Source organism: Lissotriton vulgaris, chromosome 7 (genome assembly GCF_964263255.1).
Source record: "Lissotriton vulgaris chromosome 7, aLisVul1.2, whole genome shotgun sequence".
NCBI lineage: Eukaryota > Metazoa > Chordata > Amphibia > Caudata > Salamandridae > Lissotriton > Lissotriton vulgaris.
This window is the reverse complement of record NC_141695.1, coordinates 618,053,688-618,125,776: the sequence shown is the minus strand read 5'-3', so window position 1 is coordinate 618,125,776 and position 72,089 is coordinate 618,053,688.

Sequence of the window (72,089 nt, the reverse complement as noted above, 5' to 3'; positions counted from 1 at the left end):
GTTGAGATCGGCCCTGGACCAGGGTTCAATTCCCCGCCTCGACGGGTCTTGGGCTAAAAATTCCACGGACTCAATAATTCTCGCTCCGGTGCCTTCTCGACTCACGGGTTCACACTCTGCGACTCTGGGCAATAGCTTGCTTAATCTCCACAACGGCCCCTCGTGGTGGGATGCCTGGCTTTCACCTTGTGGATACCCTGCCGGGTTTATCTCACAGGGGAATACCAGGACGGGTTCCCTAAGCAAGCGCCGGGAAACCCACTGCGGTTAGCTGTGCGCTATATAAGCTCAAATACATTTACATTTACATTTAAATATCTCAGAATACATGTATACCGGGACCCGGAGGCCCAAATTGACGGTAATATCCGTAAGGCCATTACTGGCCTACGAGGTAGCATAGGCTTCTGGACGTCCCTACCCCTATCGGTAATGGGACGAGTGGCGGTCTCGAAGATGGTCCTGCTTCCCCGCATACTGTATTATTTCGTAAACCTGCCGGTCCTGCTCCCGCGACAAATTTTCACCACATTAAATACATTACTGATCAACCTCATATGGGGCTTGGGGAGAAGACGAATCAGCCTTAAAAAACTGTAACTGAACACCAGACAGGGAGGCCTGGGCGTACCGGACCTACGAAGTTACTACTATGCCAGCCAGCTCCAATGGTTGACCCGATGGGTGGCGGGCAGGGGTTTACATGAGATCGCTTACACGACGGACAACTTAGCACTTGGAGAACTACACTCCCTCCTCTTGCCCAATGCTAGGATCCCCAGAGACTGCCACTCTGTCGCTCTGACTTGTTGGAAGAAAGCACTGTCATACACGGCTGGGACCTCTCCATTCGCAGACAATATACCCCTACTAGGGCTCCAGACACCACAGGGGACCCTAACGCAGCGCAGACTACGTCCCTGGACGGAGGCCGGGGTGGACAGAATGGGAGACCTGTTCGGTGACGACACCATGCTGGATCACGCTTCGTTTGTGCAAGCCACGGGAGCGCCTTCACGCTTATACCTATTACACGCCTCGGTGACGCACTACGTACGGCGAGCTTGGGCCCCACAACGTACGAAACCAGAACAACATGAATTAGTGCACCTCCTACATTATATGGGCACGGGGGGACACCTGGTGAAATGGCTGTATGTCGGTATCAGAGAACATGTGACGTCGCCGATCACTACACTTAGGGAGACCTGGACTGCAGACTCGGGAGAAAACATAACGGACGGGGAGTGGAAAATTATTCTGGACCATCATAGAAGGGTATCTAGGAATGTTAAGTTTCAGTTCATACAGGCCATGATTCTCCATAGAGCTTACCTTACGCCCCAGAGACTCCATAGGATGTTCCCTGCCACTGCACACTGCTGCCCGAGATGTCAACAAGATGAGGCACATATTCTTCACATGCTATGGACATGCCCGAAGTTACATACTTACTGGGGGACGATCAAACACACGCTACACTCCATCACAACACTCCGGATCCCTGAGGGGGCATTACCCTGCCTAATAGGGAGCAGGAAACGGCCCAAAACATGCAAGGCACAATTGAAATTTACGGACCTGGCACTCGTGTTGGCGATCAGGGTGCTCACTATGAGATGGAAATCGCCCAGGGCCCCGCAGATAGAAATGTGGCGAGGCTACTTGCTGAAATGGGGCAAAGCCGAATCTGCGGCGCTGCTGGAAGAGGAGGGCAAGGGCCTTCGCAAATACCCTATAGCACAGGAATGGGACTTAATGATGATCGAACTGGAAGAGGCAGACCTGGACAGTCTGGGAGACGCGGTGGGGTGAACACACACATATAACAGGGGGCGGCCGAGGCTCACGGGCACCAGTGCCACTCACAAGAGCTAGACCAAGCCTAGAGCCTTTAACAAGTTCCAGATAGACTGAGACACCTTGGCCCGGAATGTAGAGTGTACAAGAGAGAACGACCAGGGGACAGGGGGTGGGCGGGCAGGGAGGGAGGGGCAGTTGGGGTTTAGCACTTATGTAAGTCATGATTATGGTGATTACAGATTATAAATGGGAAACGTCCGGGGACTGATATGACAAACGACACATGATTAAAATGATACGCTCCCAAAAGTTTATGGTTGAGAAAATGGAAAAGACTGATGTGAGATATGATGAGAAAAGGTACAGAAATGTATAACATCCTGTAACAGTCACGAATAAAGAGTTTAAAAAAAAAAAGGGCTTCCCGCCAATCTTCTTCCTCTAGGTCTCCCACATCCTCCGTCCACACCTCCCGCAGATGTGGCAAGGACGACGAGCAGTGGAAAACCAGGGTCTGATAGATACGGGAAATCTTTTTGTCCTCTAAATCTCCCATTAACACCTTTGCCTCTATTAGGCTAAATTTGGGTAGTGAGTCCAAGCCCTCCAATGCGGGTGCAATAGCGTGACAAAACTGTAGGTATCTAAAAAACTGTGTCTTGGGCATGCAGTATTCCTGACTGAGCTCCTGAAACGATTTAAGGGTCGTTCCCCGCATCACGTGTCCTAAGTTCGAGATCCCAATAGCGTCCCAGCCACGGAAACCCTGCATGGACGCCAACATTGGGAGTTGGCCATTTCACCAGAGCGGAGTCTCTTCTGTAAGTTTGCCCCACCACCCCATGCGGTGCAGCGCTTGCCGCCAAACCTGAAAGACCACCTGTGTAGCACACGGCAATCCCTTCTTTAGTTGTGCCGAGTAGAGAATAGTGTGGATCGAGTATGGTTCCATCAAGTATCGCTCCAGGGCATACGTCAGGTCTCCCCTATCCCCGTACCACCACTCGTTCAGGATAAGGAGGTGGGACGCCTGGTAGTATGATAGCACATCTGATGTGGCCAACCCATCGCAATACGTGGATAAAAGCAGTTATGGAGAGCGACTCGCACCGCCCCTCCCGCCCACAGAAACTGGCCCAATGCTGAGTTCACTTGCCAAAACCAACGCGGCGAGATTGAGTACGGGTGATTCTGCAGTTGGTACAGAAGTCTCAGGAGGGCGACCATTTTGAAGATCGCTGATCTACCATATATTTTGAGCGGCATGCGGTCCCATGACTTCATTTCCGATTGAACCCGGTCCCATACCGGCACTACGTTGCGTTCCCAGGAGACATCAGGCGAGAGTGTCAGAAACACTCCTAGATATTTAAGGCCTCCAACCGCTATCTGCAAGGGCGATGCCCACTGTCCCAATTCTAGGTGCTCTCCGAGCGTCCAGATTCCTGTAATATCAAATGAAAGGACACCACACAAGTATATATTATAAAAATATATGTGTTTATTACTAAAAATAATCCCCAGTACTCTTTATGAGCAAAGGGGCACAAGCGTTAAATCAAAAGCACAGTATAACATACAAAGTTGCACAACTATGGATGAGGGCGGGTGGCCACTCAAACCATATATTACAAAAGTGGTATAAGCGATACCAATCGAACAGTGGTTAGGCCTAGGGAATCGCTGGGAGCAGTCGGGACAAGCAATGCTGAAGTCGGGAAAAGCCCGCGGGATTCGGGTGCAGCGCTTAAAGCACACGCATGCACCAATGTTAAGTCAATGGTGCGTAAAAGTTACACAGATAGAGTTTTAGGATACTTCCGCTGAATCTAGATGGACAAAACTTTAGACACAGACCCTAGAGGTGTGTACCATTGTGGGAACACCGGCGTTGCAATGTTACCTCACCCACAGGAAGCGGGTGCATAGGGTCGAAGTGGCGTCGGGTTTCGTCACGCAGGTTCTTGGTGCTTGAAGCTGAAGATGCTGCAGGCGATGTGAAGGAGAAGTGTCCGGTGCGATCCAAGGGTGGATCGTAGTAGAAAAGTACCTGAAAGCAGAGGGGACAGAGTCTGGGTCACTCAGCAGTGACCAGGGTGGAACCAGGACGGAACCAGGCAATGTCGGGCGCAATCAGGTGGTTGTCGAGGAGCTTCTCTCCGCTGCCACGTGGGCTCTGGGGCATCTGCGACGTCCAGGAGCGGGTCATGAGCTGTCCCACGCAGGCTCTCACCGTCGGCGCTGTCGGCTTCAAGATCGGAGCAAACAACACTTGGCAAGAGCAATCCACGAAGGACTGGAAGATTGCTTCTCACTCGGACCAGAAGGGTCAGAGCGGGTGCTCCTTTTCAGAGGAGCTAGTGCAAGTCTGGAGCAACCAGAATCGCAAGTCGTATTTAGGTTTTCGCCGGCACAGGGGCCACAAGCCAGCTGGCAAGTGACCGGGCCAACGCATCGAGCCAAAGAAAGCAGAAGGGCCCCACGCAGCACTTGTCGAGTGTAGAGGGGTGAGCTTCGGTGCAAGAGTGGCTCAAGGTTGGGGCTTCTCAGACCCCGGTGTACAGCTTCAAGGGTCACTCGTGGGCTGCACGGTCAGCGTCTCGTGGTCTTTTCAAGATGGCGTACCCCACGCTTCTGGTCGCCTCCACGGGTCTCAGCTCTGCAGGGACTGTGGATCGGGCTGTAAGAAGGCAGGCAAGCTTGATCTCGTCGATCTCTGTTGCTCGAGTTCCGGCGGGAACTGCAACAAAGCAGACGTCGAGGTGCTGGATGGTGCCTGTTTGCACAGGGTGGTCGCTCCTTGACCACAAGGGAGATTCTTCAGTCTTCTACATTGAGTAGGATGTCGAAGGGTCCAGAGTTTCGTTTAAAATGTTTCATCAGGATAATCTGAGTGCGTTGGCACTGCTCCCATTCTTATACCAATCTAGGGGGCTAGATTACCTGCTAGGTCCCCTCCTATGGGTGGGACCCAGGAAGGGAGTGGATACACCCCTTTCCTTTGATCCAGGCCGCGCTGGGACAGGGGCTGGTGTGCCCCAGAACCGGTTTGGCCGGATTATGCAATGGGGCAGCCTTGTGCTCCCCAGGCAGTGTCTGGTCTCTTTCAAACCTCCCTGCTACAATCCACTATCTCCTGTCTGGGGTGGTGTAACACCGCCCTGTGACAGGAAACCCTTTGTCCAGGCCTCCTCTGCCGAGTTTCGGTCAGCAGCAGGAGGTCAGACTCGTGTCTGTGGCAGAAGCATCCATTTTGTGGATCTGAGGCTCTTTTAAAAATCAACCGTGTTTTAGTAAAGTAACATGTCTTCTCCCTCTAGAGGGGTGGAATGCTATCCCTGTCGACAGAACTGTAGAGGGGATAGTATTCCAAATCGTATGACACCTTACACGACATGTTTTCATAAAGCCAAACCAAAGTTGCTATATAACCGCGAGGATTATAAGGCACTTAATAGTATATGGTATGGCATTATCCCGGATCAACTTAGGGAGTTGTTCCCGACAGCTGCAGATAGGCTCAGCTCATGCCAGAGCTCCATCTCACATTAAACCACGCACTCTGCCTTCAGGATTGATAAGGCCTTCCATAGGAGTGGCTCACAGGTTTATATGTGTCCAGATATAGGTATACTATATCTAAGCAAGGGGTGATTACACCCACTTGCCCCAGCTGAGTGATCAGCCAGTTGTGTCAATTTAAGAACCAGATTGGGCGGTACGATTCATGCTTATCAGGCGGTCTACCAGGCTTGCAGAATACTACAATTTCTGCATGCCTCCAATCTGCGGGTAGGAGCCCACTCTCTCTCGCCGCCCCCAGGGCTTTCTTATTGTGAGGTCCTAATTGAAGATGATATTTCTTGAAGAATTCGCTTGGGAACCCATTGGGTCCCGGGGCTTTGCCCGAGTTAAGTTCCCCCAAAGCCTTACCAAGTTCCTCGGCTGACAGTGGTAACTCAAGGCGGTCCCTTACATCCTCAGGCAGTGCTCGCGGTGGGAGGTCGGCAATGAATTTGTCAATATCCAGTGGGGAGAGGCAGTCGCGCGGGGCGTATTGGGTCGCGTAATATCTGGCAAAGCTGTCGGCCAGAGACCCTGGGGCCAAAATCTGTGCTCCTGTGTCATCGGTGACACTCGGCAGTGTCTGCGGGTGAAATGTGGTCTGGCAGAGCCTGTGCAGCATAGTGCACGATTTATCTCCCGACTGATAGATCCTGCTCCTCGTTGCTAGCCACGCCTCATCAAGTAGCAGAGACGTATAGGACTGTTGAGCGAGGAGCAGTTGTTGCACCCCTTCACCATCGCTAGCCGCGCCGCATCGGGATTCTAGCTCTTCTACTTTCGCTGCAGTCTGGGTCAATCCCTCCCTGCGTTTCTTACGGGCTGTTGAGCACCAAGCAATGTCTACGCCACGCAGCGTGAGCTTGAGGGCCTCCCAAACCGTTTGAGCATCCGTCACTGATCCCAAGTTCTCGTCCCAATAGTGGGCAATGGCCTCCCCCAAATGCTCCTGGTAGTCAACGTGTTGTAAGTTCCAAGCTGAGAGGCGCCATCGGAATGGCCGTCTCTCTATTCCCTGAGCGAGGGTCACCACCACTGGAGAGTGATCCGACAATCCCCGGGGCAAAATGGATGCTGATTCCACTCTCCCTATCACTGCATTAGGAACAAACACATAGTCCAGTCTGGAGAAGGAGTTATGCACCGCCGAAACATAGGTATATTCCCGGCTAAGTGCGTGGAGACAGCGCCAAGCGTCCACCCATCCCAGTCCTCGGGCCACGTCGCTCAGCTTAGTAGGTGAGTCAACCCCTGTTCCACCCCCTGGCCTGTATCTGTCCATCCGGCACTGCAAGATATTGTTGCAGTCACCCCCTATCACCGCTAAGCTCTCTGGGATTTCGGACCACACTTTATACAGCCTTTCAATCAGCGCCCATTGCAGCGGAGGGAGAGCATACACGCTACCAATCACCCACTCTTCAGCACCTATCGTACCTTTAATGAACAAGTACCTACCCTGTGGGTCAGTCCTCTGTGAGTCGTAAACAAAGGACAGCCTTCGATGCACCAATATGGCCACTCTCCGGGAGCCCCGTGTAAACCCAGCGTGGTAGACCTGGTCATAACCATATCTTCTCAAGCTAAGCACTTTGGTGCCCAGTAACTGTGTCTCTTGCAGCAATAAAATATCCGCGCCTTCTCGTTTCCCAAGTCTCAGCACCGCTCCTCTCTTGATCTTATCCAACATACCCCGCACATTATAGCTCACCACCCGCATGCAGGCCCTAGACGCCCAAGATTCCTGATCCTCAACCGCCATTCAGTCGCAAGTATCCAAATTGGCCATTTGACGTATCCCGAGGGCAAGCACACATCCAGATAGACAAGATCAGCAACACTGCGTATGGAAATTGACCCTCCCCCTCCCGCCCAACCTCCCCTCTCCAGGATTCTGCACCCAAAATTGCGCAATCCCACTCCCCAAACTCCCTGTCCCAACCCCCAACTGCCCCCCGCCGCCCCCCTCCCCGTACCTCCCAAACATGGAAGCACCTGTCGCGGCCGGACCTAGGACCGATCGCCAACGGGAAGACCAGAGCTGCGTCCTCCAATGGATCCCCCCGTGACACCCCATAAGAACTAGGCTATCACCCCCTCCAGCTCCTCCAAACTGGGGCAAGGTCCCAGCCCCTCGTATCAGAGCAACTGAGCATCTACATATAAAATCCACAAACAGTCAGAGTCTGTGTCCCATCACGGTCAAGGGGCATCCATCTGTTGTTCCTGTGTGGGGTCCTCATGGCGGGCATCCGAGCTGGCGCGCGAGACCCTGGCTGAGCGCGATCCCCTACGACGCCGGCTCTGGCTTCTGAGGCCCCCCCTTGCGGCGCTGCAAGTGGAGGAGTCTGATTCACCATCTCTAGTAGTGTTTACGCGAATCTTCATCGTCTCGTCCGTCCACTGGAAGACTTCCTGAGTGTCGAAGAACATGGTGCGGGACTGAAAAATGACCCGCAACTGCGCCGGGTAGAGCAGAGCATATTGTAACTTAAGGCCTCGGAGTCGGGCCTTGACCGCCTGGAATGTCTGACGCTGTTGTTTCACCATATTTGTGTAGTCTGGGAATATGAGGATAGTGGAGTTTTCATATGAAAGCGCACCCTTGAGTCTTGCTTGCCTGAGGATGGTGTCCCGATCAGAGTAATTAAAAAATTTGGCTATGATCGGCCTCAGGCGCGCGCCCGCTGGAGGTTTCTGCACTAGCGCCCGGTGGGCCCTTTCAACCACGAAACAGGGAGACAGTGCATCCGCCGAGATCCAGTCCTCCAGCCATCGGGTCAGGAAGGCTTCAGCTTTGTCCCCTTCACAGCTCTCCGGAAAGCCCACAGAGCGAAGGTTATTTCTTCGAGCGCGTCCTTCCGCATCTTCCACTCTCATTGCCAGGCCCTTTTGAATCTTTTCCATAGCTGCCACTTTCCTTTTAAGAACCGCGACATCGTCCTCCACCTCCGAGATGCGGGTTTCTGCTTCAGTGATGCGCTCGACAGCGTTACGCAGGTCCTGCCGCAGCAGGGTAACATCGGCCCCAACCGCACCTATTTTGGCGTCCAACATGTCTCTTGACTGCGTGATTGCAGAGAGTAGTGCCGCGTTGTCGGGCGCCGACGTCTGGGAGCCCCCAGGGCCCGCCGATCCTGTGTATTTGTCCATTGGCCCCTGCTTGCCCTGACCCCCTCCGGCTCCACCCCACGTCATGGGGCCCTGTGGGGGTGCCTCGATAGTCAGGAATCCCGTAAGCAGATATGCGCCCCACTCCACCAGTGAGTTAAGGAGAGAGGCTTCAGGATAGTCCGGTCCAGGAATCTCAGGAGATCTCCAGCAGCAGGGCCCACTCAATACGTCGCCTGCGCTCACTCCACGTCTTTCCGGGCTATTAAATGGTGGGCCCTAACACCCTCACCGGGGGCACCCCGATTAGCAGTGCCTAAGGACTTCCCTGAGTCTCTTCCAGGTACTGCCGGTCCGCTCCACCGGGGCCCGATGCAGCCCCCGAGCACGTACCCACGCCACCACAGCCTATGCAGCTCACCTCACGTTCCTCCGGGGGTCCGTCCGTGTCGTAGCGTGGGGCCGCCTTCACCCTGCCCAGTCCAGGTCCACTTGTGTCATATGTGCATGGCCGGACGGCAGCTCTCTCACTTCAGGCAATGACCCCCTGGCTCCAGCAGCTATCGTCCGGCCAGTCGCCGCCTCCACTGGCACCAAAGGATTCAAAATGGTGGCCCTCTTTCAGTGCGGTCTCTCCAGGCACACCCTCGCACACTGCCCAGCTGGGCGCCGCTACAGCCCCAAGGGCGAAGGGGCAATGCGGCGCAGGATGGGCCCACCAGGCACTCAGACCCTCCGGGCAGAATGGGCGCCTGGGCTCTTCCGCCTCGGCGCCGGCTGCCACAATCCGGTCCGGGTACCACCAAAATCTAGGTCCCGGCGGCACAGGCCTCACCGGGCCCCACAGCCGCAACCGCGCCGCCCGACTTGGTCACTTGCACCGGGCCGCAGCTCAAACCCGGTGCTAGGGATCTGCACACAGTCTCAGGCACCGGCGCCGCTCTCCGCTCCTCTCCGGCTCCAGCAGTAGCGTCCGGGTCCGGCAGGCCCAAAATCGAGGTCCCTGTCGCCTAGGCCTCTCCGGAGCAGGTGGGACTCGCCGCGTCACTGGGCCGCTGCACCGTCTCGCGGACCTCCACTGGGCTGAAATCGCTATCGAGCGTAGCGCACGATATCTGCCACCAGTTGCTGTGGCAGGGGACCGCTTCCGATGCCCAGGGCCAGGCTATATGGACAGGATTCACTCAGGCTGGTCGGAGCTCAGGCTCTAGACGACCGCCATTATCGCCGGCTAAGCCACGCCCCCAAGGCCTTATATTTTAACGCCCGCTCAGTTCCGAAGCATGGTTCAGAAATCTGGAGTCTGCTTGACTTAGAGGCTCCCGATATTTGTTTCGTTGCAGAGACCTGGCTGCATGAAAACGGCAAACCAGATGTAAACACTGCTTTCTCGCCAGAGTATAGAATAACACAGCTGGGTAGGAAGGAAACTAGAGGGGGTGGACTTCTAATTGCACCTACCAAAAATGTAAAGCTTGGACAATTTAATCTCCAATTATCTAGACATTATCGTGTTTAAAATTGAGGGATCTGCTAATAACGTCTGGAAAGGAGCTTTAATATATCGTCCTCCTGGTGTTAAAGGAGAATTTGCAAATAAACTTCTGGAGATTATTGCACCACATGTCCTGGACTCTGATAAATTTCTCAACCATCATGCAGACATACAATCTAATTCAGACACTGAAAAGCTAATGGCTAATATGAACACCGTGGGACTCGTTCAGAAGGTTATCGGGCCAGCCTGATGTCTTAGTAGACGCTCCAATCCCACCACTCTGGACGGACCACTATTTATTAAAATTCTCTCTTCCCATGCCCACTGCCAAGTTGGCACTGGTTAATGAACAGATATTACGCAGGCCATTGAAAAAAATTACAGTACCTGTATTTTAAAAAAAAAATCATTTTGATGAATTACCACCAGCCATAAGTGCAAGTACAGCAGCACTACAATTTGAAGAGGCGATAGAGACAGCATTAGATAAAATTGCCCCAGTGAGTAAAGTCAAATGTAAGAATAGAACGGCCCCTTGGTTTACAGATCAATTAAAAACCACTAAATCCTTATGGAGAACCACTGAAAAAAATGGCGGAAGAGTAAAGAGCAAGCCGACTAGTTACATGCATGACATCAAGGTGACAAAGAGAGCATTTCTTGCTGAACGGATAAATAAAGCGGAAAATTCATCTAAAGAACTCTTACAAATTCTAACAGAATTTACTATCTCAAGAAGTTTGTCGGAAATTCCTAACTCTCAAGAGTGGACCAATGCTCTCTCAAAATCAAAACTCTTTGAGGATAAGATCACGGCCATTCATCACTCTCTTCCTCTTAATCAAAATATAGAGCAGTCTGAAGTTTCGGTAAATCTGTCACCGGATCCACCTCATGTGATGAGTGAATTTTTAAAATTTGATTGCAATGCAGTCATTTCAATTGGTCTGAAAATAAAGTTTGGATCGCCTTCGGATCAAATCTCACCTAAAATCTTTTCTATACTTGCCCCTGCGCTAGCAGAACATCTGACCAACCTTTTTAATAAATCATTTTCAGACGCAGACTTCCCTGAAATATGGAAAGCAGCAAAAATTAGAGCAATCCTAAAAAAGTCCACAGCCAACCCTAACAACTTATTAAATTATCGACCCATCTTACTGCTTCCGTAATTTGAAAAAAGGCTGGAATCCTTTGTCAATACACAGCTATTGAGTCATCACGAGAACAATGGACTCCTGGACTCTTCGCAGTCTGGTTTTAGGGCACTCCACAGCTGGTCGAGGTTGTTGATAACATCAGATTGCATTAGAAGACCACCAATCAACTATCCTCGTCCTGCTCGACCTGTCTGCGGCCTTTGACACCATCTCCCATCGCATTTTAATACAACGGCTGTGGGAGATTGGTGTCAGAGAAAATGTGCTAAAATGGTTTTCCAGCTACCTATCTGATAGGTCAACTGCTGTTCAGAATGACAATCACACGGCAGAAAAAAGACCTGTTAGAATGGGCGTGCCACAGGGCTCAATTTTGAGTCCTACACTTTTTAATGTCTATATGACACCTTTGGCAAGAGTGATTAGGGCCTACGGATTTGACGTGCAGTCTTATGCCGATGATACTCAGATCTTAATCACACTGGGCCCGGATGTAAATGAAACAAAACAACGGTTCAAAAACTGCCTGATCCATGTTAAGTCATGGATGAATGTCAATCATTTACAGTTAAAAGGTGGTAAATCAGAAGTTCTGCTTTTCGGCAAGGCAGCTGAACATTGGACCCATGATTGGTGGCCAATCGAATCAGGCAACTGTCCAACGCCGAAGGAGTCAGTCCGAAATTTGAGCTTTTACATGGACAATAAATTGTCCATGGAATGCCAAATTAATCATATTGTGGGCACCTGCTTTGGGCTAATGCGCAGTTTGAGGAAGGTTTTTAAGTGGATTCCTGCTGAGTCTAGGAAACCCCTAGTACAGGGTCTTATTATTAACAGAATGGACTATGAGAATGCGCTTTTACTTTCTATAAACAAGCTTTACCTGAACAGACTTCAAGTCCTTCAGAACACCGCAGCGCGGTTGGTACTAGGCCTACCGCGACGATCCTCAGCTACCATCTGTCTGAAAAGCCTCCACTGGCTTCCAGTAAGGAAGCAAATTCTCTTTAAAATCTTATGCTTGGTGCACAAACATATGTACAAAAGTGGTCCCAGGTATTGGTCCAAGAAACTGAGATGGTACAAGAACCAAAGAGAACCTAGATCCAGCAACGAGTCCTGGCTGACACCCCTGAGAATGCAAACTTCCAGAAATGGCGGTCGCGTTTTCTCCTTTCTTGCCCCTGCCTCCTAGAATAAAATGCCCCTCCATCTCCGCACGATTCCTGAACACAGCCTCTTTCGAAAAAGGTTAAAGACCTGGCTTTTTGCTAACTAAGCTGCCTACCTTTCTATTTCCCATGTCAGAGCCGTCTGCTTGCGCCATGAGTCTCCCCGGATGTGATTTGCGCGCGATACAAATGTCCCTGAATTGAATTGAATTGCACTCTGTCGAGGCCAGTTGGTTCTTGGTGGCCATTTTGGCTGTGCCTCGCGCCATTCGCGCTCAAGTCGCTGCACGCCATGCTCAAGTCGCTGCACGCCGTCCCCATTAAACCCTACTTAATGACCTCCTTTCGAATGCGCAGCGGACGCACGACTAAGGCAAGCTCGTCTGCGCCTGTCAGCGGCCAGGGCCAGTTATGCTGCCCAATGTGAGCCGACAGACGGGATTTATTACTGGCTATCTGTGAGTTCTTAAAAGCACTTCGGCCTCCTCCCTGCCTTCCATACTGTTGCAGGGCTATGCCTTTCAACTCGGATTTTGTTTGCACGGCCTGTGGTTTTGCTCCAACATTAGAGTTCTCCCCGATCAAACCGCACGTCATATCCACAAGGTGCTCGCATATTAGAGCTGCCCTCATAAATGCTAGATCACTGAGGAAGCATCACACCGATGTCTTCAACCTGGTCTCTGATAAAGCATTGGATTTGCTGTTTGTCACAGAGACCTGGCTGGATGCAGCATCAAACCCAATTGTTGCGCTGGCTACCCCTGCAGGCTTCAAGCTTTGCCGGGTAGACCGCCCAGTTGGTAGAGGGGGTGGTTTAGCCATCTTGCACAAGGATAATTGGGTTCTTCACATCGAAGTCTTCAGCCCATGGGGTGAGTGCGAGGTTTTGGATTTTAGTATCCACTTTTATGATCATTTCACATTAGGTGGCTCCCTTATCTACCGCCCACCCGGTCCAGCTAGTGCCTTTCTTAAATCTTGTGGGGATGCTGTAGCTGAGAGAGCACTGCGTTTCTTCCACTAGATGGTTCTGGGAGATGTGAACCTCCACCTTGATCAACAAGAGGCTAGAGACTCTGTTGACTTTCTTGACTCTCCTTAACTAGCCCAACTTTCTCAATGTGTCTCTCATTCTACTCATCAAGGTGGCCATATCTTAGATCCCATCTGCTCCAATTTTCCTATTCAGGTGGCCGAGCCCTCCCCTGTCTCCTGGTCGGACCACTTTCTCATCTGTTTCTCCTGGGAGGTTACTCAGCCAGCACTGCCTACGCGCTGCCTTCGCCCTCCGACGTTCATCAAAATTGATCCTCTTCAATTTAAGAGCTCCTTGGCTGCCTCGAGGCCCCCCCTTCAGCAAGACCTTGAAGGGAGTGTGACTGGGTTTACTAAATGGATTTCTGATTCAGTGTTTTCACTATCTTCACCGCGCTTGACTAAGCTTGCGAGGGAATCCCCTTATAACCTTGGTTCCTACCTGAGCTTAAAGTTCTGAAACACAAGTGCAAGGATGGAGAGAGCTTGGCTTTCCAGTTGCTACTGCCCCAAAAAAGCTATTGCATCAGCAAAAAGCTGATACTTTACATCACGTATCGACCAGGCTAACAATAACTCAAAATACATTTTGTCAATCATGCAAAGCTTTATGTCCTCAAGTACTTTGGCACGCTATGCTCCTGTTTCGGAGTCTTGGTGCAATACTCTTGCTAAGTGGGAGGGCAGCTTTGGTTATGCTGGGCCTCTCTGCTACATTCGATACAGTGCCTCCTTCCTTGCTTCTTGATCGCCTCTCGGACATTGGTGTATCCGGGTCTGTCCAGGGTTGGGTCAGGTCCTTCTTGGAGGGTCGTTCGCAGCAGGTCTGGCTTCCACCGGGCACCTCTGTTCCCCAACCAGTGGCTATGGGTGTTCCACAGGGGTCATCCCTTAGCCCCCTTCTCTTTAACATCTATGTCACCCCGCTGGTTCATTTAGCGGAGGCATTAGGGCTAAGGTAATGGCCTATGCTGATGACACCCAGCTTCTGTTTTCTTGGGGACGAGACGATGATGCAGTCCTCCCCGCTCAACACTGTTTGTCGTCTGTCTTTCACTGGTTGGCTCAAGCACCGCTCAAGTGTAATGAGGAGAAATCTGAGATCCTCTTGTATGGCATATTTCCTGCCAACTTCAGAGAGAAGCTGTGACCTCAAGGTTTCCCCTTACCTAGCTCTAAGGGAGACTCTGTCAAGAATCTAGAGGTCTGATTCAACGAGAACTTGACTTTCTCATCTCAGGTCAAGAAGTTGGCTGGCACCTGCTTTAGCATCCTGAAAACTCTGGTGGTAGATTTAATATGTTTTGTGCACTCCCCTCACTTAGGAAACCATGCACTGGGCCATTAGCATTTGTATTTCCTCTTTGAAAACTATCCCCATGATCTTGACGATTGGTAACCCTTTGTCCCACATTTTGGTTATTACCATGGGGGACAGGCTCCCATGTTATCTGCGTCGGGGTTTGGTATGGGGGGGCTCTAGGGAAGGTATCCTCTTACTTACAGTACTAGAAATAGATGATACACTTAAAGGGGCCATCCTATCCAAAGGGGCATTAATAAGAACAGCTTTTACATTTTGATCTGTATTAACAACCTGAGTGGCCCTTTCAGTCTGCTTGTTGGCTGCCAAATTCTTTCCTATGTAGTGGAGTTGCTCTTCTATTCAGACTAAACGAGATAAGATGGGTACCAAAGCTTCTTGTACTATTTTACTGATCTTGTCAATAGAGGTGTCCATTCCTTCATATACGGTGCTTCTTCCTCCTCCTGTGCGAGGTCTGCCTGCAATGCCTGTTAGGAGGGTTTCATTCTCTTGACCCTCCGTGAGTGGCCCTTTAACACCTGCCAAATCAGTATGTTTCCTCTTCCCCCCTGTTACGAGCAGATCACCAATCTTCTCCATCATGGGTAGCACATAGGTCGCCCTGATTCAAAGGTACAACAGTGGGCGAAAGTGGAGCTTGTGGCCTATAGTCAGAGTCTGTTTCAGCCATAGCTGTGTGAGAGTCAGAGTTAACATGAGCAAATGAATCAGGAAGTGGAACTAATGAAAGTCTTCGTTCCGCCAGTTCAGTTTCCTTGCTTATCACCCCCACTGCATTTTGAAGGAAACCATCCAGAGTAGTGTCGGAGGTTTTTTAAATGGCTGCAGGTTTCCGTTTCCGCATAATAGAATTTCCCTTAAATATGTAATTAGGGATAATTAATATCTTTACCTTCAAGCGGCCTCACAAGTCAGGATTGCAGCACCGCAACACCAAGAAGTCCAAGAGTCCAAAGTCAGAAGAAGAGAGACCAAGAGGATAGGCCCAGTCCAGCCTCCTCCGGGCTTGGACTGGCACAGAGCCCTGCCCAGTCTAAAAGTGCCTTCTCGTCACATTTGCACCGTGAAGCTGCAGTGTTGCCGAGGGACTGTAGTCCTAGGCAGTGGCGTTGGTGCAACAAAGCTGAGCTCCCTAGAATCGATCAGTGTGCATTATAGGATTCCCCGACTTTACCAAATACAATGCCAAATACAATCCAACAGTGATTAATGACTCACCTGTATGGCCTCTCCGTCAGCTCCTGCAAGTAGTGTCTCCCGCAGTATATCAGCCAAGGGCAATAGGCAGCCGGCGGTGTCCCGCTTCAGTAACGCTGGCTCCCACTCAATGGGCCCACAGCAGACGCAGTCTCAACTCCCAAACAGCTTCACCAGGGCGGTATGCACCGCAGTAGCAGCCCCCTTGTTAGCAATGCTAGTCTCTCCTACCCCCAGGTGGGCCAAAGTCAAGGCTTACGTTGTCGTCATCTTGCCCTCTATGCCACTCGCGGCCAGCTATGGTCTTCAGTTCCCGACCTCCGCCCTCAATGCTGATCTCCGCTTTTCTGCTCAGGCTCCCAGCTGGCCCCGAAAACCTCCGGCAGCTCCCTGAGCGATGTACCCAGCACTAATTCAGCAATCCTCCCAGCCTACTGCTTAAGCAGCCTTGTTACTTTTGCAGTGTTCCAACTGTATATCAAGCCAGGATGAAGCACTGGTGGTTCCAGCCTGCTCGCCCCTGCAGAGCTTTTGTGATCCAGTCCTCCCGCTGCTCGCAACTTGCTGACCTCCTGGTGCAGCCCTCTTCTTGCCCGTCCTCCAAGTCGAAGTCGCCTACCACCTCTCTCCATGCAGCCCACTCCCTCTGGCGAACCGTTCTCTCGTTCTGTCCTCTCCCGCAGCCGCAGCCGAACAGGGGAAAAACACAGGGCCGGAGCCCTCCTCCCTCTCTCGAGGCTGCAGTGTCTCACCCTGGGAGCTCATACGCCCTCAGGGCCGACCCCCGGCAACAGCAAACCTTTTCAGTCTCATCCCCCAGTCTTGCCCACCGCTCTCACTGCTGTTCTAGCAGGCAGGCAGGCAGAGATAACCCCTGCAGGTGCCCATTCCGTGGTTACCCAACAGCACTCCCCGGTCTCTCCCTCCCCTGAATGCCCGCATGCCATTCTTGCAATAATGTCAGCCAACAATACCGGTTATTAGTGATGGTTGTTGTTGGCCGCAGTTTTATTAATATTAAAAACATACTGGTTATGCAATTTTCCATTTGCGAACTGTACCCATCAATCATACATGTCATATACATACATGTCATATACAATCCATGACACCATCTTGTGAGAACAGGTGTCAATCTTTTGTGTACTCCTCAGTTCGTAAATGGCACTGTACAAAACCAGTTCCTTGTCAGTCCTTGGTGTTCCAGTGGTTGGTCGCCCACACCTTCTGCGTGTCGTGGAGGGGAGCTTTTCTCTCTGGAGTTAGGTCCCCAGCTCTCTACCATTTGCGCCCTGCCGTCCGTCCGGGTCTGGGCCGCGAGTGCCGTCTCCTCCTGTTACTCCCCTCCTTGGTGCGGCCACGTCACCCTGCCGTGCGGCATTCAAAAGTGAGTGGCCCTCCTCCTACACACCGCCCGCCGGTGTGTTTCCTTAGCCAACCGTTGTAGGATTACCGCCACGCCGCAGGGAGGCTTACCTCTTTCTGCGGCTCCCCCCGCCCCTGGTTCGTAGCTTCTCGTGTGGTTTTTTTTTTTTTTTTTTTTTTTTTTTACAACCTGCGAGCACCATTGCACCCCACAGGTTATCCCAGAAGACCTTCGTCCCTCTGTCAGAGAGGTGCCCCTCGTCTTGGCCATAAAGCTCCGGGCGTACCGGGCGGTTGAGGCCGTGCCTGGTTGATTCCAGGCCGTTGGTGGAGCAAAACTTGTGCATTGCCATGCTCGATTTTTTTTGTTTTTTTTTTGGTTTTTTTATATCCACCGCCTTGTTGGAGTCAGCACCTCTCCTGTGCCTCCTGCTGATCATTTCCGACCATACCACCGTCGTGGGGGCCGACCATGTCGTCGCCTTGGTGAGATCCCTTTGGATGGCCTGCCCCACCGCTCTGCGCCCTCGCCGCGTTAAGTCGTTGCCGCCGAGGTGAACGATCAGTGCGTCAGAAACTGAGGAATACTTCGTAATTGCGCCCAATGCAATGGTTGTTTCAACAACCTTTGTATATTCCTGAATTTGGGCAGATTTCGTGTTCCACTAAAATTTTCTTTGTTGCCTATTCTTGGGAGGGCGGAGTCCGGAGCTGGCAATTCCAAGGACATAACCTCCGTGTTTGTAAAGTGCCCTTACGCCCAAGTGCTCCTGGCGCTGCATCGCAGCTGTTCATTGTTACACGGCTCCATGATGCAACTGTTTTACCTTGGTGCCCTGTGCTGCTCCAGACATCCGCCTTCTTCACAGCTACCGGTCTTGGAAGCTGGTCTAGCTCCTTTTGGTACATCTTGTTATATATTTTTGTTTACCTAGCACCTCGCCAAACTGTACATGTCTTTTTTATGGGCGGATGAGGTCACGATTTGCACAATTTTGGGGTCGCCGGGACCATGACCCCTCCATTTGTAAAGTGCATGTACATCCCATCTGGCCCTGGGTTGCCAGATGATCAGTGTCACCCAAATCGACTTTTTCACTTGCATCTCTACCTTGCGGTGGTACCAGGCACCGCAGTTGATTCCGGCCACGTAGGCCCCTCCCCCCCTCTTTGCCCCCATTCCGCTCGTGGGGAACTGGGCGGCGTATGTCATACATCTTAAACTATTAATTACGTTTGACTGAAGCTACATTCCCCAGGGAATCTGGCTAGAATGTCTTTTTATTCGCCTAGGTATAACTTAGCTCCATCCTATTTCCCTGCGGTATTCAATGGCAACACGTGCCCTGTCAATACCTAGTAGCCCTCTGCCTTTCACTCCACGTGCTTTTTAGAAATCGTTGATTGGCTTTGTTTGCCGCTTGAGAGCCGCCTGTGTGCGTGTTTATCATCACATTCCTCCACAACTCCATTAATAACTATGCTGCATTAGCTGTCCACCTGTACACAGCCATGCCTGGTAGTTAGCCACCCTTTGTGAACTGAATATTAACGGGGGCTTTATAGGAACTATGGCCTTCCGCAATTTTGCGCATTACAACGTTTAACAAGGAAATCTGATGGCCGTAGGTGTTGTGTGATTCGCAGCTTTTCGCTCTACAGAGTACTGATAAGAGCTTTTTTTTTTTCTTTTTTTGCTGATAAATAAAGGCTTGCTGCAAAAACAGTAGGTAACAGACGTTTGCGCAACCTGTATATCAAGATCCTCACGCGATATATTCTCACACACCTTCTCGGCCTTGCCAGGATTAAAATTGTGACCTACAGATCGCACCGGACGTCAGCCGCAGCGCCTAACTAAACGAGCCGCTGGTGAGTCAGCTTACTGACAGTATTTAACTTGCCCTTTTGTGCCGAAGATTTTATGACTGCTGACGGTTCTTGGAGAGCACGGGTGAAGCTACCAAGTCACCTCTTGCGCTGATATGAGGTGATAGGCCGCGGTAAGCGTTGCCTTCCACTCGAAAGCCTTGAAATCCCGTCCCATACCCAGTCCTCTCCCTGGATGCCACGTGCACCGGTCGGACCCGGCAGCTCGCGCTTTGTAGTAAAGCCCTCCAGATATTTGTCATAGATCCAGCCCAAAGAAACAATTTCACCAGAGGTTTAATCAGTTCATATTTTCAGGGCAACCTCCACGGATTTGTTCCATAATTATGTTACCTCACGGGCAGCGGTCACTCACCAGGCGGAAGCAGGGCAGAACTATCCCCGCAAGCGCCCGAGAAAAAATATATATTTTATATGGCGCGAACTCGCCCGAAGGTATTGGAGCGCTGTACGTGAGCACCGTATTTACATTACACATTCAGGCACGGGGAGATTAAGTGATTAGCCCAGAATCGCAGGATATGGATGCGACTTCGAGGTTCGAAACCCTGGTTTCCGGCACCAGGGTCGGCAGTTTAAGCCGAGGGACCACATCGTCTCTTCGCTTTGCCCGAACACCAGTAGTGTTGCTTAAGGGAGGGATTCCTGTTTAGTACGGGTCGCTTAATTGATTTGCACAGCATCACCGTATTTGTTCAGCATCAGCGCCATGACCGGAAATTTGCCTCTAAGTAGTGGGGGCGCTCTGCCCTGACCGTTGAGCCAGTTCACCGCCCGTATGCCCTGAGACTCCTCATCTGGGCACCAGATACATCACACCTTCCTTGTTTGGAGGAGTACGGTGGGATGAAGTGATTTAATTGATCTCACTGAATGTTAGCTGCTCCCCCAACTCCAGAATCGGCAGCCGTGACCGTAATGCCACGGCCTCCCGTCTCCGGCGTCCCCTTTCGGGAAACTAAGGGGTGATCCCTTTTCCGCAGCTCTACCGCAACGTCTGATTTGGCCGTCCTTTCCGCTCAAGTCACAGCATTTCGTATGCTACTTACTGTGACTAGCAATGGACGCGATGAAGAAGATGCCTTTTTAACGGAGAGTAGACGAAGCATAGAGAGGGCCTTAATGCCTTTCTTCAAAGCGGGGTAGTCAATCTTTCCCACATAGAAAGTGATCTGTTCATGAAGGCACCATGTTTGTATGCAACGCAAAAGGCGCCCGGAGGGGTCTATAGCGTGCCCCAATCTATCACGGGTTGTTAAATATTCTAGGATCGCAACCTGATGTACACGAAGCACCCGTTCCTACTATAAGCCTCATCCTCTTTTTTTTTTTATATATATATAGCGCCTCGGTAATAAGGCCACAAGAGAGGCAGCATTGCCTCGCTGCACATTATTTCACTTTCGATATTCGTTTAAATGTTTTTTTTTTTTGGTGATTAAAAAGGTGAATTCTCGGCACACATACACACATCTACCATGGCAGCTGCTAAGGTGCCTTCCACGATGCTACTCGCACGTTTCTGGATGGTAGAGCGCTATCTAAGATGGCGCAGCTTCATGGCACACACCACCTACAATGCCACGTGGTTAACCCTCGCTTCATTGCGCTGGGCTCTATAATCTTTTGCTTGTGTGGCCGGGCTCCCACTTCACTGTCGGATCTTGCTACTCACGTAAGGGGGGGGGGCAGCTGCTTGCCAACCCCAAAACAGATCCTGCTAGCATTTTTTCTAACGCACCCCCACGTTGTAGTTTACGTAACGGAGCCCCCCTGCCACGTTGATGCTTACCGCGCACTTCTGTTCTGCAGCTGTGGGATGCCGGCTCCGGCCCTTGCTCTCCCCACCTGGCTCGAGGTCACTGCCGCTGCATCATCAGAAAGGCATCTCAGGCACCCTGGAAAGCCATTTCAAAAAGAACTTTATTGCGTGCCAGGCTCTGCTCCGATGCCGAGAGCCCTGCCGGCGCACCGCTACACCCTTGTGATGGTCCTTCGCTAGTCTTCCCGTTTGCACCTGATGGTCCCTTTGTCCAATCGCGTTCCTACCGCAACTTCTGCCTCGGAGCGGCACACTGCCCGCTGAGAGGCTGCTTCTGCTGACACGAGGAGGTGGGAAGGAGCTCCGGCGCACCGGCTGTTGAATCTTCTTTCTTTCCACGCCTAGGTGTTCACCGACAGGGCTTCGCCTTCCGCTGTGGTCCTTCCGCTGCAATTTGTTATGTTGGTGCGCCGCTCTCCCAGCTCCTCAAAGAAGTTGTGTCCTTGCTGGGAGAGACGGCGACTTAAATCCCCTTGACCCCTCCATAGGGGCCTCAGGTGGACTCCCCTGATTGGGAGGTTCGAAACAAGCCAGGATGACCATTGGCCGCCCTTTAGGGGGCGCCCGGGTCACGGGTCACTTCCGGTCAGCGCGGGCTGGTGCGTACTCCGCTCCCCCTGGTTCTTGGGCGCTTCAAGGCGCCCAGGACCAGTTTACACACTGATGGGCACCGCGTGGGTTATGGCGCCGGCCTCTGAGCCTTCCCCCCCCCTGCGGGAGGGTGCGGCGGCCTCTGCGAGACAGGGTGGGCACGTCCGCTCCCCAGTAGGCCAGTTCGGCTCCTCGTGGCGCCTGATGTGCGAGCCGCACATCAGGCCTGCTGGGCTGACAGCGCGTCTTGCAGTTCTGTGAGTCGGGCACCGGGGGCACCGTGCAATAGTTATGTATGGCTGAATTCCAGGACCCGGCACGCTCGCTCCCCCTTAGAAAGTGGCAGTCTGCACTCACTCTGGAGTGAGGATGCAACCAGGACCACCCGCCAGGGCCCCGGCATCGTCGCTGCTCCAGCTGCTCCCGGGCGGCCCTCACTTCAAGGTGGCCGCACCTTGGATGTTTGGGCTCAGTGCGCGGATGCGGCTCGTCTCAGCGCTTTCCAATACCACGGTTGGATGCAGGTAGGGCGCCCAGGGGTAGTCTTGTGTGTAATTACGCAGCCCCTTTTCCACATAAAATCACTAGCCATATGAGTCTAATTTAGAAGTTGGTCACTTGGCAGCTGTTACAAAAATTGATCTTTCATCATTACAGCTAGCTATTGGATGCATTAGCCCTACAATCAACCATCTTATTGCACGTTGCCTAATTTATGCTCATGTTATTTTCTTTTATCACTGCACTCGCTTGCACTGTGTGATTACTTTATTACACAGAGCACTGTTTTGGCTTATTGTAGATCCTTTTGTATAAAAATGGTATACAAAGGATTGTTGCACAGATTCAAGGTCTCCTAATGTTGACATTCAATTGTTTGCTTGATTGGATGTTTTGACAATCAGAATTTATTTAGTATATTTTGTTAAATGACACCTAGAAAGACACTTGTTGTTCTCATAACTAACATATGGTTGGCATTGGCAGCCAGCACGCATCGGTGGGTGGCGAGGAGGGGGTAAATAAAATAAAATGTAACTTACCTCCTTGCCGCGTCTTTCTCGCTGGGTCCTACTCATCGCGCCGGCGGGAACAACAGGAAGCACTCAGGCTAAGGCTTCCCTGAGCCAATTACAACAGTGAATAGCAGCGTTGTGATTGGTAAGCGCCCAGGCTCCCCATACCAATTACAACGCTGCAATGCAGCGTTGTGATTGGTCTGAGCGCTGAGGTTTGGCAATCAGCCAGGGAATGGGGGCTTGGGCTTGTTCTCAATGCAGGTTGTAATGCAGCCTGAGTGGTGAACAGGGAAAGTGCACATGAATGTTTGGCGGGCCCTCCCCTCCCTATTCTCTGTCAGCAGAGCAGCCCCACCACCACAGCCTGGCAAAGCTGCCACATCCACAAACAGGAAAAAATAAAAAGATAACTTTCAATTATTATTATTTTATTTTCCCTTACATTGCTGTGTAGGAGCCACCACTGATGGTTTGGCAGGACAGGGACATTGCTCTTCCACAGCAATACTTGGTTGTTTACTTTCTTACCATTTCATTTGTTTCTAGTATAGCTGAGCTTGGATTTACAAGGACAAGTCCAGGGTTGATCCATTAGGTGGGTAACCAACATTTGGTACCCCAACACTTATATGGCTTATTACAGACAACGGGTGTGGGTGGAGGTTTCTTATCAGACGTTAGTACACAAGTACATGCATGTGCAGATTCTGTACCGTGTAAATGTTTTATTATTTTTTGTATTACAAATGTTTTGGGGTTTGCAGTGTTCGCATTGTGGGGAACATTGTTGTTTGTCTCTGTTCATAATTTTAGCAGCTAGCGCTCAAATAATTTCTTGATTTTATAATGATAAATTATTTATTTTTCAATATCTATCACAAAATTTTAAAACAAGCAGTGTTTGTTGTGCAATTGTTATTCCATAAGTAGTTGCACCAACTCAATCCCAAGTCTCAAAATCCAAGAGCATGAGTATAGTAAAAGAAATATACATGATCTAACATAATTTTTGAGCCAGCACACTTAGGGCCTTATTTAGATATTGGCGGATCTGGTCATGCCATCACTTTTCCTACAGTTTCTCCGCCCGCTTACTTGTCGATCTGCCCTCTCAATTCAGATGCTGGCGGGTCTATGGATGCTAGTCTGTCCGAGCGCCTCTGTGTCTGCCAGAATTTCCCTCCAGTGTTGACAGCATCATAGGCAAAAGCAGCTGTTGGCTGTTGGAGGAATTCAAGCCAAGATTATCACTGGACCAATCACAGTGGGCATTTCTGTCAAGGAAAATGTGACGGAAATACCTTCAAACTAAAGTTAGTGGAATCGAAAGGAATGAGGTACAAATTAGCGTTTTTCAGTCTTCCACTTCCGCTTCCGTCTTTAAACCAATTCTCCAGATCCTTACTTTGCTGCTACTACTTGACCACAAAGAAAATCAACTCTGGGATATACGGTAAACTTCGATGGCGACAGAGTATTGTTCGCCAGCAGAGGAGTCCGCCGAGTCGAAGGAGGTGTGCTGCTTACGCAAGCAATTCAATTCAAATAGTCTTTATTCGATTTCATAATCATAAAAGACATTTACATTTAAAACAATAACAATAAACTGTTAAAATTCATCCTTAGAAGTACAAGATCCCCGGGATATGATCCAATGTTGCACATACAGGATTTTAAAAATACAATAAATTAATATAAGATTCAATTAAAAACAGTAATATCTATAAAACAGCCACCATACAGATACCAGGTGTTAATAAAACCGGTTAATACGATCACATCTCATAGATTCATTAATTACTCGAGCCATGGGCACGGATTATCCACATGCCATGTAAGAATTTGGAGATAGCGATAATACTTAGATCATTCCCATCTGTTTTTAAGATCCTTAAGGCATCAGTGCCTGAGGTAATCCCCATTAACTGACAGATTGGCTTTAGCCATTCATGCCTCAAATTCCTATAGACTAGGCAGATAAAGAAAACATGGCCAATAGATTCCAGTTGTGTTGGGCAGAACGGGCAATCCATGCTTGAGCCTGTACCCAATTTACCTGTGAATGATTTGATAGGAAGGTGCCTATCCTAAATTGGTGGTACCATTTCCTATCACAGGGGACCGTTATAAGGTCCCAGTACTTTTTTTCATAAACAGGTACATGTTTAATCTCTAAAAAAGCCCTGGACATGGAAGTGCTCGTCATCGACGAAAATCGTTTTATCATCACCATATTCCAATATAGCCCCTTAAGTTCTTTACGGGACGGGAATGGGACACTAGTTGGGTTTTGCCACAATGAATTAAACCCCAGGTCACACAATATTGACTTGACCTGCTTCGACCACTGAATTTTCCCCGCACCATCTGCATCCCTGACCTCCAAAAGAGCATGGGCATACTCGGTAAGCTCCTCGGTGACCCAGAGCCTCCTCCAGTAGGGCACGGGTCAAAAACGGGCCACATCCTTCAAATACTGGCTTCCCAAATCAAAATAAAGCGGAGGTCGAGGCGTAGATTGGGGTAAGCTCGTAATAGACCTCAGGAATTTATTTTGCGAGGTTGAGTCGAGTTCTGCCCCATACAATACTGAGGCTGACATTTTTGCATTATATATTTTCAGTATAGGGGCAATCGGCTTGGTGTACGATTGTCGATGTTCTTTTATCAGAGCACCAGACAGTTGAGCGTGTCTAACCAGCATGTCCAGATGCGGATTCCACCTAAATTTGGAACTTAATGTAATACCAAGATACTAGAAAACGTTTGCCTGCTCCAGTATAGCATTGTTCATAGTAACTTTCCCTTTTACTATTTTTTGTTTGTGGAGGACCATGAACTTGGTCTTGTCTACATTTATAATGAGACCATAGTCCTTACAGGATAGCTCGAACCTAGCTATAGTCACCTGAAGGCCTTGCTGAGTTTTAGATAGTAGCAGGGTACCATCGGCAAACATTAGCACCATCACTGCTGCAGCAATTCCCCTCCTGTGCTGAGAACCTTTGATTACCATTGTTCATGACGAGCTCAGCTCGTCATGAGCACACGACCAGTGTACTGCATGACGAGAAGGGGTTAACAAAGGTATTTTACTACCATTCAGAGTTGGGGCATCAGTAGGGTGATTATCATAGTACTTTGTCACCCTATTAATGTAAAGTGAAAATAATGTTGGTGCCAATACACAACCCTGCCTGACCCCTCTTTCGACCTGGAATCTATCAGTCACTTGGCCATGCTGACCCCAACGAACTTGGGCAAAATTTCCTTCATGCAGTTTAATCAAAAATGCCAACAAGTCCCTGGGCAAACCCTGTTTGGCTAAAACATCCCACAACCTGACCAAGTCAAACACCGACTTTCAGTCTACAAAAGCGGCATATATTCTCCCGCCCTTAAGGATGGCAATGCGCCAATAAATTAAAACAAATCTAAACATCTGGTCTATTGTACTCTGGTGTGAGCGGAACCCCGCCTGTAACGGGGATAGGATATTGCATTCATCGATCCAATCTTGAATACAACTCAACACAAGCCTAGCTGTCACCTTCTGTAAACAGTCAATCAGGCTGATGGGCCTATAATTACCTGGATCTGATTTATCCCCTTTTTTAAAAATAGGTAAGATCTCCGCTCCTTTCCATAACTCGGGGATTGGGGAGCCCTCTGCTACCGCATTTACAAGAGTCTGTATGAATGTTACCCAAAGTGCCTTATTTTGCAAGAACAGATCTGCTGGGACACAATCAAGCCCAGGGGCTCTGCCACTTCGTACACTATTTAGGGCAACTTCAACTTCCTGTTTGGTAAAACACAGTACAGGAATACCAACGTAATTTTCCAAGCACCCCTGTAGTGTGTCACAGTCTCCCTGTTCCATACCAAATTGTTTTTTATAATGTGAAACCCATTGCTCGGGCGCTACTTGATTAGTCGGTTGTTGGCTAGGTCTACCCTTGTCCCACTTCAGGAGATGCCAGAATCCAACCATATTCATAACTAAGCTGGCACCATACACCTCTTGCCAGTATTCCTCTTCCCACTCCATGAGTCTACGGAAACCTTTGCGGGATCTTTCTTATTAGGTATTTTAGAAATAAAATAGCCTTTCAGCTTGTTAAAAAAATCATTATGTATCCTTGCAACTTTGGACTAATTTCCCGGTTTGTCTTGACAGCTTAGGAGTCTACTGTTGCTTTAGACACCAAGGTATTTATAGCCTCCAACTGGTCATCTTTTAATAATATTTTTGACCATTTTACCCTTCTGGTGTCGTTGCTTAGATGGGTTTCAACTCCCAGTGGGGGCACGTCATCAGGATTTTTACCCACAAATACCATTTCCAACGACAGGGGGTTATGATCACTCTCCAACCTCTCCTCAACAATCATATCGATTAGGTTTGGCCAGAATTCCTTATTAACAAGTATGAAGTCAATACGATTCTTGTCCCACAACTGTAAGTTGGTGATCCTTCCTTGTCAGACACGGTTCTCCCATTAGCCTCTCTGAGTCCATGCTCCAGGCACACAAATTTAAGTTGTATGGCTGCCTCTGACCATTTCTTAATCGGAGCCAGGGATAATTGGGGTATATCCCATAACAAGCCTTCTTCCTGTCCTAAATCGATATCATTTGAGTCAAGTGGCTCAAAAGTGCAATTAAAGTCGCCAGGGACCACTATATCATACACTCCTTTGAACAAATTAAGATAGGAATCTAGAAGGGCAATGGTACCTGAAGCTTTCCCTCTGTGTAGCCCTCTTGCATAGACATTAATAATTATAAGGTCCTTTGCACCGTTTCTTCTTAACTTAATTGCCAATATATCATTCCCTTCGTATCCAGCTGCTGAACTGAACACCTATCAGACTGCCGTACCCAAATGATAAGACCCCCCATCGGTCTCCCCCTATGCACAGCAATGGCAGGGTCATAAAAATTAATATATCCCGGTCTAAATGCCGGGTCTACTAGCCAGGTCTCTTGTAAAACCACAATGTCATTAGTATCTATAAAGGACTGCCAATCCAGTGACTGTAGTTTATTTTTCAGACCGGCAATATTCCATGAGGTAAGGCCGAAATTACGTACCACTTTCCCAGTATCTCCGCCATTTTGCAGTGCACTAGAACTTTCCTCAACACATGTATCAGCCCTGACCAATTATGGTGACATTACATCTTGATCTATTACTAAGGGACATGCAGCCGCCTCTATGATGATTTCATTTTGCTGATAACCAACTAAGGGATTGTTTATATCCAAATGAGAACCCCTCTGTTGATGGCTAATCATATTTAAACCCATCTCTCCTGAATCCCTATTTACTGGTTGCACATACTTACAATCTTGGGGAGGGTAACCCAGGCAGTCATTTTCTTCCAGTGATCTCAGAGCCTCATATCTATTATGAATTGGGACAGCATAGTTAGTACGTCCCAACACTTGGCTCTGGTACCTACGGGTACCCCCTCTATTAGATGGGCTAGCACGATAAAAGAACCCATGGGGAAGAACGTTTATGGTGTCTTCCCCAACTGAAGAGGATGAAGCCCTTTCCAGTATACAGTTAACTAGCTTGGGAGACCTAAAGCTGATAACTATATTGTCCCCGGCCATAACTTTTACGGATTTACCCACCCCAGCCACCCTTCTGGCTATCAAAAATTCATCAAATAAGTGATTCCCAAGCCCCGATTTTGCATCCAAAAAATGAAGAGCCTTATTTTTTAAAGATGACCAGTGTTCTTCCTCATTAGGTCGCAATAGCGGAGTGTTTGCCAACACAATGGTGTGTGGTGTTGCCTCTGGGGGTAGATCTAAAAAAACCTTTGGGTTCTAACATCACTGCCCTCCACCCTAGGCCTCAGCACCGTGTCGGTTGGCAATTGATTACACAGGTGTATAGCGTTAGATGTTAGTGTTACAGGGGCAAGAGAACTATTGGGACACACCAAAGGAGGAGTAAGGTTAGGGGGATCTTCACTGGCAGGTATTAGGGCGAGAAAGTTCCCAACATTTCCTGCCCTTGTATGCCCTGGTGCTTCACTAGGGCCATACCCTTTAGGGTTAGCAGTTGCTTTAGAAAGATGGTCTTCTATTTTAGTTAACCTTTGATCTATTATATTTAGTCTACATAGGAGTGGATCCAGTAGGACAGTGAATAAATCTTTACGCTGTTTCAAAGAGTCTTCACTAAGCTCATTAGAGTATTGAAGAGGCTGCCCTTGTTGTGAATGGCCCATATCTGGTTCATCCTACCTGGTATTTATTAGCGCAGTTGTGACCACATCAGGAAATTATAGGACATATGGTCCTATTTTTAGCTATTTTCGCAACCTGGGCACTTGTTCTCGGGGCATTACGTGCCTTCCTTTTCCTTGTTTGAACAGCTGTACCAGTAGCTATAGTTGCTTTCCTTTGCCTAGTTCTGATCATACTATCGGAAGCTACAGCATTGCTGGCAGTCCTAGGATCAATGGGGGGCTGACTGAGATCCACTACTAGACAGAATTGAAGATTGAGAACACCTAATGGGGCCAGAAGTTACATCTTCAATAACAACTTGTCCAGGGGGTAGGCTTAAAGGATCTGATGAAAGCCTTCTTTCAGCTATCTCAATGTCGTGCATAAGGACATTTTCTGCACGATTAAGAAAGGCATCCAGGGTCCCAACCCCTCCTGCCCCCACTTTACGTTTTGTTCTTATTCATAACTGTACCAAAGTAGCTTGAACACAGTACACAATGCCCAATAAAATATATACAGCAGTTCCGCTCAGAGTCTTACTTAGTGTCCTAGGGTAGCGTTAGGGGGGTGGCCAAGCCCAGCCTCTTCCGGTCGATGACGGGCGCGGATAGGCTCGCCCTTGGCCCGGGCAGCGCTCGGGCACTCCCGCGCTGTGGGAGGGCCGAGGCGTTTTTAAGCGCCTTGCGGCGCTGTTGCTGACGCTGAAGATTCGCGCCCTGGGGACTCTGGGAAATGTGGTCCCACCGCGGTAGATGAACGTTGCAGTCCCCAGAACACGGACTGGTCAATGGCGGCAAGATAAGGCAAGTAGCAGCGTCAGGATCCTCAGCTAATGCAATTTCATAAAATTTAAAGGATTCAGCTTTAATATATATATTTTTTTTAAATTAATTTATAGTTGGGCATTTTCAGATCTGGCAGTTCCCTTTGCAGGCCGATATGTCATAGGGAAGTTGAATTATAAGCTCTCCATTTAGCCGTGTAAACAGATTTATCAATTCCTTGCCAACAAATATTCCATGAAGATGCAGGGGCTGATGTTGACAATGCGACCATACATTTAAAAAAGATCCTTTTGATACCAGGCATTGTCTTTGGAGACCGAATTCCAATCCAATTGCTGCTTGACACACTGAGCTGGCAATCCCAAAGGTTGCTTTAAAGACCTTAACAATCAGTAGTTGATTACTTTAAGAATAAACTCATATAATCAGTAACATGAAACTGCATAAACAGCATCCCATATCTAAGCAGGAGATTTGGTACACTGAACAACTTAGGTTGGAGAAACAGGGTTGCAGGAAAGTGGAAAAAGTCTGGCGGAAGAACCACACTGAGGAAAGTAGGAAAGAATATGCTGATGCCCTGTCCTCATACCACAAAAATATTAGGCTGGCTAGGAGGAGCTGTCTTACTTCACAGTTGGCAGAGGCGGGCAATTCCTCCAAAGAACTTTACAGGATTCTACAGACTTTTGTGAAACCTATAGCCTGTGAGAGTCCAGATGATTTCTCTCAATCCCTGTGCGATGACATTTCCTTATTCTTTGAAAACAAAATAGAGTTGATCTATGAAAAAATCATGAAAGTAGCTAACCATAAGGGCAGTGCCACTAGCACTCCTCCATTATCAAGCTCACATAATGGTGGCATACCTATACCCACATTCACTGTCTTTCCGGAGGTTAGTCAAGATGGCATATCTCTGACAAGTTATATCAAAACAGGGTCTCTCTGGATTTCCTGCCTGCAAAAATGGTTGCCTCTCTAGGCAACCTTCTTGGCCCTACGATTCAAACAGTAACAAACCTCTCTCTTAGGGAAGGTCGGGTACCCCAAGAATGGAAAAGAGCTGTAGTTAACCATATTCGCAATAACTCGGCCTTACCATGGACATACCTATCCAACCTCCGCCCAATTTCCCTTCTGCCATATTTGAGCAAGCTGACCGAGAAGCATGTGAATACCCAGTTGTCTAATTTCATCGAGGCATCGGGAGGGCTTGACCACACACAATCAGGTTTCAGACCCAACTACAGCACCGAATCAGCGCTCCTCTCTGTGACAGATAACATCAGGATGGCACAGGATAGAGGGGGCTCTATGATTCTGGTGCTGTTGGATCTGTCCGCAGCCTTCGACACTGTATCATATGATATTCTTCTCGATCGCCTGCAGAAGGTGGGGATAGGAGGTTTGGCTCTGTCCTGGTTTGAGAATTTTCTCTCAGGCCGCTCACAAAGTGTCAGCTTGGGCTCCTATCATTCCACTTCTAGGGAGCTCACTAAGGGGGTCCCACAAGGCTCATGCCTAAGCCATACACTATTTAATCTGTATGTTGCCCCTATAGCTGACATTGTGAGAGCATATGGATTCACTCCAGTGTCGTATGCTGACGACACTCAGCTTCTGTTTCCATTCCAGACCCTCACTCCTGCAATTAAACATTCTTTTGCTGAGGGAATGAGAGCTGTGTCTCACTGGATGGCCTCCAACTGCCTACAATGTAATGTGGGCAAGACCGAGGTGATGCTCTTTGGGAAGGCTCCTCTCCTCTGATCTCCGGACTGGTGGCCACTGGACTTGGGACCTGTCCCCTGCCCTAAACAGACAGTAAAGAACCTAGGCGTGCGATTGGACCAGGGACTACTGTTAAAAGAACATGCGAATCAGTTGACAGGGTCCTGTTGTCAGGTGATTGGACTTCTGAGGCGCGTATTCCTGTTCTTGTCAGACATTTTCAGATATACATTTGTCCAGGCCCTAGTAGTCAGCTGGCTAGATTATTGTAATGGCCTCTTCCTATCTGCTAATGAAGATGTGCTCAGCAGACTGCAAGTGGCTCAAAATACAGCGGCAATACTGGTCTTAAATGTCCCGCCTAGAACACCCTCTTGCCCCCTCCTGGAAAAATTCCATTGGCTGCCAATTCGTCAACGGGTTAAGTTTAATATCTGCTGTGTTATACATAAAAGCCTGTTTGGCTCAGGTCCTCAATATTTGGCTGAAAAATTCAACATACACAACCCTGGACGTCTCCTTCGTTCTAGTGGCCAACTATCTATACAGGCGCTCCGGTTAGAAAGGCAAGGCAGGGCAGTCGAGCGCTCTCCTACATGAGCCCTACCCTTTGGAACAAACTTCCCCCTGGTCTGAGACAAACCACCAACTATCTTATTTTTAGGAAAACACTTAAGACACATCTGTTTCTGACAGCATAACCTCATGCGCCTTCCTAAAGCTCTGTTTCATGCACACTTGGTGAACCAAGCGCGGAGATATCCCTACTGGGGTCGGCTCCTGCTCTATATAAGCACATAAATAAATAAATAAAACATCTACTGAAGGTCCTGTGATACTACCAAGTCTCCGTCCTGGCACCGGGAAACCCTTTTTGGGTAGATGAGCGCCTCACAAACTTAACAAATAAATAAATAAATATGATTGACAGTTCAGTGATTTTTTTAAACATTTAAAAGCATGGATCATTGTCACAGCCTTGGCCCTTAAATCTTTAAAATGAAATTTAAAAGACATGTGATTGTCAAATATCACCCCTAAGTATCTGTACGTCTTAACAATATCAATTGTACTGCTCTGTGTGATAAGTTATCCTGGCATATGATGTCCACTATTCTAGTGAGCACATGCACCAGTCTAATCAACCCTTATTGATAGTGGTTGTAAAGTCAACCTTATAGACAAGGTATCCTAGTGGTAGCATGGACCAGCAGTCTTAGGCTAAGACTTCAGAGAGCATGTGAAGCAAGCTGTTTTACCAATTATAATCCCTTGTATACCAAATGAAAGGACACCACACAAGGTATATATCAAATATATATATATTTATTCTAAACACAACCCCTCTTCACTCTTTATAAGGTCAGAGGTAAAAGTACATTACAAGCTACTCAATTAGCATACAATAAGTTGCACAAATACAGTTATGCCCTAGGGGCCTCACAAACCATATACTAAAGAAGTGATATAAGAACCACGTGAGAGTTAGACAGCAGGCCTAGGGCCTGTAGAATCACTGGGACTACACTTAACAACCAAAGGTTAGGAAGTAGGAGGCCCACGGGAGACGTGTGCAGTGTCTAAACACAGTCACGAGTTACCATTGACTTATAATGGAGAACGAAGAAGTTACAAAGTTACTGTTTAAGGACACTTCCGGATGGACTACAGTAAAACCCCTTTAGACTAGGACACTTCAAGAGTCAAGACCCACAGGAGCACCGGAGTACTTGTGTTACCTCACCCAGGGAAGCAGGGTGCATAGGTGCCTTTTGGTGTTGGGTTTCGTTGTCGTTTCCTATGGAGATCTGCAAAGAAGTGTTGCAGGCGACCAGAGGAAAAGTGTCCGGGTGGATCCGAGGGTGGATCGATGATGTGAAGAACCTGAAAGCAGAGGGGACAGAGTCTGGGTCACTAGCCAGTGACCAGGAAGGAACCAGGCGATGTTGCATGCTTGAAGGTAAAGAAGGTGAGCTTGTCTCTTCAGCCACGAGGTCCAGGAGGCATCGACGATGACCAGGAGCTGGATACGAGCTGTCCCACGATGGATCTAGTTGACTGCGGAGTCGGTATCCGGATTGGACCCAACAAGCCTTGGCAACCGCAGCCCACTCAGGATGTCGAGATTGGCTCTGTTGCAGACCAGCAAGGTCTGTGGCACTTCTCCTTTGAAGGGAAGCTGGAAAAAGCCTGGAGTAACCAGGAAAGCAGTCTAGTTAAAAAAGAAAGTCTTCAGGGGGCTCACTAACCAACGGGCAAGGAACCGGGAAGATGCGACAAGCTGAAATGAAAGGGCAGGCCCCATGCGGCACTCGTGGAGTGTGGAGGGCTGAGCTTCGGTGCAAATGGCACTCGGGCCTGGGCTTCTCGTACCCCAATGCACAACTGCGAGGGTAGCTCGGTCGTCGAACAGTTAGCAAAATGCAGGTTGTGCAGGGTGTCCGGTCTCTCGTGTCCGCCACAGGTCTCAGCTTTGCTGTGGATGTGGGTCGGAGTTGGAGAAGTATGAGAGTCCAGTTCCTGTGTCGCTGAGTCTTCGAGTTTTGGCGGGAGCATCGACAAAGCAGACCGGCAAGTTACTGGTGGCGTCTGTTTGCTCAGGGTGGTCACTCCTTGACCACAAGGGAGATGTCTTCTGTCTATTAGTCAGGATAGAATGTCGAAGGTCCAGGAGTTCTGCATCAAAGTTTCTTTCCAGGATAATCTAAAGTCCTGGGGACACAGTTCCTATACTTATACTAAGCTAAGGGGCTGCATTACCTGCCTAGGTCCCTCCTATGGGTGGACCTGAGAAGGGGGTGGTTACACATCTTTCCCTTTGTCCAGTTTCGCACCAGAGCTGGGGCTGGAGTGCCCCAGCAACTGGTTTGAACCGGGCTATGCATGAAGCACCTTGTGTGCCCCAGGCAATGTCTAGATGCATTCACTGAATGCAGCCCTCCCTGCCCCAATACACATAACCCCTGTCTGGGGAGGTGCTGGCACCTCCCTGGACAGGAAACCAATTGTTCAGGCTGCCCTTGCCGGAGTTTCTGTGGCAACAGCATCCATTTTGTGATACTGAGGCTCTGTTTAACTTTATCCGGGTAAATCAGTAACATACATGTCTTTTCCCTCTAGAAGGGTGGAATGCTACCCCCGCCGCCAGAATTGGCGGGGTGGTAGTATTCCAAAGTGTTTGACACCTTACACAACATGTTTTGATACAGCCAAACCAAAGTTAGCATTAACCGCGAGAATTATAATGCACTTAAGAGTATATGGTATGGCTATATCATAGAACAGCTATAAGGAAATGGTTCCGAAAGCTGCAGAGGGGCTCAGCTCATGCTAGGGCACCCTCTCACATAAAACCAAGCACTCTGCCTCCAGGATTGTCGAGGCCTACCATAGGAGTGACTTATAGGTATATATGTGTTTATATGTAAAGGTAGATATAGGTATACTATATCTAAGTAAGGGGTGATTACACCACCATACCCAAGCTGAGTGATCAGCCTGTAGTGTCAGTTTGGAGGGCCAGCCAAGGGTGGCATAATACATGCTGCAGCCCCTGGTAGGCCTTGGATGCACATATGCCCTGGGTACCTATGGTACACTATGCCGGGGCTCACAGAGGTGACCCAATACCCAATCTGGTATGTACCTAAAGTACATTGTATCAATTTAGAGAGAGAACAGCTGGGCTGTGGGTCTTATTAGCTGGCTCACAGCCACATTAAAGTCGAAAAACCAGAGAATCACAGCAAAACGTGGGGGTGACCATAGGAAGCAGACCCTACTCTCCTACGCAATCCCCCCCAAACGCAGGGACATTAAACTAACCGTGACCAGTTTAGTCTTCATGTTCTAAGTGGAAATATCTGGAGAGTCCATCTGCATTGGCATGGTCAGTCCCAGGTCTATGTTCCACTGTAAAGTCCATCCCCTGTAGGAAAATGGACCACCTAAGCAGTTTGGGATTTTTACCTTTCATCTTATGTAGCCACAAGAGGGGCTTATGGTCTGTCTGAATCCTGAAGTGAGTACCAAACAAGTATGGCCTCAGCTTCTTCAGTGCCCAAATCACAGCAAAGGCCTCCCTCTCAATAGCTGACCAACGTTTCTCTCTAGGGGTCAGCCTTCTGCCAATAAAAACTACTGGCTGGTCTTGACCATCTTTATTCAGTTGTGAAAAAACAGCACCTACACCCAACTCAGAAGCATCTGTGTGAACAATGAATTATTTGGAGTAGTCTGGACTTTGCAGAATAGGAGCAGTGCACATGGCCTGATTCAGGTCATCAAATGCCTTTTGACAGCTTACTGTCCACTAAACTTTCTTTGGCATTTTCTTGAAAGTTAAGTCATTAAGGGGTGTCACAATGGACCCATAACCCTTGACAAATTTCCGGTAGTACCCAGTCAGGCCCAAGAAAGCTCTGCCCTGTGTCTGGATGGTGGGAGCAGTCCAGTCCTTGATGGTCTGGATCTTGCTCTCCAATGGTTGAACCTGACCTCCACCTACCAGGTGGCCCAGGTATACAACCTTGCTCTGCCCTTTCTGGCACTTGGTAGCCTTGATAGTTAGACCTGCCTTCTGCAGGGCCTCCAAACATTCTTCAGGTGGATCAGATGATCTTCCCAAGTGGAGCTAAAGACAGCAATATCATCCAGATAAGCTGCACAGTAGTCATACAGACCTGAGAGGACTTGGTTCACCAACCTTTGGAATGTGGCAGGTGCATTCTTCAAACCAAAGGGCATTACCACAAATTGATAATGTCCTCCTGGGGTTGAAAATGCTGTTTTGGCTTTTGCATCATCAGCTAGTCTGATCTGCCAGTAGCCAGCTGTCAAGACCAATGTATTCAAAAACGTGGCAGATGCCAAACTGTCAGTGAGTTCATCTGCCCTAGGTATTGGGTGGGTATCTGTCCTAGTGACAGCATTGAGGCCTCTGTAAACCACGCAAAACCTCATCTCGCTCCTACCATCTTGGGTGTGAGGTTTAGGCACCAAGACTAATGGACTGGCCCAAGGGCTCTCTGAGGGCTCAATGACTCCCAACTCCAACATCTTTTGGACCTCTGTCCTGATAAAGTCCCTGACATGATCAGGTTGCCTGTAGATGTTACTCTTGACAGGCAGACTGTCCCTAGTGTCCACTTCATGAGTGCACCAGGTAGTCTGACTTCCTGTTGCTGTTGGTCAGTGATGCTGTCTGCCAAGGCTACTCCATCAACTGAACCATCATCAGGTGTAGTGTAGTTCCTATATTCCCAATAGGCTCTGTGCATTGGAATAATATATACTATAGATTTGACGTAGGATTGAGGTCTACTAGGTCTCTATTGGATATACTAGACTTAATTGTGAGTGCCAGCTAGCTCAGAGATCACTAGAAACCTTCTTGAATACACAAGAAGGGATTTGTTTCTGATAACCGCATAAACATGACAACTTTGTTTCCCAAGAATAAGAAATCTATCTGTAGAGTCGCGGAAACAATAGATAGTTATTTCACTCAGGCAATCGTGCATGCTTCGTTTCACAAGAGGTGCAAAGACGGGCGTTTTCAATAAAAGGGTATTGATTGAACAGTCTTCTTTCTCATGCATAAGAAATGAACTGCTACAATCGTAATACGGTTGCAAAGTACAATGTGTACAGTACGAAGAGTATTATAAAATCATACTGTAAAAGCATGATATGGTTTCTAAGCCATAATATACATAAAATACATGCACTAATAAATAAAGACTAAAAGTACTCAACTGGTGCTTCTAAAATATGCCTACCCCGGTGTACCTAACCTAGGTCTAGTACAAGGGAAGATGTAAGTTAGGTGTAGCTTAAGTTTAGTATTCTTTTGCTAAGAATCTATTTCCAAGAATTCTCTAAGGGTCTAATCAACTCTGTACCTTGGTTTAGAATTAGGAAGGTCTTGTATCTCTCTTTCAGGACTCGATTTCCCAGCAACTCGCAAGGGTAGCCTGGAAACACTGGAGCTGGATTTCTCGACAAGAGAAAAGACAGCGTCTCTCTCAGTGCGTCTGCTGGAGGGTCGGCTTCCTTCGGCACTTGCTGTAGCAGGGCGTTGGGCAAGTAGATAGTCGAACTGCTCCAAACCCCTGTGTGCTTGCTTGGGCAAGTGTGGGCATATTTATATCTTGAAGGTGCCTTCTTTGACGTAAGGTTGGACATAATAACGTCATCAAAGACACAGTTCTTTGAAAACTCCATGAGTTCTTGGATAAATCAATACTCAAGCAAGGGGAAGTCCCTGATTTCTGAAGGCAGGTTTTTCCAAGAAATCGTTGTGGATATTCGGATCTAGTGGAAGTAGCCATGCCGTATTTGGCATGCATAGGCTAAGTCTAAATATGGTTATGATTTCTATGCCTATATAAGGATAGGGTGATTTATACCTATATATGGACATGAATCGGGAAAATTACACTAGGGTCCTAAAAAGCCACACAACACAGGGTTCTGAAAAAGCAGGTCTGGGAGAGAGTCACTCTCCTCCTCCTGTCCCTCATCTGTAGCCATGAGCAAGCCCATGTCTGCCCTGTCAACATATGGTTTCAATCTGTTGACATGAAGCACCCTGTGGGGGCTCCTGGAAGTTCCAAGATCAACCAAATAGGTTACTTCTCCCTTTTGCTCAACAATAGTGTGGGGTCCAGACCATTTGTCTTGGAGAGCTGCTGGGGCCACTGGCTCCAACACTCACACTTTCTGTCCTGGCTGGTAACCAGTCAGCACAGCCTTTTGGTCATGCCAGGCCTTTTGGAATTCCTGGCTAGCCTCAATGTTTTTGGATGCCTTGTCACCAGACAAAGGGGGCCACTCACAGGATGCCCAAACAGAAGTTCAAAAGGGCTGTAGCCAACCCCCTTCTGTGGGACCTCTCTGTAAGCAAACAAAAGGCAGGGCAGTAGGATGTCCCATCTTTGCCTAAGCTTTTCAGGTAAACCCTTAGTCATGCCCTTTCAGGTCTTGTTGAATCTCTCCACCAGACCATTGCACTGTGGATGATAGGGTGTGGTGAACTTGTAGTTCACTCCACACTCTTTCCACATAGCAGTCAAATATCCAGACATAAAGTTTGCAACTCTGTCTGAGACAACCTCCTTCGGAAAACCCACTCTTGAGAAAACTCCCAGGAGGGCTCTTGCCACAACAGGTGCGGACTTCACGTCGTCCCCCTGACTGAAGCTCGCTATCAGGTCCTTTGGGATATAGGGTTTGGTCTCCCTGGCTGACTCTTTCGGTTCGCTGCCACCATTCCTAACAGGAGAGGACCCCCGTCGCAGACTTTGGAGCTCCAGTTCCTTCAGTCTAAACTCGTGGACCATCCTCCTCTCCTCTTTCTCCTGCTCCAACTTAGCCAACTCCCACTTTAGCTGTCTTTTCTCCCTCCTATCGGTGAGCTCGGCTTCCGTTAGGCTTTTCCCAGAGATGCTACTGCCCTTTCTGGAATAGGACACTGGTCCGGTGAGTAAGTTTTCCCCCTCATCGCGGAATAACTCTTCTACCTCCCCCACCGTGTCCTGGTCAACCTCTTCAGCCTCCTCCTTTGTCTCTTGGTGTGCCTCCACCCAGGCCCTAAGGCTAGTCTGGAGCTCCCCCTTCCTGGCACCATGTTTGAAAAAGACCCCCATTTGTTGGCAGAACATTCTCAATTGGGGCACGGAATAGACTTCCAGGTTTTCCACCGCAAACTCCATTGTGAGTCTGGCAAACCTGGATACACACCAGAGATTTCAAAGGTGCAAGGGCAACCTTAAGCCAACTCCACCCACCACCAGGAATAAATTTAGAAAAAACAAAAAGACTAATTGGGAGGGCCGCAAGGAGAAAACTCCTGGTGTAGGTTGGGTGTATTACGTCAAATTACTAGTAAGTAGCTGCAACCAAGTCCGCAATCCCACCGCTAGGCACCAATATGTTGGAATTAGGTAGCCTGGCCTAGGGCAAGACTAACATTCAGAGGCACAGTGTAAAGGTTGCAGACCACCCAAAAGTAATTCCACGCAATAGCACTCAAAAAGAAAACACTACACCAAAATTATATGAAAATACGTATTGCTTTATATAAAAATAATATGCTCTTTGTTGTCAAATATAAATAGCTCACATATAGATAGTTCAAAACATTTCAAGTCACCTTTAAGATCAGCAGTTACACTTTTTAAATTTCTAGCAGATTATCACGTTGTCTTTAAAACAGTTGTTGTATTCTTGAACTCCTATCACCCTTTTGCATTAAGATAACTGTACCTTAGAATCAACTAGGCTAGATATACTCCGCTAGAGTCTTGGGAGAGAACTACACCTCACTATAAGCAAGAGCAAATATCATTACAGTATTAACATTTAAACTGCTAAGCAATTAGTCAGCCAGTTTCAACATTACAGTTCATTTGTCATTAAACCAGTTTCAAAGAGAATCACAATGCAGTTTCTTACAGTTGAACTAAGACGGTTCAATTAGGTAATGACTGTACTCAGCTTACTTAAATCAGGCCAGAGCCTCACTCTCATTTACATGAAACACATTTAGCTTCTCTACTACTTCTCTGAGTACCCTTGGTTTAGATTCACCTTCATCAGCATTTAATTAAGCCCCCACAGTAGTGGAATGGGAATATCTTGTAGTACACTATACTCAAAATATCCAGTCACTGAAGGTTTCCTTAAGTCAATTACCAGCGTCACTCTCCCCCTTTCAGAACTCCTCCTTACTTGTTTTTACCAGGCGGATGTGCAGACAGTCCGGTTTCAGGGGACAAGATCGATCTGGCGTGAGGGGCTGAGGGAAAACAAGGCTAGGGAAGCTCCCACTCCTCAGCTGACTCCTCAGCGTGAGCCTGCTCCTTCGCGCTACTTTCGCGCTAAAATACCTTCCAGGCAGACCCCAACCCTCTTCACCGCTGCCAGGCCTCCTCGCTCTCCCTCCCTGCTCAGGCCGACTCTTCCACACGGCGCCCAAGCAGGAGGAAGCGACCTGACAGGCGGCGAGCTGAGGAACCCTCCGGCGCCTTCCCTCAGCGCAGCGCGAAGGAAACACTCCTCCGGTGCGCATGCGCGGGAGCGCTCTCGCCGAGGCCGCCTCCCACGGGATCTGCTCCGAGGAGAGACGCTGCTCGCTGGGGCCTGCTCACTTCACGGCCCCTCCTTCCGGGGATATCTTCACAGACGGGGCGTGCGCAGTAACGCCTCTGGTTCCTTTCAGGACAGGCGACGCGTCTCCAGCGCGATCAATGCCCCTGGGGTCCCACTCACAAAGGGAAGCCTCTCTAAGCTTCCCAGGCTCAGTGGATCCCGGGGGGGGTGCTGGCCCAGAGCGCGATCGATGAAAACCCGGTCACAGTTCACCTCACACCTTCTTCTCAGCTGGCAGAGGGGATGGCCACACACCACAGGACCAGTCACTGGTAGGGGATGCTATCAGTTGTTTAATGAATGAATTCCCTTCCTTCACCAAAATGAAGAGGAGAGAAAAAGGGGGGGGGCTCCTTCAGAATAAAGCCAGGTTGTACTCTCTCAGCACCAACCCCCTATTCCTCCTTACTGGGCAGACTAGGGGCACGGGGGAACTCTCAGCTCAGCTCCCAGGACTACTAAAGTTAACCCCTTAATCTATCTGCCCAGGATCAGCAGGATGAGCTAACTTGGCTAGGACAACAGGACCAAGGAGGGGGAAAACCTTGACAGAGGGCTACTCTTGTAGAGGGAACCACCCTTCAGAACCCTACCCCCACTAGACCTCAGCCTTCACTCTAGCTGCTCCTCACTGACAGACAAAATGGCTGTCCAGCATTCCGCCTTATATAGGCTGCCCTCTCAGTGGTCCAGAATGGACCAGAAGGTTCTGGAATGCCCTATGTTAGGCTATGGCCAAGTTCTGTTGGTGACAGTTGGGGCAGTTGGTGGCCACCATTTCAGGTGGTGCCAACTTTCCTGTCAGAACAGGCCTCTGGGCCTAAGGTAAAAGACTATGAGGGGGAGAAAGAACACCTATCCCCCTGGCCAACACCTACAAAAAGTCAGTAGACACAAAAATTAATAAGGGTTTGAGGGGCAAAAAGGGGACAAAATAAATAAAAATTAGGAGGGACTTCGCCAAAAAGCCAGACAGGTCTAACACGCGTCCCCCCCAGCTGAAAGTGGGGAGAACTACCCAACCCCTTGGGAGTCCTCATCACTAAGGCGGAAATACCTGGAGAGACCGTCTGCATTGGCGTGGTCCACTCCAGGCCGATGTTCCACCCGGAAGTCCATTCCCTGTAGGGAGATGGACCACCTCAACAACTTGGGATTTTCCCCCTTCATCTGCATCAGCCAACGAAGGGGTCGGTGGTCAGTCTGAACCAGGAAGTGCGAGCCAAAGAGGTATGGCCGCAGCTTCTTCAGAGCCCACACCACCGCAAAAGCTTCCCTCTCAATGGCACTCCACTTCTGTTCCCGGGGAAGCAGCCTCCTGGATAAGAAGACTACAGGTTGATCCAGGCCCTCTTCATTGAGTTGCGATAACACTGCCCCAATGCCATGTTCTGATGCATCCGTTTGGACAATGAACTCCTTGGAGAAGTCTGGGGCCCTCAGGACCGGTGCCGCACACATTGCCTGTTTCAACTTTTCAAAGGCTTGCTGACAAGCCTTTGTCCAAACTACCCGTCGAGGTTGTTTCTTGGAGGTGAGCTCTGTGAGGGGCGCTACAATAGTGCCATACCCCTTCACAAAGCGACGGTAGTATCCTGTGAGGCCCAGGAAAGCTCGGACCTCAGTCTGTGTCTTGGGGGGTTCCCAGGCCATGATTGCCTCAATCTTCGCCTGCAGGGGCTGCACAGTCCCCCTACCCACCAAGTGTCCAAGGTACACAACCGACCCCTGCCCAATCTGGCATTTGCTGGCTTTGATGGTCAATCCAGCTAGTCTCAGGGCCTGGAGAACGGCCTGCAAATGCTGCAGATGGTCCTCCCAACTGCTACTGAAGACAGCAATGTCATCCAAGTAAGCAGCAGAGAAACTCTCCATTCCAGAGAGGACCTGGTTCACCAGCCGCTGAAATGTGGCAGGGGCGTTCTTGAGCCCAAAGGGCATCACACAGAACTGGTAGTGTCCCTCAGGCGTGGAGAAGGCTGACCTTTCCCTTGCTCCATCTGTCAAGGAGATCTGCCAGTACCCTGAAGTGAGGTCAAAGGTACTCAGATATTGGGCAGCTCCTAGCCGGTCAATCAATTCATCCGCCCTAGGGATCGGATGAGCATCAGTCCTTGTCACTGAATTCAGTCCTCGGTAATCCACACAGAACCTCAGTTCAGGTGTGGTGCCTGGTGGTGCAGCTTTTGGCACGAGCACCACCGGACTGGACCAAGGGCTGTTGGAAGGTTCAATTACTCCCAGCTCTAGCATCTTGGCAACTTCTCCATGTATGCTAGCCTTCACCTTGTCAGACAGCCGGTAGGTCTTGGACTTCACTGGTGGGCTGTCTCCTGTGTCCACATCATGGGTACACAGGTGGGTCCTTCCCGGGACAAGGGAGAACAACGAAGAGTACTGCTCCAGTATCTGGCGGCAGTCCTCCCGTTGCTCAGGAGTTAGAGTAGGAGAGAGATTCACTCCCTCCACTGACCCATCCTTCTCTTGGGACGAAAAGAGATCTGGGAGAGGTTCGCTTTCCGCTTCCTCTTCCCCGTCAGTCACCATCATCAACATGACTTCGGGCCTCTCATGGTGGGGCTTGAGTCGGTTGGCATGCAGCACCCGTAGGGGCTGTCGAGGGGTCTTAAGGTCCACCAGGTATGTGGCCTTACCCTTCTTTTCCAACACCTCAAAGGGGCCTGTCCAGCGATCCTGGAGGGCGCTAAGCTCTCCAGGCTCCATCACCCACACTTTCTGTCCAGGCTCCAGTTCCACCTGGTGAGCATTGTGGTCGTACCACTCCTTCATGACTGCCTGGCTGGCCTCCAAGTTGTCAGAAGCTTGCTTCCACAACTTCGCCATTTGGCTCCTGAAGGCCAGCATGTAGCTCACCACATCCTGGGGGGGTTTCCTGGGAGATTTCTCCCAACCATCCTTCACCAGGCTGAGAGGACCGCGTACAGGGTGCCCATACAGAAGCTCGAAGGGGCTGAAGCCCACTCCCTTCTGGGGCACTTCCCTGTAGGAAAAGAGTAAACAGGGTAGGAGGACATCCCATTTCCTCCGCAGGCTCTCGGGCAGACTTCTGATCATGCCCTTCAAGGTCTTATTGAACCTCTCAACCAGTCCATTCGACTGGGGGTGATAAGGAGTGGTGAACCGGTAGGTCACTCCACACTCCTTCCACATTGCCCGCATGTAAGCTGACAGGAAGTTGGTCCCCCTGTCGGACACAACTTCCTTGGGAAATCCCACTCGGGTAAAGATTCCCATTAGGGCTCTTGCCACTACAGGTGCAGTGACTGTCCTCAGAGGTATTGCCTCTGGGTACCGTGTGGCATGATCCACCAGTACCAGGATAAACCTGTGACCAGCTGCTGTTGGTGGATCCAAAGGCCCTACAATGTCGATGCCCACCCTCTCAAAGGGGGTGCTAACGACTGGAAGTGGTTCCAGGGGAGCTTTTAGCTTCACCCCTGTTTTCCCACTGGCCTGGCAGGTTACACATGTCCTACAGTATGTGTTGGACGCCGCTTTCATCTGAGGCCAGTAAAAGTGGAGAACAAGCCGTGCAAAGGTCTTGTCCTGGCCTAAGTGTCCTGCCAGGGGTATGGCATGAGCGAATTCCAAAAGAAAGGCTCGGTACTGTTGCGGGACTACCAAGGCCCTCGATGAACCAGGCGAGGGTACCTTGGGTTCACTGTAGAGGAGTCCATCCTCCCAGTAAATATGGTAATGTCCCGTAACATCACCTGCTGCTTGGGCTTCAGCCTGTCGCCTCAGTCCCTCAAGGGTGGGGCACTCCCTCTGCCCCTTACAGAATTCCTCTCTGGTAGGACCTCCCTCCACATGCCACTCCGCAGGGATGGGTAAATCCTCCAGAGAGTCTACTTCCCCCTCCACGGACTCCTGGTCCACCACCGCAGGTGGCCGATCTGTCTCATGGGGTGTGGAAGCCGGAGCAGGCTTTCTCTGTCTCCGGGTCTGTCCCTTCTTAGCAGCGGGTTGGGCCATTGTTCCAGGCTCCAACCCAGGCGAACTCCCTCTCCGGGCAGTCGCAGACCGTGTGCTGACACAGGCCCAGTCAGGTGTACCCAGCATCGCAGAATGCGTCCGGTATTCCACCTCTCTCCAAGTGTTGTGTTCCATGTCATTCCCCAACAGACAATCGACTGGCACGGCAGGGCTTACGGCAACTCGAAGTGAACCTGCAACCCCCTCCCACTCAAAGGGAACCTCAGCCACTGGATAGTGGCCCATTCTGCCGTCAGCCATCGCGGCGGGGTGGAGTACATTAGGAACAACCTGCTCTGGGGACACCAGCTGACTTCTCACCATAGTCATGCTGGCTCCTGTATCCCTCAGAGCCTCCCCTCTCTGGCCATTGATGGTAACCCATTGCCCATACTTTGTAGTATTTGGGGGCACCTGGATCTTTGGCACCATCTCCCGCTCTCCCAGGGACACTAAGGTGACACCCGCCCACTCACCCCCCTTATCTAAGGGCAACTCCTCCCCGAGCGCTACACTAGCTACTCCCGGTGACTTTCCTCCGGTGGGAGGGGGTGGTCTCTTTGGGCATCTGACATCTCCCTTATAATGTCCAACGCCACCGCATTCAAAACAGTGGAGAACCCTGGGCTGCTGGCTCTGGCCAGGATGAGGGTTCCGGGGCGGGTTTGCCCTAGGGGTGAAACCTGCTCCCTTCCCTTGGAAGTTATTTTGAGGACCTTTAGAGAACTCTTTCTTTTTCTCCCCCCCCTCCTTCTTCTGGGGGGCGCCCTGTCCAGCTTTTTGAGATTCCCCTCCAGTCCCCTTGGAGGACACCCGGGTACTTGTCCAGATGTCCGCCTCCTCTGCAAGCTTCCGGGGATTGGTCAGCTTGCTGTCTACCAGGTGTTGGCGCAGCTCGGGAAAACATTTCTCGAGGAGGTGTTCTCTCAAAAACAGATCGTACAGCCCCTCATAATCTTTTACCTCACTGCCCTTGACCCACGTCAGTGTGGCTCACTGGTTAGAGCAGGCAGACCCTGAAGCAGAGGTCAGACCCGGGACCAGGGTTCGATTCCCGACGCGGCAGGGTGTTGAGCTCAAATGTCCACGGACTCGATAATTCTCGCTTCGGTGCCTGACCTAATCATGGGTTCACACTATGCAACTCTGGGCATTAAGCTTGCTTAATCTCCACAACGGCCCCCCTGCGGCGGGATGCCTGGCTTTCACCTTGGGGATGCCCTGTAGGGGCTATCTCACAGGGAAAAACCAGGACGGGTTCCCAAGGCAAGCGCGGAGATACCCCTTCGGGGGTCGATTCTGGCGCTATATAAGAAATGCAATAATAATAATAACCCTCTAAGGCCTTTCTGGCGTAATCAAGGAAGTCCACCCAGTTCTGAGTGCCCATCTTGTGGCTCCCCCTGAACTTCTGTCGGTACCTTTCTGGGGTGAGCCCGAACTTCCTCAATAACGCCAGCTTCATGGTGGGGTAGTTTGTCTGTTCCTCCGGATCCAGGGCCAGCAAGGTGTCCCGACCAGCAGGAGGCATGTACTTGTACAAACTACCCCCCCAGTGCTTCTCCTGCACTCCATGAACCTTCAGAGAAACCTCATAAGCGGCCAGCCACTTAGCTACATCGTCCCCCTGACTGAAGCTCGCTATCAGGTCCTTTGGGATATAGGGTTTGGTCTCCCTGGCTGACTCTTTCGGTTCGCTGCCACCATTCCTAACAGGAGAGGACCCCCGTCGCAGACTTTGGAGCTCCAGTTCCTTCAGTCTAAACTCGTGGACCATCCTCCTCTCCTCTTTCTCCTGCTCCAACTTAGCCAACTCCCACTTTAGCTGTCTTTTCTCCCTCCTATCGGTGAGCTCGGCTTCCGTTAGGCTTTTCCCAGAGATGCTACTGCCCTTTCTGGAATAGGACACTGGTCCGGTGAGTAAGTTTTCCCCCTCATCGCGGAATAACTCTTCTACCTCCCCCACCGTGTCCTGGTCAACCTCTTCAGCCTCCTCCTTTGTCTCTTGGTGTGCCTCCACCCAGGCCCTAAGGCTAGTCTGGAGCTCCCCCTTCCTGGCACCATGTTTGAAAAAGACCCCCATTTGTTGGCAGAACATTCTCAATTGGGGCACGGAATAGACTTCCAGGTTTTCCACCGCAAACTCCATTGTGAGTCTGGCAAACCTGGATACACACCAGAGATTTCAAAGGGGCAAGGGCAACCTTAAGCCAACTCCACCCACCACCAGGAATAAATTTAGAAAAAACAAAAAGACTAATTGGGAGGGCCGCAAGGAGAAAACTCCTGGTGCAGGTTGGGTGTATTACGTCAAATTACTAGTAAGTAGCTGCAACCAAGTCCGCAATCCCACCGCTAGGCACCAATATGTTGGAATTAGGTAGCCTGGCCTAGGGCAAGACTAACATTCAGAGGCACAGTGTAAAGGTTGCAGACCACCCAAAAGTAATTCCACGCAATAGCACTCAAAAAGAAAACACTACACCAAAATTATATGAAAATACGTATTGCTTTATATAAAAATAATATGCTCTTTGTTGTCAAATATAAATAGCTCACATATAGATAGTTCAAAACATTTCAAGTCACCTTTAAGATCAGCAGTTACACTTTTTAAATTTCTAGCAGATTATCACGTTGTCTTTAAAACAGTTGTTGTATTCTTGAACTCCTATCACCCTTTTGCATTAAGATAACTGTACCTTAGAATCAACTAGGCTAGATATACTCTGCTAGAGTCTTGGGAGAGAACTACACCTCACTATAAGCAAGAGCAAATATCATTACAGTATTAACATTTAAACTGCTAAGCAATTAGTCAGCCAGTTTCAACATTACAGTTCATTTGTCATTAAACCAGTTTCAAAGAGAATCACAATGCAGTTTCTTACAGTTGAACTAAGACGGTTCAATTAGGTAATGACTGTACTCAGCTTACTTAAATCAGGCCAGAGCCTCACTCTCATTTACATGAAACACATTTAGCTTCTCTACTACTTCTCTGAGTACCCTTGGTTTAGATTCACCTTCATCAGCATTTAATTAAGCCCCCACAGTAGTGGAATGGGAATATCTTGTAGTACACTATACTCAAAATATCCAGTCACTGAAGGTTTCCTTAAGTCAATTACCAGCGTCACTCTCCCCCTTTCAGAACTCCTCCTTACTTGTTTTTACCAGGCGGATGTGCAGACAGTCCGGTTTCAGGGGACAAGATCGATCTGGCGTGAGGGGCTGAGGGAAAACAAGGCTAGGGAAGCTCCCACTCCTCAGCTGACTCCTCAGCGTGAGCCTGCTCCTTCGCGCTACTTTCGCGCTAAAATACCTTCCAGGCAGACCCCAACCCTCTTCACCGCTGCCAGGCCTCCTCGCTCTCCCTCCCTGCTCAGGCCGACTCTTCCACACGGCGCCCAAGCAGGAGGAAGCGACCTGACAGGCGGCGAGCTGAGGAACCCTCCGGCGCCTTCCCTCAGCGCAGCGCGAAGGAAACACTCCTCCGGTGTGCATGCGCGGGAGCGCTCTCGCCGAGGCCGCCTCCCACGGGATCTGCTCCGAGGAGAGACGCTGCTCGCTGGGGCCTGCTCACTTCACGGCCCCTCCTTCCGGGGATATCTTCACAGACGGGGCGTGCGCAGTAACGCCTCTGGTTCCTTTCAGGACAGGCGACGCGTCTCCAGCGCGATCAATGCCCCTGGGGTCCCGCTCACAAAGGGAAGCCTCTCTAAGCTTCCCAGGCTCAGTGGATCCCGGGGGGGGTGCTGGCCCAGAGCGCGATCGATGAAAACCCGGTCACAGTTCACCTCACACCTTCTTCTCAGCTGGCAGAGGGGATGGCCACACACCACAGGACCAGTCACTGGTAGGGGATGCAATCAGTTGTTTAATGAATGAATTCCCTTCCTTCACCAAAACGAAGAGGAGAGAAAAAGGGGGGGGGCTCCTTCAGAATAAAGCCAGGTTGTACTCTCTCAGCACCAACCCCCTATTCCTCCTTACTGCGCAGACTAGGGGCACGGGGGAACTCTCAGCTCAGCTCCCAGGACTACTAAAGTTAACCCCTTAATCTATCTGCCCAGGATCAGCAGGATGAGCTAACTTGGCTAGGACAACAGGACCAAGGAGGGGGAAAACCTTGACAGAGGGCTACTCTTGTAGAGGGAACCACCCTTCAGAACCCTACCCCCACTAGACCTCAGCCTTCACTCTAGCTGCTCCTCACTGACAGACAAAATGGCTGTCCAGCATTCCGCCTTATATAGGCTGCCCTCTCAGTGGTCCAGAATGGACCAGAAGGTTCTGGAATGCCCTATGTTAGGCTATGGCCAAGTTCTGTTGGTGACAGTTGGGGCAGTTGGTGGCCACCATTTTAGGTGGTGCCAACTTTCCTGTCAGAACAGGCCTCTGGGCCTAAGGTAAAAGACTATGAGGGGGAGAAAGAACACCTATCCCCCTGGCCAACACCTACAAAAAGTCAGTAGACACAAAAATTAATAAGGGTTTGAGGGGCAAAAAGGGGACAAAATAAATAAAAATTAGGAGGGACTTCGCCAAAAAGCCAGACAGGTCTAACAGCAGTCAAATATCCAGACATAAAGTTGGCAACTCTGTCTGAGACAACCTCCTTCGGAAAACCCACTCTTGAGAAAACTCCCAGGAGGGCTCTTGCCACAACAGGTGCGGTTGTGGTCCTTAGGGAAATAGCTTCTGGGTATCTGGTGGCATGATCCACTACCACCAGAATAAACCTGTGCCCAGAGGCTGTTTGGGGATTCATTGGTCCAACAAAGTTAATCCCTACTCTTTCAAAGGGAACCCCCACCACAGGTAGTGGTATTAGGGGGGGGCCTTTGTGGTGGCACCTGATTTGCCACTGGCTTGGCAGGTGACACAAGAGCGACAAACCTCCTTGGTGTCTTCTGACATGTGGGGCCAGTGAAAGTGACAAGCCTGTCCCAAGTCTTGTTTTGGCCAAGATGTCCTGCTAAGGGAATATCATGGGCTAGTGTGAGAAGGAAGCCCCTGAATGCCAAAGTAATGACCAACCTCCTGGAAGCACCAGGCTTGGGGCCTCTAGCCTCTGAATACAGGAGCCCATCATCCCAACAGACTTTGTGGATCCCACTAGCATTCCCAGCAGCCTCAGCAGCAGCTTGCTGTCTTAGGGGTTCAAGAGAAGGGCAGTCTAACTGCGTCTGCCTCAGATCTGCCCTGGAGGGTCCCCCTGTCCCAAGAAACTCAACCTGATCAGGCTCAAGCTCTTCTAGGACAGTTTCCTTCTGGGTCTCACAATCAGCTTCCTGTGAAGGCTGACTCTCTTCCTGAGGCAAGGGGGAAGGCACTGCCTTACCCCTACTGCTTCTCCTCCTGGTAGACAACTGGTCCATTATTTCAGGATCCAGGGCCTGTTCAGTGTTGCAATTTTTGACCTGTGACCTGGTCACAGGAAGGACATGTGCTGATATACCTAACATCTCTGCATGAGTCCTATACTCCACTTCAGACCAGACTGAAGATTCTAGGTCATTGCCAAGCAAACATTCTACAGGGAGGTATGAACTAACAACAACTCTTTTGAGGCCAGTTACCCCTCCCCAGGAGAAATTAATAATTGCCATACTATGGGTGGTAGTGACATTGCTTGCATTGGTCACTAGGTAATTGTCACCTAGTATTATCTGTCCAGGGTCCACAAAGCTGGGTGTCACCATTGTGACACTAGCACATGTGTCCCTGTAGGCCTGAGACACTTTGCTATTAATCAAAGGAGTCTGTCTGTACTTGCCCAAGTTACTGGGGCTCACAGTAGAGGACATAGCCTTGTCCACATCACAGACAAGAACAGCTTGAGTTGGTATTCTGACTAGGCCAGAATCCATCTCAGTTCCCAGGGTTCACCCTACTACACCCTTCTGTTGAGAACCACCACTATTAGCTGTACTAGGGGGAACAGTTGCCTTAGGGGCAATGAGGGCTGGAGCTGCCTCCTTCTTAGCGCATTCACTGGTCCAGTGAGTATTTACCTTACATACTTTGCACCATGGTTTCTTAGGACATTCTTTCTTTTTTTGCAGGTTGGGAAACCCCACTATTAGAAGCTTTTTGGGGACCTTGAGAAGACTTCTGTTCTTTTGCTTTCTCCCCAGCCTTTCGGTCTTGCTTCTTCTGATCACCACCTTGGTTCTGTACCTTCTGCTTCACCCTGGTTCTGACCCATTTGCCTGCCTTCTTTCCCGATTCTTGGGGAGAGATCAGATCAGAGTCAACCAGGTGCTGATGCAGTAACTAGTTCTGACAGTTGTTAAGAACTTGTTCTCTCATGATCAAATTATACAATCCTGTATAGCCATTAACCTTACTGCCCAGTAACCAGCCATCCAGAGGGTTGTATGACATTACAACGTATGCTAATACATCGCATACCATTACATCGCGGTTTTTACAACGCAAGTTGTTACAACGACTTGCGTTGGAGGGCACTAGACTTAGGAGTAGTATAATTTACTATTCCAACTCCAGTCTACATACAGTAGGGAAGGTGTTGGATAGTAAATTATACTATTCCTTGTCCTAGAGTGCCATCCAGCGCAAGTCGTTGTAACGACTCGCGTTCTAAAAACCACGATGTAATGGCATCGCGATGTAACGACCGTGTTGTAAACAACGCTTCCCCTTCCAGAGCCTTAGTAGCACAATCTACAAAGTCAGTCCTGTCCTGAGTCTGTGTCTTCTGGGTATCTCTGAACAGCAACCTGTACTGCTCAGTGGTTAAGCCAAACCCATCTATCAGAGCACTCTTCAGGACATAGTAGTTGTCAGCATCCTGTTCACTTACTGTCAGGAGCTTATCTCTGCCTTTATCTGAAAAGGAGAGCCACAAGATTGCTGCCCACTGACTTTGGGGTACCTGCTGTACTTTGCAAGCCCTCTCCAAAGCAGTTATCCATTTGTGGATGTCATCCCCAATTGGATAGGGTGGGACAATCTTGTTCAGGTTTCTATGGTCATGATACCCTTCCCTACCTCTAGGGATATTGCTGCCACCAGTGGGCTCTAACCCACTTAACATTTTCTCTCTTTCAAAAGCCAGGGTGTCTTTTGCAAGGGCAACTTCTTGCCTCTTGATCCTAAGATTAACTTCCTTCATCCTAGCTTTGTGCTCTCTCCTCTGAGGGGAAGTCATCCTCCTCACAGCAGAGCCACTGGACCCTACTGAGGAATCAGAATGAACAGAACCACTGGACAGTGATCTGTTCCTTCTGTTTCCACGGTTAGACCTATTTGGAAGGTTAGAGGGGGCCTACCGTGGCTCTCTCCACCTCCAGATAGTCCTGTGTTACCCAGGCCAGGTTCATCTACTGCATCCTGGTCATCATCCTCATCAGAGACCAATGGATATTCTCCAATTGGATTTTCCTCTGTTGATGGATGGCCCCCCTCTCCATTTCCATGGTTACCTGGGTCTGATGCATTCTCTACATCATGAGCCACTAAGATATCTACCAGGTGGGTAAAGGTTGGACTCTGTCCTTTTGTCAACTTTCTGGCTGCACACAGGCTTCTCAACTCATGAAAAGTGAATGAGTCATACTTAGAAGGCACCCTCTGGGTTTCTTGAAGAGGTCCACTAGGGCCTGCTTCCAAGGACATTTTCTAGTGAGGTGTGGTGTATGCACCTTCCTACACTAAATGGTTTCCTACTAGAACCTCTCTGGGAGTTGTAGTCAGGATGTGTTAGGCCCTTACCACCTACAACTGCTAAGTTCAGTAGAACTTATGTATTATAAGAACTTGATTTATATGTACCTATAGTTACCTTGATGGGATCTTTCAAATGATATCTCAAAATTATATGGTAAAACAACAGGAAGCTCTTATCCCATCCGCTGCACACCAATGTGTGAAGTTAGCCTGGCATATGATGTCCACTATTCTGGTGGGCACTGTAGGAGAGTAGGGTCTGCAATCCTATGATCACCCCAGATTTTTGCTTTTTGCTTCACTGGTTTACGACTTTCCCTGGCTGTGGGCCTGCTAATCAGACCCACAGCCTAGCTGTTCTCTCTCTAAATTGACGCACATGTACCTTAGGTGCATTTACCAATTGGTACTGGGCCACCTTATCAGTCCCTGTACAGTATACCTTAGGTATCCAGGGCATAGGTGTACCCAGGGCCTACCAGGGGCTGCAGCATGTATTATGCCACCCCTGGCTGGCCATCCAAATCTGACACAACTGGCTGCACGACAGCTGGGGCAAGGTGGTGTAAGCACCCTTTGCTTTAGATATAGTATTCCTATATCTAACCCTAAAATGGACACATGTATTCCTATCAGTCACTCCTATGACAGGCCTTATCAATCCTGAAGGCAGAGTGCTTGGAATTATGTGAGATGGTGCTCTGGCATGAGCTGAGCCCTTTTGCAGCTTGCGGAACCAAGTCCTAATAGCTGTTCCATGATAACGCGTACCATATACTCTTAAGTGCATTATAATCCTCGCGGTTATTTGCCAACTTTGGTATCGCTTTATCAAAACATGTCGAGTAAGGTGTCATACGAATTGGAATACTAACCCCTCGCCAATTCTGGTGATGGGGTTAGCATTCCACCCTTCTAGAGGGACACGACATGTATGTAACTGTGAACCCCGGTTAAAGCTAACTCGAGCCTCAGCATCACAAAATGGATGCTGCCACCACAGACACAAGTCTGACCTCCTGCTGCTGGGAGTCCTTCCAGCGAGGAGAGCTTGGACAAAGGGGTTTCCTGTCAGGGGCGGTGCTAGCACCATCCCAGACAGGGTTTTGTGTATCCCAGGTAGGCAGGGTTGTGAGGAAGGTGACTGCAAGTGGCACCCCGGTGCTCACTGTGCATATGCCGGCTTAAACCAGTTCCAGGGGCACACCAGCCCCCGAGCTGGGGAAAGTCCGGACAAGGGAGAGGGGTGTAATCACCCCTTTCCTGGTCCCACCCATGGGCAGGACCTAGTCGCGTGCCAGCCCCTTTCTTTAGAATAAAGGTAGGAGCGGGCCCCCTTCCCAAATTAGATAATTCTGAATCTTGAACTACTTTCCACGAAAGGAACTCTTGATACCTTCTGAAGACTCTCCCTTGTGGCTAAGGAGTAGCCACCCTGCACCCGCAGGCACCATCTAAGCATTGGGGTTTGCTGTAAGTCCATCCTCCGGATCAAGTCTGCCCAGCTCGACGAGACCCGGATTCCCTGGCATCTCTGACCTCTACCTGCATCATCAGCCCAGCTGAGATTCGTGGGTGTGACGAGACCTGAGCGACCGGCCATCTTCAAAACTGCACGACGCTTAACCAGCACGACCGCCGAGGGATCCTCGAGTGAGTGCTTTGGGATTTGAGAAGGCCTAACACTGAGCAGCTCCAGCACCGAAGTCCAGCCCCCCAGCATCCACGAGATCTGCGTGGGGCCCTTCTGCTCTTTGCTGCTCACCGCGTTGTCCGGTCACTTGCCTGCTGGCTAGTGGCCCTCCTGACGTGACGACGTACCATGACGATTTCACCGCTGGTCTGGTTGCTCCAGGCTGGCCCTGGCTCCCTTCCAAAAGAGGAGCACCCCGGACCGAATCACTGACAGAATTTCGATTTCACAAAAATCGACCTACTATAACATCGAGTCTCAAATATCGATATCACTAATATCGACACCCTATACTTAACATGAAAACGACAATAATATCGAGCAAACTATATCTATGAACAAAAATATCGTCTACAGAAATATCGTCAACATTATTTTCGAATACCATAATATCGACACTCAATACTACATATAGCACACTACAATAATATTGAATACTAAAATTTCGATAGCACTATTTTCGTCAATATCAAAATATCGATAGCTAAATAATACTCAATTTTTTATATATAACACCAATAAATCTATTCTCTTAGTAATACACACATTTCAAAAGACTTCACTAATGTATTTTCAATTTATTAAGTAACATTTACTGTAAAAAATTGTGTTTTCGCAAACTGACGATATTTGTATATAAACTCTTTGTAAACATACTTTTTTAATACTTAGTACTCATTTTACATATTCTATATTTATTACAAGAGTTTTTTATTACATAAATATATCATTTCAGTTCCTCAACATAAACTATATAAGAAGATATATCTTAAATGTTTAAGTTAAAAAAAATTCAAACTAACCAATAGTAACTCGTCTTTACATATCTGACCAATCAGATAGCAAACTTAATTACACATAGACTATATAAACCAGTCACAAACAGCCATACAAGTTGCAGGAAATATTCTTCGTGACCACATACTGCCAATTTTGGGAGCACCATCTATATTCTTCTCTGCAAGAAAATTCGTCCTGAAACTACAAGTAAGTAATCATATAGCTCTGTTAATAAATTCTAATGTTTTTTTGCTATTACTTATAGACCAAGATTTGTAACCTAATTTGTTGTTTCTTTATGTACTTTGCCTTTAAACAGACTCTACAAACAAATCAAGTTATACTTCAACTTTAAGATACTGGACACTTTAAATTTAAAAAAGGTATCTACATATGTTTAGTATTTGCTTAACGTTATTTGACAATTATTGTCCTAATTTCAAACTCTCTACTTTGTTTCTTAGCCTGTAACTCTTAATACATATTGTGAAGCCAGAATGTTTTGGGGAAAAAACGTTACAATGCTGTGTAAAAAATGTTTTCTTCCTGTTCTTAAATATGTTTCTTTTGCTTTTACTCATAATACATGTGTCATCCCAGGTTCTTTTCAGCAAATAAGTAACAATGCTTTATAACAAATGTGTATTGTTTATAGAACATATAAACGCATTGGTAATTTTCATAAACTTTCTCTCTAAACAGAACTCAAAGGTACAGAAAAGAGATAATTCACATCAAAGACCAAACATTCTGCTACTACTATAATTCTCTTGGTAAGTTCATAAATAAAACATAACAAGTCTTTATAAACTCTATAGAATGTACTAGAACTAAAAATGACTCTTTTTATGCTTCTGTTAGTATAATCTTGGAAATGTCTCTTTTAAAATCCAAATAAACAAAACTATTTTTAGAGACGTTATAAACTACAAAAAATGTTACCAAAATACAAATTGTAACTTTTCCTATAACATACTTAAATATTTTTCAACAGACCGTGGCAATTGAACCACAACATCGAACTGAACAAGCATCTACTTTCGATAAATAGAACATTACTGCTGGTAAGTAAATTACTAGAAGAGTACTAGCTTTATTTAAAATCTTTTATACATTTCTGATTTTATTAATATTTGTATATTAACTTTTCTAGATACCAGAACTCAAGAATGACGGATGATGCAACATTTATTACATCTCAGAAAGGCAAATTTTTGTTATGCTATATGGGCTACATTTATACTCAGGAGAAACAAAAAGACCTTAAAGTGAATTGGAAGTGTACAAAATATTACTCCAATAAATGCTATGGCCGTGCTACAACAAGGGAAACTAGTGTTATTAATACCACTGAACATAATCACTCACCAAACATCTCGGAAATAGAAGTGAGATCCACTCTTGAGAATATCAAAGAATTAAGTACCAGATCAGAACTACCTACCAACGTAATTCTGAAAGAATTACTACCTAAAGTTCCCAAAGAAGCAAGAGGTCAGCTACCATCTATTGCTTCCATTAAAAGAACAATAGCAAGAACAAAAAAAGCAAGTAGACCCAATATACCAACTCCTAGAACTTTTGAAGAAGTCATAATTCCGCCAGAGCTTGTAATCACTCATAATGACGAGCCATTTATTTTTTATGATAATCATAGCAAGGACAAAAGAATAATCATGTTTGCAACTAATAACAATATTAAAAAATTAACTGAAAGTGCTACTTGGATGATGGATGGAACTTTTTCTATATGCCCAAAACCTTTCTACCAGTTATACACAATTCATGGGCAATACCATAATACCTGTATCCCCTTCATATATTGTTTATTACCGAACAAACAAGCCACAACTTACTCAGAAATCTTACAAAAAATAAAAGAACAAACTTCTGACTACTTCCCAATGAAAATCATCATAGACTTCGAACAAGCTATGATTAATTCTATTTTGAAAACTTACCCACACACATCCATTCAAGGATGTTATTTTCATTTCAATCAATGTCTCTGGAGACATTTACAAAAATCTGCCCTTAGTGTTGAGTATGCAACAAATATAACTTTTGCATGCCAAATCAAACATCTCATTGCTCTGGCATATGTACCAGTAACTGATGTGGCCGAACATTACAATCTGTTAATTGAAAGTCCTTTCTACACCCAAAATGAGCAAAGACTCGCCCCACTTTTAGATTACTTTGAGGACAACTGGGTAGGAAGACTACATAGGTCAGGCCACAGACGCCAGCCAAAATTTGCAATTCCCTGGTGGAATGTATATCTACCAACGCTCAACCAAGAGGCAAAAACGAACAATGCTGTTGAAGGTTGACACAATGCCTTCCTCTCTTCTACTGGACGTACAACACCCACATTACACAAGCTAGTCACAGCTATACAAAAAGAACAAAGCTTTCAGGAACTACGTATGCAGCAATCTGTCATACAACTGAAACCAAAACTCTCTAGACAAACTGCTCAAATGTATCTATATCTTCAACAGCAAGTCCAACTATATCCTACAACAAGAGGACTGGAATATCTAAAAATGATAGCCAAAACATTGAACTAATTGCAATAAGTAAATCAATTGATAAAGATCAAACAATATCCTTAATCTAATAAAACACATATTTTAATATAATAAAAAAAAATTATTTAGTCTAATTTATTTTTTAACACTATTATAAAAAGACTAAATAAATATATTATTATATCACAATATTTGTTTTTAAATACTGTTTCCATCCAAACAAAATAACATAAATTAATAACTTACCTTTAAATAGAACATCATAAAGATTAATCCTTTACCGACAATACAATGTGTAAATGTCAAAGACTTAATCCAACAAATCATTAATTATGTTTCAAATAACTCTGCTAAAACTATCCATCATCCAAATAAAACGACTATTTAAATGCCATTTAAAATGACGACTGTTATCTTAAACTGTGAAAAATATTTCAGAGAACTCAAAATATAAAGGAAGAATGTAAATCATCTCCGTTCTAACAACTGAAACACACTTCCTTTCCCTAAAAAAATAATAATCGGAAACGGAAATAGCTGTTTCAAAATACGAGAAAAAAAAAAGCTAAACAATCCCACCGACATAACACTAACGAGTATCCCATAATATATAAACATAACATTCCTATTTTTTTTTATTTTAATTAAATTATACCACATACTCATTAACTCCAACTATTTTAAATGGCTCAAAAACTCGTGAACGAAAATACGTATTGAGTCCACTCCATTATATGTAAATAGTCATACTTTAATTACCAACCCCAAAATAACAAATTACTACCTTTATTTTTAAGTTACAATACTTTAAAAAGATAAAAGTAGAATCGTACCTACTCAAAAGTGAACCTGCTTCCAACCGCGACTTTCCCTTTCCCAAAATAACGCAAAAAGACAAAGAGTGGTTACAAAATAAAAGAACCAAATTATATGTAACTGTGAAAAGTACTACTATAAATGTCCATTATTGTTATATATATGGTTCGAAATTATGTGTAATGTACAAAAAATTGTATAGTATATTGTGAATAGAAAATCTTTTTGCCTGTATATTAATTATATTTTACATACTTTTAATATTTATTACATTAAGTATGAAAATATAGAAATATTTAATTTAATATGTATTAAAATTATTATAAAACTAAATGTGTAATATTGTATTTGTTTATCAGATTTAATTGTTTACAATATGACTAATATGTGAAAATTGTTAATATTAAAACGTATTTATTAATAATAATAATTATACATAACAATATTGTATTGTTAAAAGAATCATTGAGGATGATGTACATGTTCTAATTAAGATCTTTATATTATATTATACATTTAAAAGTGTTCATATGTTAATATCATCATCTGTATATCACTATATGTATTAAAATTTAGTGACTTATGTTTTTCATTACACATGTTTAATGTTTTATTAAGAAACAATAATTTTATTATGTATGTATAATATCATACATTGCATTATGTGAACTAACCATTTTTTCTCTACAAATTAAAAGTACTTGTCAAGAAAACTACTCTAAAATGTGATTATTAAAAGAACATTGTCCTCCTTTTTTTTATATTTATACCAAACATAGCTTGATAAAATGTATATGTGATCGTATTTTTCAAGTGTTGAATAAAAAAATTTATTGTAAAGAAAACTGGTGTCATTATTTTGTATTACCTATGACAAAATCATTTTTATGTCTTTTTGCAAATGTATTATAACTGTAATGTTCTATCTATTTCTATATACCACATGTAATTAGAGTACATACTATACACTGAACTTATAACAATTATTATTCATACACCCATATACATATAATATCAATATTTGAAAGACACATAATTAATTTTTTTAATATTCCGACTCCAATCACCATTTACTTTAGGTAATTGCTTCTCAAAAAACGTTAATAATTTACTATTACAACTGCAATCACTATTTAATTAGGGTAAGTGCAGGACACAGAACATGTTGAATTTACTATTCCAACTCCAATTAACAATTAATTTAAGTAACTGCAGGACATTAATTCATAATAAATTACTATAGTAAATAAAATGTAAAAAAATAATTAATGTAATATAATTAAATGTAATTTCATTTAATAAATTTAATTTAAATTGAATCTTAATTTATGTTTTCCCTGTACCCCTATAACTAAAAACTGAACCAGAATCCCAAAATACCCCTTTACCCACAAACTAAAAACTAACCCTAAAAGCTAAAAATACCCCTTTACCCACAAACTAAAAACTGACCCTGAAACCTAAAAATACCCCTTTACCCACAAACTAAAAACTGACCCTGAAACCTAAAAATACCCCTTTACCCACAAACTAAAAACTGACCCTGAAACCTAAAAATACCCCTTTACCCACAAACTAAAAACTGACCCTGAAACCTAAAAATACCCCTTTACCCACAAACTAAAAACTGACCCTGTAACCTAAAAATACCCCTTTACCCACAAACTAAAAACTGACCCTGAAACCTCACAAAACCCCTTTACCCACAAACCAAAAACTGACCCTGAAACCTTACAAACCCCCTTTACCCACAAACGAAAAACTGACCCTGAAACCTAAAAATACCCCTTTACCCACAAACTAAAAACTGACCCTGAAACCTTACAAAACCCCTTCACCCACAAACTAAAAACTGACCCTGAAACCTAAAAATACCCCTTTACCCACAAACCAAAAACTGACCCTGAAACCTTACAAAACCCCTTCACCCACAAACTAAAAACTGACCCAGAAACTTAAAAATACCCCTTTACCCACAAACTAAAAACTGACCCTGAAACCTTACAAAACACCTTCACCCACAAACTAAAAACTAACCCTGAAACCTAAAAATACCCCTTTACCCACAAACTAAAAACTGCCCCTGAAACCTAAAAATACCCCTTTACCCACAAACTAAAAACTGACCCTGAAACCTTACAAAACCCCTTCACCCACAAACTAAAAACTGACCCTGAACACTTAAAATACCCCTTCGCACACAAACAAAAAACTGACCCTGAACGCAAAAAATTTACCTTTGAAAACACTACCCACCCTTATCCACTATAAACTCGACATCCCACTCCTAAAATTATGATACATTTCTTTAGTAAATATCTACTAAAATATATATTTATAATACTTTTTACTACATACACAAAATACCTAAATTTAAAACAAAAACATAATTGTGTTCAAAATTTCGGATTTAAATAATATGTATATAAAATTTCGAAATGAAAAAATAAATAAATACAATGCGAAATTTTTTATTCTATGATTACAGTATACTTTGTTTATACACTACCCACCCTTATCCCCTTGAAACTATACATCCCACTCCTAAAATAATTAGACAAATATTTATAGAAAATATATAAAATATTATATATACAATTCTTTTTCGTACATACACAAAAGCAAACTTAAAAAATGTGTACTATATTCGATAACAATCGATATCGTTTCGCATAATTGTAAATTTTTTTTGCTATTTTAGAAATTTCGAAATTTATAAGAAAATGCGAAATATTTATTTATATAATTACCCTATATTTTTTAAAACACTACCCACCCTTATCCCCTATAAACTCTACATCCCGCTCCTAAAATTATTTCACAAATATTATTAAAAAATAATTTAATTATTTTATATTTATAATACTTTTTAGTACATACACAAAAATTAATAAAATTTTTTAATATACTCCCTAAATTTCGATCAAATTTCGACTACTACAAATATTTTTGTAAATTATCGAAATTTTGAAATTTAAATGAAAATTCGAAATTTTAAATTGTAAAATTACACTATACTTTTTTAAAACACTACCCACCCTTATCCCCTATAAACTCTACATCCCGCTCCTAACATTAATATACAATTATTTAGTAAAAATTAAAATATAAATATAGATTTACACAATTTTTTAAAATATATCCAAAAGCAAACTACAATTAATTTAACAATACTCCATAAATTTATATAAAAATTCGCATTTTACAAAAATTTGAATTAAATTTCGAAAATGTATAATTTTACTTCAAATGCGAAATTTATTATTCCATAATTACACTATACTTTTTTAATACACTACCCACCCTTATCCCCTATAAACTCTACATCCCGCTCCTACACTTATAACTAAAATTATTTAAATTATATGTGTAAATTACCTTATATATAAACAACATTTAACTATATCATTACTTAACATACTTTAAAACATCACTTTTACATATCGATATTTTTGCCAATCGATATTTTCAGCTTCGATATTACTGATTTCGAAATTCATGTCTTCGATATTGTTGACACACACATAAATCGATATTTTCTACGACGATATTTTGGTTGTCGATATTTCTTAACATCGATATTTAGGACTCGATAATATGGTACTTCGACATTAACAACTCGATATTTTGACTGTCTACCCCCCGGACCCTCCTGGTCCACTCCAGACGCCATCTTGACTCCACCGCGTGGGCTTGCCTTTGCCAAGGTTGTTGCCCCAATCCTGGGTCCAGCATCCCCGACAGCAGACACCTTCGTGGGACAGCTCGCACCTCCAGCCTGGTCGCCGACAACGCCTCCTGGTCCGAGGGACAGCAGAGTCCAGCGTCTCCCACTCACCTGGTCGAGGTGACTTCATCCGGTGCCATCCTGGTGCCCACACAATCACTGGGTAGTGATTAACACCTTGGCTGCTAGGTGTTTTCCCCTCCTATGCTGACTTGTCGTCAGGTCCATTGATCATGACGAGCTGAGCTCGTCATCAGCACAGCTCAACCGTGCATCATGACGAGCTAAGCTCGTCATGAGCATGGAAAGGGTTAAGAACTGAGTCCCCTCTGCTTTCAGGTCATCTCCATCACCGATCCAGGCTTGGATCACACCGAACTTCTTCACTGGTCGCCTGCCAGCATCTTCTTCTTTCAGGCTCCATAGACTATAACGAGGATTCCCGACGTCTTTTGAACCCTATGCAGCCGCAGCCCCTGGGCTAGGTAACCCGAGCATTTCGGTGCTCCAACGTAGGTTCACTATCTAAGTGTCCAGATCCTTTTTCGTTTTTAGTCTACCTAGTCGGATTCGTCCGGAAATAGTGACTTTAGAAATTCTAGCCTCCATAGACTTTGTCCCGCATCCCGCGTGAGAGTGCACACTCTGCACCCGATCTCCCTAGGCCTCCTGCCCCTAACCTTAGGGTTCAGTAGTGTAGTCCTAGCGATCCTGAAGCCTCTGGATCTTGTTACTTACCTGCTAGTATTTCGCATTCCACTTTTAGAGTATATGGTTTTTCGTGCCCCTCGGGCATTTGTGTAAATTGTGCAACTTGAAGTATTTTCTTAAGAGTTTTGTATTGTGCTTAGCTCCCTGACTCATAAAGAGCTCAGGGTAGACTTGTTATAAATAAATATCCTTTATTTTCATAACAACTTGTGTGGTGTCCTTTCACTTGGTGTTCAAGGGGTATATGTGATGGTATAACAGCTGGCTTAACACGCCCTCTAGAGTTTAGCCTAAAGACTGCTCTTGTCCATGCTACTAGGATAGCTGGTCTATAAGGTTGACTTACAACCAATCATCAATAAGGGTCGTTTGGTATGATACACAGTGATCAATAGAATAGTGAGCACTATATATCAGGCCAACTTCTCACAGGCACCATGCACCAGTCTAATCGACCCTTATTGATGGTGTTTGAAAAGTCACTCTCATAGACAAGCTATCCTAGTAGTAGCATGGGCCAGCAGTCCTAGGCTAAGACTTCAGAGAGCATGTGAAGCAAGCTGTTTTACCAATTATAATCCCTTGAATACCAAATGAAAGGACACCACACAAGGTATATATCAAATATATATGTATTTATTCTAAACACAACCCCTCTGCACTCTTTATGAGGTCGGAAGTAAAAGTACATTACAAGCTACTCAATTAGCATACGATAAGTTGCACAAATACAGTTATGCCCTAGGGGCTTCACAAACCATATACTAAATAAGTGGTATAAGAACCATGTGACAGTTAGACAGCAGATCTAGGGCTTGTAGAATCGCTGGGACTACACTAAACAACCAAAGGTTAAGAAGTAGGAGGCCCATGGGAGACGCGTGCAGTGTCTAAACACAGTCGCGAGTTACCATTGGCTTATAATGGAGAACGAAGAAGTTACAAAGTTAATGTTTAAGGACACTTCCTGATGGACTATGGTAAAACCCCTTTAGACTAGGATACTTCGAGAGTCAAGACCCACGGGAGCACCGGAGTACTCGTGTTACTTCACCCAGTTAAGCTGGGTGCATGGTGCCTTTTGGTGTCAGGTTTCGTCGTCGTTTTCTATGGAGATCTGCAAAGACGTGCTGCAGGAGACCAGAGGAAATGTGTCCGGGTGGATCCAAGGGTGGATCGATGATGTGAAGAACCTGAAAGCAGAGGGGACAGAGTCTGGATCACTAGCCAGTGACCAGAAAGGAACCAGGTGATGTCGCTTGCTGGAAGGTGAAGCAGGTGAGCTGGTCTCTTTCAGCCACAAGGTCCTGGAGGCATTGACGATGACCAGGAGCTGGATACAAGCTGTCCCAAGATGGATCTAATTGACTGCTGAGTTGGTTTCCGGATTGGACCCAACAAGCCTTGGCGACCACAACCCACGCAGGATGTCAAGATTGGCTCTGTTGCAGACCAGCAAGGTCTGTGGCGCTTCTCCTTTGAAGGGAATCTGGAGCAAGCCTGTAGCAACCAGGAAAGCAGTTCAGTTAAAAAGGAAAGTCTTCAGGGGGCTCACTAGCCAACGGGCAAGGAACTGGGAAGACGCGTCAAGCTGGATGCAAGAGCAGGCCCCACGGGGCACTCGTCGTGTGTGGAGGGCTGAGCTTCGGTGCAAATGGTGCTCGGGTCTGGGGCTTCTCGTACCCCAATGCACAACTGTGAGGGTACCTCGGTCGTCAAACAGTTAGCAAAATGCAGATGTCCAGGGTGTCCGGTCCCACGTCTCTCGTGTCCGCCACGGGTCTCAGCTTTGCTGTGGATGTGGGTCGGAGTTGGAAAAGTCTGAGAGTTCAGTTCCTGTGTCGCTGAGTCTTCGGGTTCCGGCGGGAGCGTCGACAAAGCAGACTGGCAAGTTACTGGTGGTGCCTGTTTGCCCAGGGTGGTCACTCCTTGACCACAAGGGAGATGTCTTGCATCTTCTAGTCAGCATAAATTGTTGAAGGTCCAAGAGTTCTGTAACAAAGTTTCTTTCCAGGATAATCTAAAGTCCTGGGGACACAGCTCCTATACTTATATTAAGCTAAGGGGCTGGATTACCTGCCTAGGTCCCTCCTATGGGTGGACCTGAGAAGGGGGTGGTTGCACCCCTTTCCCTTTGTCCAGGTTCGCGCCAGAGCTGGGGCTGGATTTCCCCAGCAACTGGTTTGAACTGGGCTATGCATGGAGCACTTTGTGTGCCCCAGGCAATGTCCAGATACATTCACTGAATGCAGCCCTCCCTGCCCCAATACACATAACCCCTGTCTGGGGAGTTGCTGGCACCTCCCTGGACAGGAAACCAATTGTCCAGGCCACCCTTGTCGGAGTTTCCCCCAGCACCAGGTGGTCAGACTCGTGTTTGTGGCAGCAGCATCCATTTTGTGATGCTGAGGCTCTGTTGAACTTTAACCGGGTAAAGCAGTAACATACATGTCTTTTCCCTCTAGAAGGGTGGAATGCTACCACCACCGCCAGAATTGGCGGGGGGTAGTATTCCAAAGTGTTTGACACCTTACACGACATGTTTTGATAAAGCCGAACCAATGTTAGCATTAACCGCGAGGATTATAATGCACTTAAGAGTATATGGTATGGCTATATCATAGACCAGCTATAAGGAGATGGTTCCGAAAGCTGCAGAGGGGCTCAGCTCAAGCTAGGTCACCCTCTAACATAAAACCAAGCACTTTGCCTCCAGGATTGTCGAGGCCTACCATAGGAGTGACTTATAGGTGTATATGTGTCTATATGTAAAGGTAGATATAGGTATACTATATATCTAAGTAACCCACCTAACCCAAGCTGAGTGATCAGCCTGTGATGTCAGTTTGGAGGGCCAGCCAGGGGTGACATAATACATGCTGCAGCCCCTGGGAGGCCTTGGATGCACCTATCCCCTGGGTACCTATGGTACACTATACAGGGGCTCACATAGGTGACCCAATACCCAATCTGGTATGTACCTAAAGTGGTGCACAGACAAAATATCGACTCCAAAATATCGACTGGACATAATATCGAGTTTTAAATATAGACTGGACAAAATATCGACTGGACATAATATCGACTACAAAAATATAGTTTTTCAGGTAAGTTAAGTAATATCGACTGTATAAAATATAGATAGCAAAAATATCGAATTTTTAATAATATATAATATTTTATAGTGTATTTTTATGTAATAATATGTGTGAAAAGTGTGTATTAATGTTATAAAATATTTTATTAAATGAATTTTGTTTTTTTAATAATTGCGTAATGTAATTCTGTAGCGGGTTGTGGGTTTATAGGGGAATAGGGTGGGAAGTAATTTAATAATAATTAATTAATTAAGATATGTTTGTAAATATTTATAATTAATAGTTAATTGATAATTAATTAATAATAATTAGTTAATTAATTAATATAATTTTGTACATATTTTGTATTAGTAATTAATTGGTAATTAATTAATTGTAATTAGTTAATTACATTAATTAGAGTACATTTTAATATATATAATTTTGTGTTATTGTTAAGTAATTAATTGGGAAAAAATAATATTAATTATTAAAATAATTACAGCTAATGTGCTAATATATTTACTTTATTGTTATTGTTAATTAATAATTATTTGGTAATTAAATAATATTGATAAATTTTGGGTAAAGGAGTATTTTTAGGGTTCAGGGTCAGTTTTCAGTTTTTGGGTAAAGGGGCATTTTTAGGGTTCAGGGTCAGTTTTTAGTTTTTGGGTAAAGGGGCATTTTTAGGGTTCAGGGTCAGTTTTCAGTTTTTGGGTAAAGGGGCATTTTTAGGGTTCAGGGTCAGTTTTTAGTTTTTGGGTAAAGGGGCATTTTTAGGGTTCAGGGTCAGTTTTCAGTTTTTGGGTAAAGGGGCATTTTTAGGGTTCAAGGTCAGTTTTCAGTTTTTGGGTAAAGGGGCATTTTTAGGGTTCAGGGTCAGTTTTCAGTTTTTGGGTAAAGGGGCATTTTTAGGGTTCAAGGTCAGTTTTCAGTTTTTGGGTAAAGGGGCATTTTTAGGGTTCAGGGTCAGTTTTCCGTTTTTGGGTAAAGGGGCATTTTTAGGGTTCAGGGTCAGTTTTTAGTTTTTGGGTAAAGGGGTATTTTTAGGGTTCAGGGTCAGTTTTGGGTTTTTGGGTAAAGGTGTATATTTTAGGGTTCAGGGTCAACAAATAAGATTGTAAAAAATGATTTTTATTATTTTCATTTATTATTTAATTATTATAATTTAATTTAAGTATTTTTAAGTATATTTTAGTAATTAAAATTTAATATTAATTTAATTTAACACTGTTTTTAATAAAGTCGATATTTTTTACATCTATATTATTGTTAACGATATTTTGTACTCGATATTTTTGTACTTACCTGTTTGTAGATACAAACTCGATATTTTGTCCTCGATATTTTGGCAAGTCGATATTTTGTCCCTCGATATTATTTCAGTGATCCACCTAAAGTACATGGTATCAATTTGGAGAGAGAACAGCTGGGCTGTGGGTCTGATTAGCAGGCCCACAGCCACATTAAAGTCGAAAAACCAGAGAATCGCAGCAAAAAGTGGGGGTGACCATAGGAAGCAGACCCTACTCTCCTACACTCTGGCCTTCCAGGGATTAAACTTCTGTTTGACTACACCGATTTTCATCACTTTTGTTTTTTTAACAATCAGTTCAAGGCCATTCTGTTGTATATAGGCCAATAGGAGTATGTCTCACAAGAATCATCTCATCGGCATACTGGAGGTAACTAATTTGCACTCCCCCCATCCTAGGAACATGCCCATTAACACCATCCAAATGCTGAGAAAGATCTTATAAAAATAAATTAAATAAGCAGGAGTCAAGGACACAGCCCTGCTTTAGGCCATTATATGTTCTAATCTTCATTGATAAGGAATTACCCTCCCCAAACTTAACTTGAACCCAAGTGTCAGTATACAGAAGTATAATAGCTTTCAACAATTTCTTTGATACTCCCAGATCGGACAATTTTTTCCATAACAAATTTTGTGGCACAAAGTCGAAGGCTGCCTTAAGATCAATAAAAGCAATGTATACATTTTGTTTATTTAAGATAGCCTTCTCCGCAAGCAAGGTTAGAGCCAACAAATTTGTAATAGTGGATTGACCTTTCTGGAAATCTGTCTGATTAAATGGAATAATACTCTCCTTCATAGCCCAATCTTCCAATTCTATTAGGAGACAAGAAGCAAACACCTTTGCATCGACATAAGTCAACGAGATTAGTCGATAATTAGAGGGTTTTGACATCGGGCGCTTTCATAAATAGGTTGCACTATGCTACCTTGCCATGATTCTGGGACAACCCCCAGGGTCAAAACTTCCCTAAATAAATTATGTTGAATGCCGGCCCACAGATCACTATTAGCACGAAACAGGGCATTAGGTAGCCCATTAGGTCCCGGTGCTTCATTTGCTCGAAGCCCACATAACAGAGGCAATACTTGATTTCAACTTGGAATTTCTAAATCAAAATTTGGATCTAGACTAGAATCAATAACGTGATCAGTGGAGCTCAAATCGAGACACTCATCATTCCCCGCATTGGTTATTGATATATTATTTACCTCACCTAAAGCAAACCTGTCTAGGTGTTTTCCCATCCGAACTGATAAACCATACAAATTTGCTATAAACATTACCCAACTGAGTTCTGGTACATTTACAGAAAAAGCCCTACAGCCTCCCCTTTCGAGCTTATTAATAACCGCCCACATTTTTTTGCATTATTTTGCTTAGTGGTAATAGTAAACTATTCTATAGCCCAGTTTGATATTTAATTTTTGCTTTCCATATTTCTTGTTTGTAGGTTTTCTTAAGTTCCTTCAGATTTTCTTTATACACTAGATAGGTCTGACAAAATATACAGGCGTATGCCTCACGGACAGCTCAATTAAGTACTTTATTTAACTTTATTAGTTTAGGGGAAAAACATATTTTTTGTATATTCAGATTGGTGTTTATTTTCCTAGTCTTTCCAATCAGTTGAGTAGGTCACTGCAGCATAGGTCCTAAGACTCTCATTACTGCATGATTGCATGTCCTGAACGACTGTGAGAGCGGAGAGCTGCGTGCTGCGGGAGAGGAACTGGAGCAGCGTGTGGCGTTGCAAGTGAGCGAAGGAGATCGTACCGGACCTAAGCAGGATCACCGGCGGCTGGAGCCGCTGAAAAGCTAACGCGAAGTAGGAGCCCCTGTCTCCATACCAAGGCGGCCGTCGCCGCTGGTGGAAGCGGAGCGGCAGGGCCTGCCGAAAATCGGACGCGGCAGGAGCCACCATCAACTCAACACCAAGGCGGCTGTTGCCGCGGGTAATAACAGGGCTGCAGGAGCAGCCGAGGGTCAAGCACGGCAGAAGCCGCCATCGTCGGGACATCGGGGCAGCCGCTGCCGCGGGTGATAGTGAAGAGGCAGGAGCTGCAGAAAAATAAAAACGCGGCAGGAGCCGCCATTAACAAATCATCAAAGTTGCCGCTGCCGGCCGTTCCCTCCTCGGCACACTGTTTTTCAGCCAGTCCTGGGTTTGTGGATTCTCCAAACAAGGTGAGACACACCCTGAAACGGGAGAAGGAGGACGGGGGATAAAAACGGCGGCGGCAGCTGAAAGGCGGGTGATCTCCAGCTTTAGCCTCCACTGACAGCAGTCATGCCTAACCAGTCCAAGCCCAAAGCGCCAAAGCGCCAAAACAGTAGCAGGGAAGTGAGAAGACTGAAAAGGCAGAAAGAAGCCCCCATTGTTCCCCACCGAAACCAAAGGTGATGTAGTAGGTCTCTGGTGCAGGTAGGAGTCCGGTCCTGGTTTTGGAGAGAGCGAGAGAACCGCAGACAGAGCTGCTGCTGCTGCTGAGAGGGCGTAGAGGGGAGTAAAGCCTGACTTTTGACCTAGTACCTCGCGATTGCTTATAGAGGGTACTGTCTGACCTGGGAATGCCCCCGTATCTGTTGTCACTATTAATAAAGCTCCATACCAAAAACTTCACGCAGGTGCGGTGGGGCAAACAGGGCCAAAAGACCGCCCGAATACCAGTTAAACGGGGTGTCCGCCAGGGGTGCGTCCTTGCCCCCACTCTGTTTTCATTGTATGTCAACAGAGTGGTGGAGCATCTTTTAAAACATCCTGCAGATGCTCCTACCCTGGCGGGCAGGAAAATACCCACCCTATTATTTGCAGACGATACCCTTCTGAATTCTAAAACACTGGTTGGGCTACAGAGTCTTCTTGATAGCTTTCAGTCCTTCTGTGATTCTCGGGGTTTAAAAATTAATGCTGAGAAGACCAAATATTTAGTCTTGAATCCCCAGAGAAAGCATGGTCGGCCACCCTTACAAAATATGGTGCCTCTGGAAAGGGTCAAGGTCTTTGATTATTTAGGGATTCGCCTGTCCGATAGCATGAAGTGGAATTGTCACCTCCAAAAGATGCTATTAACCCACAAAAGGGTGGTGGGGGTCCTACTCAAAGAACAGCGCTCATCTACTCTCAAACCTATTGCACCAGTGCTAGACATCTACAAGGCGAGAGGTGTTAGCGTGGCGCTCTATGGAGCAGAGCTTTGGGGAGCACAGAACATGGACCTATTGACTCGCTCGGAGAATACGTTTCTGAAGGAGCTGATGGGTCTCTCGTACAATACCCCAACTATACCCTTGCCCCTAGACATGGGATGTCGCTCTATTAAAGACCAGGCTAGATTACGACCCCCTTCTTCTTTGGGCTCGCCTATGGAGAGTTCCTGAACTCGACATCTATGCAGAAGGGCTAAAGGAGGTTTTGTCGCTGTCAGGCTGGTGTAAAATAGGATGGCTAAGGGATGTCAAGCACCTCCTTGGAGAACTGGGATTGGGTGAAGCTTGGTATTCTATGTCTGCACCCCCGAAGGCTGTCCTAAAAAAGGTTTATTGGCAGTGGGTATCGGACAAAAGGAACACTAATCTCAATCTGTGTCGAACCTCCAGAGACTTCTTATTGTTAAAGGAAGTAACCCTATATGAACCTTATCTCGGTGCAATTACAAAATCTAGAGATAGAGCTCTATATACCAAATTTTGAATAGGAGTGCTTCCTTTGGGTGAATTGACCGCTCGCTGGAGAATTCCGGCTCAGACTAGTAAGTTTTGTCCCTTCTGTGCCTCTAGGACCGAGTCGATCCCCCACTTTTTATACGAATGCCCTGCTTATAAAGCTCCTCGCCTCAGGTGGCTTAAACCCCTGTGCAAAGAGTTGGGTACCAGACATTATAGTGTAGCTTTGCGCCAGGACGCCCCTTTGCTGGGGCAGCTGTGCGCGGTATAAGTGTGAATATCATAACATAACATAACATTTGCGAATATTGAAATCTGACACACGACTCCTATTTGTCTTTGGTATGGCGAAGTTTTTAAGCTGAGCATGGTTAACCCCTTGGACCCGGCTGCGATTCTGCGCCTGTGCGGCCGTTTTAAAGAGTGGGCGGGTTCATGCGGCCCCCAGCCGTCATCAGCACACGCCAACCGTGATGCATGACGGCTGGGGGCCGTCATCAGCATGGAAGGGGTTAATCAGATCAAAAAGGCTCACGTATATTGTTTAATTACTTTTTTACTTTGACTATTTTATGTAATTTATTGTTGCCATTGCATTCTATCCTGTATAACTGTATTCTATGAGAATTGGATCTTTTATCTCTTTTAACATGTTTGCCTATTGCTTATAAAGATATGTTTTATATCGAAATAAAGTCATTTTTTTAACTTTTTGACAGTAGTGAGGACAACATGTGCTACAGTGTTGAAGGCTGGAGGGGACCCTGCAGTAGGAGGGAGGCAAGCAGGCGAAGTGTCTTTTAAAAGTTAATGGACTGCTGCAATTGAAGGAAAGAGAAAAACTGCACTACAGCTTAAAGGTGGAGGGGTAGTTGAAGCAGGAGGGAGTAGAGCAGTAGATACTAGCTTAAGGGTGGAGGAGCAGTAGGAGGGAGAACATGTGTTACAGTTTTGAAGGATGGAATGGAAGCTGCAGCAGGAGGGAGGAGAACAGGTGCAGCACTGTTAACCCCTTCGATGCTGGTGACCAAGCCAGCTCGTCATGGGCGTTACCTGCGCTGCGCGCATGACGAGCTGGTTTTGTCACGTAAGGCTCTATTTTGACATTTCGGCGCACAGGGGGAAAACCCGCTAGCGCGCATGCGGTTAATGAATGAAGGGGCAGGAGGTCGAAAAAGAACAGATGGTGTTGTGTTTAAGAGTGAAGTGCAGCTTCAGCAGAAGGAAAGATAGTAGGTGCATATGAAGAAAAGAGTGGAAAGGCAGTTGCAGCAGGAGGGAGGATAATAAGTACTGTAGTTTTAAGGGTTGAATGCAACTACAATAGGAGGGAGGAGAATAGGTGCTGCATTGTTCTTGGCTAAATGGGCAGGTGCAGGAGTTAGATACATAAAAAAGGGTAGCTGCAGTATAATACTAAAGAGCATGTGCAGTATAGTTCAAGGTACAAAAGACTGGCACAGCAGGAGTGTGTGACTTTAGCACTGCAATGTTTAGTGTTGAAAAGGCTGTTACACGTGGAGTTGAAGGTGGAGGGGCCTAGTTTGCAGAACAAATATATTGGGATAGAAGAAGAGCATGA